Source organism: Akebia trifoliata, chromosome 14 (genome assembly GCF_017979445.1).
Source record: "Akebia trifoliata isolate Shusen 1 chromosome 14, ASM1797944v1, whole genome shotgun sequence".
Lineage (NCBI taxonomy): Eukaryota > Viridiplantae > Streptophyta > Magnoliopsida > Ranunculales > Lardizabalaceae > Akebia > Akebia trifoliata.
The window spans coordinates 13,985,566-14,052,971 of NC_141388.1; the positions used below are offsets into that span (position 1 = coordinate 13,985,566).

Sequence of the window (67,406 nt, forward strand, 5' to 3'; positions counted from 1 at the left end):
TAGGATGAGAGCCTTTTTATCAATCAAATTATGTACCTGATGTTTGAGCTGCCAGCATTGATCTGTAGAGTGCCCTGGTGCGCCCATATAAAACTCGCAGAACAAATTGGGGTTGTACCCTGGCCCTTTAGCAACCTCAGGATTTGACGAGCGTTTCGCAAGATATTCACCCCTGAGCAAGATAGGCAGTAATTTTGATAGTGTCATAGGTAACCTAGTAAACACTCTATTTACTCTGTTGAGTCATGCCTGCTGGTTTTACCTGTATAGTGGTGCCTGCTGTGCAACTGGTGGAGGGTTTGCCCTGAATTGGTTCTGAGGTGGAGGGTTCCATGTCGGTGGAGGTGTTGGACCCATGAAGTTGACGACGTTTGTGGTCTAGGTGCTAATGAAGGGATCAAGAAGGGTCGGTTTAGCTGTACGTTGTTAACTTGTGGTTCTTCCCTCTTCTTTCCCGTAAGCATTGGCTTTCTCTGAGAAGGGATTCCTGTTGTTATCCCTAAACTCGTCAAATCAGAGATCTAGTTTGCTTCAACCCTCTGCCAAAGAGGGGCATCTGTAGACACCCCATTTTTGCACTCGCCTGATTAATCAACTCGTCAACCCGATCGCAAGGATTCCCAATGATGAATGTTTATTCCATTGCTTTATTTCGTTACCAGAAATATTTCAGAAATCCAGATGAGGTATCTCAAACTGACAAAACTGTAGAAATCACGCTACGCTAGGAAAATACGACTCTAGAAACGTAGAAATCATCATTTTACAGACAAAACGAAGTTTTACGATAAAAATCACTAAAAAATGATCAAATTACCAAAATACCCCTAACATCAAAATATCCTTAGAGCCTACATTACGCTTAGGAAAACTCATTCAAACACATAAAACAACAAATCGAAACCAAATAAATCATTTCGCCAATTTTAACAGAATTTGACAAAATTACGAAAATGCCCCTCATAAAGTTCACGATCATTTCACACAAAAAAATTTCATAAATGACACAAACTAATATTTCCATTGAATTCCTTACGAAAAATCGATTCTAAAACATCCTAGAACATTAAAAATCGACTAAAAACGTGAAAAGTCCTCTCCGGGGGCAAAACAATAATTTCATAATTTTCATAATTAAAATTTTCAAAATTAATAAATGAAACATTAAATAATTAAAGTGAAACATTAATGAAATTAATTTAAAATTTTGAATTAAAAAAATCGATCAATCGAGCTCCCAAGTAAAATTGTTGAGGGTTCGTAAGATATTTCTTTAAGGACCCCTCCATTTGGGGGTCCAAAGAATTAAAGATATAATAGAGAGGGGGTTCTCCAAAAATTAAATTCAATCAAGCAAAACTAAAGTCAAGATATTAAAGTCAATCAAGTAAGACTAAAGTCAAAATTAAAATCAATTAAACAAGACTAAAGTCAAGATATTAAAAGTCAATCAAGTAAGACTAAAGTCAAAATATTAAAAGTTAATCAAATAAAACCAAAAGTCAAAATCATAATAGAGTTCTAATTAAATAATAACTCTATCTAATAGAGTTCTAACTAAAAGACAACTCCACCTAAAACAATTCTAATTAAAACACAACTCTACCTAAAATAATTCTAACTAAAATACAACTCTAATTAAAAGAACTCTAATTAAATACTAACTCTATCCAAATCAACCCTTAAAAAATTCTATAAATAGAGGTCTTCACACCCTATTTTCGTATCAAATCATAAACCCCAAGAGAAGTAGGTTAAAAAGTCCCTCTAGCCTCCCATAAACCCTAGTTTTGAAGCCCCAACTCCTTACCTAACACCTATACTTTGATTTTAGCCTAAAAAACACCTAAAAGCCCTTCAAAAACACCTCAAAATCCATAACAAATTCAAAGTATCTAGATCCAAAAAAAGAGATACCTTACTTCGGAGATCAGAAATCAGATCCGGAGACAGAACGAAGCAAGGAGTACGGTACAAGGAGCAGTTTTTGTCGGATCTGAGGGAACAAGATCTTTGCGTATCGAAGGTAAACTTTCTTTTATTATTATTTTTTTATCTAGGTTATTTGTTAGCAATGTAATCTTATTTGGGATAAGTAGAGACCGGCATTAGCCGGACGGGGTTGGTGCCTAACACCTTCCAACCCCATAACGTGATCCCCGAACTCATTTTCTCTTCAGTAGATTAGTTTTTTTATCTGTTTAGAGTCAGTATCCGGTTCCTAGACCGTAATAACTAGGTGACGACTCCCAAACCTCAAGGGTCAAAAGCGGATCGGCGCACCCGCGGATCGAGGGCACTTTCAGTGGCGACTCTGTTGGGGACTATTGAGGATCAAACTTGAAAAACCCCAATTATGGGAGCATTGCCAAGATGACCTAGTTTTTTTTTTATTATTTAGTTCGATTTATTTTATTTATTTTTCCTATTTATTTATTTTTGTGACTTGATTGTAGATGATTTTGGGCATTGCATTTTTTTTTCCAATTAAGGATCACTTTTTGATGACCCCTAAATAATGAAATATTCAAATTGACATATGAAAATAATGGAATGATGAAAGTTGGGACAGTAATGTTAAAACATTTTTATAAAACATTCTAGTAAGAATTAAGTCTGGGAACCTGCTAATAAAACGTAGATCTCATCGAGTAGATTAATTTCGAATCTGAGTTCACTCAATTTCGTTATCGGAAGCTAATATCATCGATGCAAGTTCAATCTGTAAATCTGGAATTGTTGCTGAATGAAGGTTGGGACAGCAATGTTAAAACGTTTTTACAAAACATTTTAGTGAGAATTAAGTCTGGGAACCTATTAATAAAATGTAGATCTCATCGAGTAGATTAATTTCGAATCTGAGTTCACTCAATTCCGTTATCGGAAGCCTTAGATATCATCGATGCAAGTTCAATCTGTAAATCTGGAATTGTTTCCGAATGAAGGTTGGGACAGCAATGTTAAAACGTTTTTACAGAATATTCTAGTGAGAACTAAGTCTGGGCACCTATTAATAAAATGTAGATCTCATCGAGTAGATTAATTTAGAATTTGAGTTCACTCAATTTCGTTATCGGGAGCCTTAGATATCATCGATGCAAGTTCGGATTGTATTTTCCTAATTCACAAAAAATCCGAATTTATCTAATGTTGGCACAATTAATGTTCCTGAGAGTGAGCTCATCTCAACCATTGTCATTCTATCATCAATGTAACATCTATTGGAATCTCGATTTATTTTAGATCACTCAAAAGTGATCATTGATTGGACCTTAAAAATTATAAAAATTATGCCTATTGCAATGTTTGTTTGATCAATTATTATATGCCATGCTCATTAATTGATTTGCCATGATCTTGACAGATATATTTGTGATGTGTTTGCTTTCATCTTAATTTCGATGTGATGGGTTTTGTATTATTTTCTTGATCAATATTCATTTGATATCCATATGTGATGACATAATTTGGCCCATGGGCCCATTTGTTTGAAAAAGGCCCCGGGCACACCCCACCCTATGTTGCACACACCACATGCACGTTTACTGTTTTACCCACTTACACGTCCTATATAGCCAACGTGGCACTAGTGCGTGACCCGGTCTCTTCGGAGATGGGAAGTCATTCATGAAAACCACAACTCCAGTCACGTACCTTAGGGTATATCAAACTGGGGCATCAATACTATCTGATCAGGTGATTCTGAGAGGTATATTGATGCACCCAAGCTGGAGCGACCTGAGCCTTTGACCTATTATGAGCCACACAGTCACATGTCCCGATTGCCAACGTAGTACTAGTATGTGGTCAGTCCCCTCGTGGGATGCCAAACCATTTATGAAAGGTACAACTCTTGACTCGTACCCATAGGTATGTAAAAGATAATCTAAGTATATCAATTGCACTTTTTAGTCAAAATCGGTGCCTAAGCGAGATCTTACCCCGCTGTACCCTACTGTACGAGGGGGATAGACTACGTCTATTCTAGACGAGAGGTATTTAAGTGGGCCCTTGCTCAGCATCGTGCGCCACCTCTCAACTGGAGATCAAACTGGATGTTTTTGACTTCAGAGAAATGAGTTGAGATTTTAGATTATCACCTATACGGTATATCAAACCAAGTCACCACGTATCGAAAGGTATATAGGTGTGTTTGGGCAAGGGTAGCCAGATAAATTGCATTGCACGTAGTAAACCTAGAGTCTAGAAGTCATCCTATAGGTCACGATCCGAACTGACTATGGGTGTTCCCGGGTTGCTTTATTCAATCCAACCAATAGGTAAATGGGTGGACCGATTCAGAATAATCAAACAAAACCCACAATATCGGTCCGACCCAATCGGTGAAATGTACCGATTAATTTGAACCACTCAAACCAGTTGGCCCAATTGACAAATGGATCAAACTGATCAGTACCAAATCAGTTGGACTAATTGGTTTTCACTTTTAAAGATCCAGACTACTTTGTATAGAAAGACTCAATCTTAGGATTAAATTAATTTGTCTGATCAAAAGTTCAATCCCAATCAGGAGTAGACCCGCGTCTAACATTTCTCACTTTCTTGGTCACCATAGACTTATAGTGCATTTGGATTCAATATTTCCCACCGAACTTGGGCTATTCTATATCGAAACTTTAATCATGTGGTTAAGAGTCAAACCTTTAGAGTCAATGGTTAACCTTGGTTTACTTCCAATCAGGTGATAATTGGTCCCAAACGTTCTAAACCACCATCTGCACCACTTTAGGTCCGTGAAAAAAGTCTTCTTTCTAGAGTACCATTGCTAAGTAGTCAGTCTTTGCCACGAGAAGAAACGAGTACCATGGATGAAGCTGCGCTCCGTCAAATTTTAGAATCTTTTCAAGCACAAATTATTGCTTCTGTCCAAACACAAATTGAATCCCTGAAAATTGAAAAGGAAAAAAGATAAAGCTATAGAACCTCAAGATGTGTTTGACCTCGTTGAAAACCAAGAAGATGATCAGTTACACGTCGACCCTGTCCTAGCTCATCGAATAACTCAGGTTGAAACTGCTTTGAAAAACATCAAAGATCCTGATGATCTTACTCTTGGATTATGGGCAATGACCTTGTTTCCCACGGTCCGTCTACCAGAAAAGTTCACAATGCCAGATATGGAAAAGTTTGACGGTATTGGATGCCCTAGGACTCACTTAAAAGTATATGTCGGCATAATGCAATCTCAGGGTCTAAGTGAAGAACAGATGGCTCAACTTTTTTAAAGAACCCTGACAGGTCCTGCACTACACTGGTTAATGTCATTGGACTCGTCTCGGGTAAGAACATGACATGAATTGATGAAGGAATTTATTGGTTGGTATTCATTAAACACAGATATTGAACTCACAAGAAGAGACCTAGAAACTACTAAACAGAAACCCGAGGAAACTTTCACTGAGTTTATTGCTCGATGGAGAGCTAAAGCTTCTCAATTGTGGGACCGACCTCAAGAGAAGGAACAAGTCAAGATTATCCTCAGGAATCTCACTCCAAATTATGCCAAGTACTTGATGCCTCAGTACCTTCCCACTTTTCAATCCCTTCTTGAGGCTGGAAATCAAGTTGAGGATGCCTACTCTTCGGGACTTTTTGGTAACTCGTCTGAGTCAAAACCCAAACATTTCAAACCTAATATCAATTCCTTACAAGTGGGCAACACCACCTTCGCATTATCTCCTCAAGCTACTCAGTCTTCACAAACTAAGCCTAGGAGACAGTTTGCCAATCTTGGAATGTCTCTTAGTGTTGCTTATCAAAAATTGATGAAAAGGGGAATGCTGACACCTTTACAACCTAAGCCTTTGCCTAATCCTCTTCCCCCAAACATGGATAATGGATAATTCTGTGAATTCTATCAGATGCCTGGTCATGTTCTTGATAGGTGTATTACTCTCCGACATGTTATCCAAGACCTTACTGAGCAAGGAAAAGTCACCATACCCACTCCTACTACTCCCAATGTTAAGACTAACCATTTGCCTACCTTTCAAAATCAACCCCCTCCTACTCTGAACTTAATATCCATATCCAAACCCGAATCAATTGACCCAGTTTCCTTCATTCACCCAATTGGTCTTAACAGTGCACTCGCTCCATGCCAGAATGAGCACAATTACCTTAAGGCAATGACAGAACTGAAGAACAGAGAAATCATTGAAGCAACGGGTTATCCCGCATGTGACAGACTTGAATCAGAATATGAAGAGATAGTAAAAGCAGGCAAGTTCAAGTCATCCATCGAAGATAACTGAAATGGCATAGACTTTAGAATTGTATCCCTCCATTCAGAATGTTGTCGTCTTTTAAGTCTTCTTTATTTTATTTTTTTTTAGCTTCAATTGCGTTAGTCTTTGAATTCAGTTAGTCATCTTTATTTTCAAGTTTTAGTTGAGTTTGTCAGTCTATGTTTTTCAATTCCAATAAAATATAGAAGCTTTTGATTATCATGCGTGTAATAATGATTTGAGCATAATATCTAACATGGGGATTAACTTAAAGCTCACTAATCAAGCTCGATAAATATTTGAATTAAAGAGTACATTCAAGAAGTGCAAATTGGTGATACATTATCCTTAGGAGAACATGAGAGAATAGTAAACTTACTTAAGAAATTCAACAATGGTTCTTGCATGATCTCATAAGGATATATGGATGGATTACATAAAAACATAGATCAAGAGTGATTTCAAAGTCAAAGACTATTGGTAAAAAATGATATAGCTGAAAGCATCGACAAAGACGCTAAGACCTATAATGGATTTACCATGTCTTTCACTCAAAAGATGAGAGTTTTCATTCATAAGAGAATAAAAGATTTTCTCGAAGTTGTAGAAGAGTTGAATAGTCAGAAAACTTGATCATACTCGATTTCACAAAAGAAGATTGAAGAATATTTATTCTCAAAAGAAGACCTTACTCAACAGAGCAATCCAGATACCGAATTCCTAAACCTTGACCAAATTAATTAGTATTTCACCAAAAGAGGCCTTCTTTGGTCGAACAATTATCCTATCTTACCAAAAAAGAAAAGAAATAACCTTCTTTAGCCCCTCGCAGCCTTTAAAAAAATAATAGCATCTTCTTTCTAAACCATACCGACCAACCTTGGGAGGGAATCTTAGTATGAACTACGTTTTGACCTGATCTAAAAAAAAAAAAGTATATTTGGGGTACGTAGGCAACCTGAGAAATTACTTTAGGCCCGGTTACGCAAAAAAAAACGCAAAAAAATGTATTCTCTTAAGAAAAGTGTCATCCAAAAGGAAAATCCCCTATTGAAGATTCAAAAGAAAAAAAATGCCAAACTAGGGGCATTAAAAAAAAAAGAGAAAATTTACAGAAGAAAAAAATGTCAAACAAGGGGCATTTAGAAAAAATCAAAATAATTGACAGAAAAGAGAGTATAATACTAGGGGCATTAGAAAAAAGAGTCAAAAGAATTTATAGAAAATAATATTAGACTAGGAGCATTTTGGGAAGTCGAGCCTTTTACCCTTTCTTTCTAAACCAAGTCCTAAGCCCACCTATTAAGTCCTCCTGAATGTTAATTGACTCGGTTAAGGTGCAGGGAACCAAGAAGTTGTCGAGTTGGTTATTCAAGATCATCAAGAAAAAAGAGAAGCCTACTAAGTCGAAAATCCGAAAAGGCGACTTTGACAAAATTTAGGGCATAATCATAAAAAGAAAGCCTGCTAGGTTGAAAATCTGAAAAGACGAACTAGGCAAAAATCAAGGCATCATCAGAAAAAAAAAAATAAAGCCCGTTAGATTGAAAACCTGAAGAGGCGATCTAAGAAAAAAATTAGGGCATCATCAAATGGGAGGAAAGGTCCTATCAAGAAGAAAAATTCAAAAGGAAGATTGTGCAGAAATTAGAAAATGCAGAACCATTCAAGCCACAATATTCGTTTTTCAGCTAAGAGCTCATATCCGACGAAGACAATGTTGAAGTAAAAAAAAAATCAGAAGTCATCTTGAACATTGTAGAATCTTCAAAAGTATCTTTACTTGTTCAAGTGTTCGCTAATGGAAGATGTAGAATCATCAACCACTTTGAAGAGAAAGATCTTCTATTCTAATATTTATCAAGATTTTTTACGTCCAGCTCAAGCATTTCTCAAAAATAATGATCAATTCTTTATTGCACATATGATAATCTTAAGAGTCTTAAATTTAAGAGAATGTTAGTTCTTCTATCTGTCATACATCAGAGTCCATATTTTTCAAGCGTAATCAATTCCATCAGTCTCGCAGTCAAGTCCTAGTTAAAGTCAACATTGAAACTAGGGGCATTTTTGAAAGTCATTTAATTCCAAAGTTTTGTTCTTAATCACATGATAAAAGAAAATCTTACAAAAGCTTAAAAGTCCGGTGAAGCCCAATGATAATTATGAATCCAGATGCATGATAAGCCAATAAAGGCCTAATCTTTCAAACTTTGAACTCGATTTTGAATCATAGAATGAATTAATATGATTGTTTAAGTTCCTATAAATCTAAGCCTGAGAAACGTGGCTTAGTAAGTTCGAGTTCGAGAAACGAGATTCCAACTTTTTGAAGTGCCTGCAAACCTAAGTTCGAGTCCGAGAAACGAGACTCCAACTTTTTGAATCACAGAATGAATAGGCTTTTTGAAGTGCCTACAAACCTAAGTTTGAGTCCGAGAAACGAGACTCCAACTTTTTGAATCATAGAATGAATAGGCTTTTTGAAGTACCTACAAACTTAAGTTCGAGTCCGAGAAATGAGATTCCAAATTTTTGAATCATAGAATGAATAGGCTTTTTGAAGTGCCTATAAACCTAAGTTCGAGTCCGAGAAACGAGACTCCAACTTTTTGAATCATAGAATGAATAGGATTTTTGAAGTGCCTACAAACCTAAGTGCGAGTCCGAAAAACGAGACTCCAACTTTTTGAATCATAGAATGAGTAAGTTTTTTGAAGTGCCTACAAACCTAGGTTCGAGTCCGAGAAGCGAGATTCCAACTTTTTAAATCATAGAATGAATAGGTTTTTTGAAGTGCCTATTAACCTTAGTTCGAGTCCGAGAAACGAGACCCCAATTTTAATAGGATTGTTTAAGTTCCTGGAAACCTTTGCCAGAGTCTGAGAAACGAGACTCCAACTTTGTTTGAAATCATATTGAATTAATAGGATTATTTAAGTTCCTTAGCCCGAGAAGCTTGGCTACAATAGGCTTGAGTCCGATAAACGACACTCATACTTTTTCGAACTCTAAAAAAGAATTTCAAATAGGATTTAACGAAGTTCCTACAATGTTATGACTCCAATTACCTCAGTGTTCAACCTTGCCATGATTGCTTTCGTTGCATAAGTGCATCTCAATTTTGAATCATTATTGTCAGTGAGAGAAGATCTCTAGGACCTGATACATTTTTACTCAGTAAGCATCACACCATTGCACACACGTGCACTTTTGCATTAGTCAGGGAGAATTTTATAAAATTCAAGGATCTGACATAGTCAGTGAGAGTTCAAGCTCGAAGACCTGACAACTTTTTAGTTCGAGGAGAGTTTTACCCTCAAGGATCCGAACGCCCTGACGAATTGCTAAATCAGGCTGCAAAATGAATTGTCACTAGCTTTGGCATTCGGATATCGCACTATCTACCAAAATAGATTTTGCTATCTAGTTTGCTTCAACCCTCTGTCAAAGAGGGGCATCTGTAGACACCCCATTTTTGCACTAGCCTGATTAATCAACTCGTCAACCCGATCGCAAGGATTCTCAATGATGAATGTTTATTCCATTGCTTTATTTCGTTACCAGAAATATTTCAGAAATCCAGATGAGGTATCTCGAACTGACAAAACTATAGAAATCACGCTACGCTAGGAAAATACGACTCTAAAAACGTAGAAATCATCATTTTACACACAAAAAGAAGTTTCACGATAAAAATCACTAAAAAATTATCAAATTACCAAAATACCCCTAACATCAAAATATCCTTAGAGCCTACATTACGCTTAGGAAAACTCATTCAAACACATAAAACAACAAATCGAAACCAAATAAATAATTTTGCCAATTTTAACAGAATTTGACAAAATTACTAAAATGCCCCTCATAAAGTTCACGATCATTCAACACAAAAAATTTCATAAATGACACAAACTAATATTTCCATTGAATTCCTTACGAAAAATCGATTCTAAAACATCCTAGAACATTAAAAACCGACTTAAAACGTGAAAAGTCCTCTCCGGGGGTAAAACGGTAATTTCACAATTTTCATAATTAAAATTTTCAAAATTAATAAATGAAACATTAAATAATTAAAGTGAAACATTAATGAAATTATTTTAAAATTTTGAATTAAAAAAATCGATCAATCGGGCTCCCAAGTAAAATTGTTGAGGGTTCGTAAGATATTTCTTTAAGGACCCCTCCATTTGGGGGTCCAAAGAATTAAAGATATAATAGAGGGGTGTTATCCAAAAATTAAATTCAATCAAGCAAAACTAAAGTCAAGATATTAAAGTCAATCAAGTAAGACTAAAGTCAAAATTAAAATCAATTAAACAAGACTAAAGTCAAGATATTAAAAGTCAATCAAGTAAGACTAAAGTCAAAATATTAAAAGTTAATCAAATAAGACCAAAAGTCAAAATCATAATAGAGTTCTAATTAAATAATAACTCTATCTAATAGAGTTCTAACTAAAAGACAACTCCACCTAAAACAATTCTAATTAAAACACAACTCTACCTAAAACAATTCTAACTAAAACACAACTCTAATTAAAAGAACTCTAATTAAATACTAACTCTATCCAAATCAACCCTTAAAAAATTCTATAAATAGAGGTCACCACACCCTATTTTCGTATCAAATCATAAACCCCAAGAGAAGTAGGTTAAAAAGTCCCTCTAGCCTCCCATAAACCCTAGTTTTGAAGTCCCAACTCCTTACTTAACACCCATACTTCGATTTTAGCCTTAAAAACACCTAAAAGCCCTTCAAAAACACCCAAAATCCATAACAAATTCGAAGAATTCAGATCCAAAAAAAGAGATACCTTACTTCGGAGATCAGAAATCAGATCCGGAGACAGAACGAAGCAAGGAGTACGGTACAAGGAGCAGTTTTTGTCGGATCTGAGGGAACAAGATCTTTGCGTATCGAAGGTAAACTTTCTTTTATTATTATTTTTTTATCTAGGTTATTTGTTAGCAATGTAATCTTATTTGGGATAAGTAGAGACCGGTATTAGCCGGGCGGGGTTGGTGCCTAACACCTTCCAACCCCGTAATGTGATCCCCGGACCCGTTTTCTCTTCAGTAGATTAGTTTCTTTATCTGTTTAGAGTCCGTATCTGGTTCCTAGACCGTAATAACTAGGTGGCGACTCCCAAACCTCAAGGGTCAAAAGTGGATCCACGCACCCCGCGGATCGAGGGCGTTTTCAGGTGTGCCCTACCAGATGAGTATAGAAGGCATTCCCTAGTGTTGAGATAAACGTGGTGTTCATCTCTTGCTCGATCATTGCTGGCCTTACTTGTGAGGTCGACTCTCGCCATCTCTGTGCATATTCTTTCATCGTTTCCCGTTGCTTTCTTGTCATCTTGGCCATGTTATTCCGATCTAGACCAACATTTGTATTAAACCAGTAATTTTACCAGAACATCTCTACTAGGTCCTACCAGTTCTTAATGAGGGTATGGTCCAATCCGGAGAACCATTTAAGTGCCGGCCCTGTCAACCTTCTCTGGAACAACTGCACCAATAGCCTGTCGTCCTCACCATATTGGCAGATGGATCCACAGTATAACTTTAGATGCGACAGAGGACACCCTACTCCATTATATTTCTCGAATTTCGGATACTTGAACTTAGCCGGCAACTGTGCATTAGGGTAAAAGCAGAGGTCCTTTAACCGAGTCCTACTCATCGTGTTGAGGCCCTTCATTCTTCTCATCTGTTCTTGCAGAGACTCAATTTGTTGAGCCAATTTTTCGTCTGTTGCGTTTTTGGCCTCTATGGCCCTGTACTCACATTCGTCGTCAGGAATGACCACAGGGGGTGGTCGATTCTGTGGGATATAGAGCAAGGGCCCCTGGAATTCAGGACTGCATGAGGCATTATGGTTTGTGGTCCCTGTGGAGGTTGCTCGGGTAGATCCTGATTTGATCCGGACGCGTGCTGCTGTATTGTTTGGGCTTGTATGATGCTGGCGTTGGCTAACACAGTACTTACTATCTTTTATTGTCTCTCAATTATCTTCAATAGTGATGCTATTTGTGGATCAATACCTGACGTTTCGGTTACTAGGGGTTGTGCTAGTTCAGAAGAACTCATGGTAACTTTAGATGATCTCAGAAAATATGGAGGTACCTTTGGCTGCTTGTATTTCTTTCGCTTGGCCACCTGTGGGTACAGAAGACCAAGCGTTACTATCTTGTTTACAAAAAGTAAATATGCATGATGTTTTATTAGGTCGGGTAAAGTTATTTATTATAAGTTTTAACGAAAAAGTAATTTATTGGTGTGAAGCCGGCATCAACACGGAGTTGGTAAAATATTTTTCAAAAGAATTACATCAGCACAAAGCTGGCATCGACACAGAGTCAGTAAAATATTTTTGAAAACGGAATTAACTCAGCGTAGAGCTGGCATTGACACGGAGTCGGAAAAATATTTTGAAAGTAAAATTATCTCAGTACAGAGCTGGCATCGACACGGAGTCGACATCAACACGGAGTTGGCATCAGCACGGAGCTGGCATCTACACGGAGTCGGGAAAATATTTTAAAAAAATAATTTCATCAGTACGGAGTTGGCATCGACACGGAGTCGGGAAAATATTTTAAAAAAGTAATTTCATCAGCACGGAGCTGGCATCGACACGAAGTCGAGAAAATATTTTGAAAAAGGAATTATCTCAGCACGAAGCTGGCATTGACACGGAGTCAGCATCAACACAGAGTTGGTATCAGCACGGGGCTAGCATCGACACGGAGTCAGGAAAACATTTTGAAAAAGTAATTTCATCAGCACGGAGCTGGCATCGACACGGAGTCGAAAAAATATTTTGAAAAAGTTAATTTCATCAGCACGGAGCTGGCATCAACACGGAGTCAGAAAGATATTTTGAAAAAGTAATTTCTTGAGATAAATCGAGTTGGAACAACCCATGTTTTTGGTAGTCTTCAATTCAGTTCTCTGAAATCAACACCGGCCAAACAGATCTCCAAGGAATAGGCGGCGCACAATGGCACTCTTAAATCACCTTAGTTCCTTGAATAGACGTAGTCTATCCCCCTCGTATCAACAGGGTAAGATCTTTCTAGGCACCGATTTTGATCAAGAACTGCAATTGGTGCTCTTAAATCTTTTTTTTTATAGAAAGTTGAATGCATTTGGGTCGATTGATCGATTGTTATCTATGTTAGATCATGAACTTGGTTCAAAATTGGATCTAGATTTGGTTTGTAGTGGATCTGGGTTTTAAACCCAACTGAAACAGCTCTAGGTTGTGGTCCCTATTGAAACGGACCTGGGTCTTAGATCCAGTTGAAATGGATCTGGGTCGTGGACCCAGTTGTAATGGATCTGGGTCGGGGTCGAGGACCCAATTTTGAAATGGATCTGGGTCGTGGACCTAGTTAAAACCGATATGGATCTGGGTCGTGGACCCAGTTAAAATGGATATGGCTCCAGGTCGTGGATCCAATTAAAACGGATATGGATCTGGGTCGTGGACCCAGTTAAAATGGATATGGGTCCAGGTCGTGGATCCAATTAAAACGGATATGGATCTGGGTCGTGGACCCAGTTGAAATGGATCTTGGTCGTGGTCCTAGTTGGAGCGGATCGGAGTCGTTGACCCGGATCGAAGTGGATCTGGGTCATAGACCCCGTTGAAAATGGATATGGATCGGGTCATGGGCCCAGTTGAAATGGATCTGGGCCTGGGTCGTGGACCCAGTTGACATAGATATGGATCTGGATCGTGGGCCCAGTTGTAGTAGATCTGGGTCATGGACCCAGTTGAAATGGATTTAGACCTGGGTTGTGAACCCGATTGAAATGGATCTGGGTCGTGAACCTAGTTGGAGTAGATCTGGGTCGTGGACCTGGATAGAAGTGGATCTGGGTCGTGGGCCCAGTTGCAATGGATCTGGGTCGTGGACCCCGATCGGAGTGGATTTGGATCTGGGTCATGAACCCAGTTGAAATGGATTTGGGTCATAAACCCATTTAAAATGGATGGTGTAGGTCGAGGACCCGGTTCACAAAATCGTTTTGATTTGGGAAAATCCACAAGTTCCTCCCCCACCTTTTTTCTATTTTTGTTTGTTTTATTTTTTTTTTTATTTTTTTTTTAAACATTGATTAACAAAAATCCATTTTACTTAATTTGTCCAAAACTTGGGATTTTTCTAAAGGTGTCATCAATGTTTGATCAATAGTAAGTGGGTCTCTTCAAAAATGGACTGTCGAGTTCATTATGTGGGCTCGAGTTCATTCTGGTCCGTATTAATGGCACGGATGTAATTGTCCTTCTGTTATCCGTGTTTTGGGCACGGATGAGACATTCACTATTTCAACCGTGTTCAAAACACGGATGAAGTATTCACTGCTTCAACCGTGCTCCCAACATGGATAAAGTATTCACTGCTTTAACCGTGCTCCTAACACGGATAGGGCACGTTTTTGACTATCCGTGTCATGGACACGGACCAAAAAGAAATCCAGTTTCTAAAAAATCATAGAACTGTTTTCTTTGCCCATGTTTTTCATGTCTCCCCTGTTTTAAGTCTTTTGCTCACTGTTTTCTCCCTTTTTTTTGTGTTTTGAATGATACCTCGTGCACTACTCCCTTTTACCTAAGGGAGGATAAAAATAAATTAAAACATCTACCTAATGATCTAAGGGTACCCCATTGGGCTTACAACTTGGGCTTTGAGGCCCGAATACATCAAACACATACAACTTTGTCTTGGAGGTCGATGTAACATTAAAAACTTGTGTCCTAACTCATCTAACCGGGCACATGCATGAGTTTAATAGGTGGCTTTACGGCTACCCGATCTTCAAACCTCGATGCATACCAAAGTACACATGTCGTTGGTTGGTGATCGGATTTGATGTGTTCATTCCCGATACTTGAAATAACGATCTCAAGTCATAGAACTACTAAGCATCGGGGCTAAGTATATTGAGGGTGGGGTGGCTTGTGAAGTGGGCCATGCTCGCAAGTGCACGTGCCATTTTTTTTTCTTTTCATCAACCCCCTTACAAATATACAATCCAAGCGATGAAAGTAAATAAATATTACAATGTGGTCACGTGAGAAAATAAAAAAAATATAGGAAACAACAAACGAACAATGTTAGTAAATAAAAATCTTTTTTTTTTCAAAAGAACCGAGTTGTCACGAGGGATGAACCATGGGTCCTCAGTGGAACCGTCAGCTATAAATACGTGGTTTTCGTCATTACGATGGCCACATCTACTATGGTTTGGAGTCGCCACCATTAATGTTGTAAGTGGGTGTGAATGGTCACCCGATGTACATTTTTCAAAAAATGATATTTTGGCATATAGTGACTCGCGATGGGTAAGGAACTAATCAAACCTAAGGATCGGGGTAAGCAGCTCGATTGGAGAAAAGGGAAGGTGTTAGGCACCATTTTCTCTCCACCAAGTGGCAGTAACCTCAAAGAACTCTGTCATTTTGATTTTAAAAAAGTGAGAAATAAAGTGTCACGTGTCATGTATTTGTACCCTAAGTAGGGATTTATTTCAGCTTGATCATAGGGTCATTTCATAGATGAAAATGATCCTTATAGATCTTTAGCCTTGAGATCCACTCATCTTAAATCCATTTAAAATAAAGTAAGGATGAGAAGGGATAATAGAAGAGGGAGGAGGAGAGGGTAGAGAAGAAAAAAAATGGGGGGTACTTCGAACCCACCTTGATGCTTCAATGTTTTATTTTTTTTTCTTTCCTTCATTCTTCTTCTTTGAGTCTTCTTGAGTCCTTAGTAGAATGTGAGAGAATGTATTTCTTTATAGAAGATTAGTGGGAGATTGGAGAAGAGATGAGAAGAGAAAATAAATTTTTTTGTTCTTTTTTTTTAACAAGACTTGGTAAAGAGAATTAGTGTGAGAGAATTGATAATAGTGGTTAACCCATTTTGGAAAGAAGATGGGGGTATTTATAGATGTTTGGGGGATGCTTAGGGATATAATGGGGTGATTGGTTAGGAAAATGGATAATGGCATTTGTTTTAGAAGGGAAGGGTATGAAATTTAAAGTGAAGGTAAGGGTAATTGTCTAATGAGTGGAAATGGGTGAGGTTTAGATCCAAATGGGTTGGATCCTACTCAAATCTATTTTAGTAGAGTGTTTGGTGAGATGAGATGAGATGAGTGATGGTTGATGGAGAAAATAGGGGTGTAAGGTGTTAGGTGATTGATTGAGTGTTGGGTTCATGGAAGAGGTGAGGTATTAGATTTGGGGGGATGGGTAGTGTAAGAGGTTGGTTGATTGGATTTTGGAAGGATTGAGGGGATGATGACATGTGGCAAATGGGGAGATGATGAGATTGGTTGATTGGTGATGGTGGTTGGTTGATTAGAGAGAAAGGTATGGGTTAGTTTGATGATGATGGTGGGAGGTATGGGTTGAGGTAATTTTGTTGGAGTGTTTTAAGGAAAGTGATGGGTATAGATGTGGGTTGTGATATGGGTGGTTGATGATATTAGAGAATGATGATAGGTTAGGGGGTGTAGGGTATGGATTGTGATGTGGGTGGTTGTTGATGTTAGGGAATGGAGATATGTTAGGTTAGGGTAGGGTATGAATTGTTTAGAGAATGATGATGGGGGTAGGTGATTAGATGAGGGAGGTGAAAGGGGATGATGACATGTGTCATCTTTTGATGTTGAGAGGGTGATTGGTTGATGTGGGTTAGGCTTGATGGGTTTTGGATTGTGGATTAGAGGTGGGTTGGGTATGGATAGTGGTTTGTAGGTTTTTGATGTATTGGGCTTGAGCTTTAGGAGGGTTGTAAGTTATTTTGGCTTGGATGGGGTTTGATTTGAGTTGGATTTTGAGGGTGGGTAGGTTTTAGGGTTTAGGTGACATGGGGTTAATTTTAGGTTAGGGTGTAAGGTGGAAAATTGGTTTTTCGATAATTAAGGGTTTATGGGCTTTGAATGGGCTTAAAATGTTTGTGGATTTTGAGGCGGATCGGTGGAGGGTAGGTATCCCAAGTCTCACCTTTTTTAATTTTTTAATTTTCTTTTGTATTTTTTGAAATCATTGATTTGATCAAAAATGTCACGTGTTGGCAAATCGGACTTTTTGGGCCCGTTGGGGAATTTTATCGAGTTTTTGGTATTTTTTGGATGCAAGCGTGGAGCGGTGAAGTTTGGGAAAGCGTAGGATGGGTCTGATCCCTTTGGTGGGTCCCTTAGACCATTGGGAGGTCTTAGGGGCCTCGGTTCAATCAAAAGGCCATTTTTCAGTGATTTGGGCCCCTAAAGTCCGTTGGCAAATTTTGTCGAAAATCGATGTTTCGAGTGGAACGGGATGGATGGGAGCATGCCGAGCCTTTCATGCTGGCCCATTAGACCCTTAAGGGGTCTTAAGGGCCTCAATTTTGACGAAAGCGCTGCATTTCAATGATTTAGGCTTTTGAGACCCGTTGGCCAAGTTTATTGGAAAACTACTTTTTTTGGGCCTTTTCGAGCATGGGCCCGTTCAAATTTGGGTGTCTACAATTTCTATTTTAGTTTAATAATTTGACCACATTCCTATACGATCCGAGATTTAGGGCTTAAGTAGATGTTTTAACTTTGTATAGTAGGGTTTCACTCGACAACAAAAAGAATAGCACCAAAGCCCTTGGCTAAAAAAATCCCTTACTTTGGCTTGGCGCCATTGAAGGGCCAAGGCTTCTTGCTGATCCAATTCCTCAATTGGGCTCATCGCCAGTAATAGGCCAATGATCTTCGCTAAACCAACTCCTCAATTGGGCTCGACGCAAATGATGGGCCAAAGCTTTTCACTAAACCAACTCCTCAGTTGGGCTCGGCGCCAGTGAAAGGCCAATGCGCTTCACTAAACCAACTCCTCAGTTGGGCTCGACGCAAGTGAAAGGCCAAGACTTTTCACTAAATCAATTCCTTAGTTGAGCTCGGTGCCAATGAATGGCCAAGGCTTTTTGCTAAACCAACTCTTTAGTTGGGCTCGACACCAGTGAAGGGCCAAGTTTTTTCGCTAAACCAACTCCTCAGTAGGGCTCGGTGCCAATGAAGGGCATGGGCTTTTTACTAAACCAACTCCTCAATTGGGCTTGGAACTAGTGAAAGGGCAATGCTTGGTCTGAATTCGTGAATGCAATAGATCTTGGGGATAAGATGCTTCATTGATAATATATTTTAAGATTAAAGGCATTCCATGGTGTCGTGATTACATCTCCTGCAACTATTTTTAAATAATACACCCTTACTTTCCTGACTTTATAGACAACAAATAGTCCTTTCCAATTAGCTCTCAACTTTATATTATTAAGTTCTTTTGTGTTGGCGAATACCTTACTTAATACCATATCCTCGATCGTGAATCCCCTCATCTGTACCTTCCTATCATAATACCTCTTCAGCTGTTGTCGATACCGTGCAAGCCTTTCTACCACTCTCTCCCGAGTTTCATCCAATCAATCCAGATTCTGTGTTATCATTTCTTCGTTCATGCTTGTTCCAGCAACTTGCGTCCTGGTGGTGGGGACTTGTATCTCAGTAGGGATGACAGCCTCCGTCCTATATGCCAATCCAAATGGTGTAAGTCACGTGGCCCTTCCGAGTATTGTTTGGTATACCCATAGCACAATGCAATTCTTCCACCCCATCTCCCTTTATGTCGGTCAACCTTTTCTTCAAGTTATCGAGGATAGTCTTGTTTGAAGCTTTTGTCTATCTGTTTCCCTATGGATACTTCGAAGATGATTGGAAGGCGTATCTCATACTCTCTATAGTATGACTGTACTCGACCCCCTTTAGACTATGTCTCGTTGTCTGAAATTAATTCGTAAGGAATTTTGAAGCACATTATGATATGTTCCCAAGTGAACTTAATAACCTCTTCCTCCTTGATCCAAGTGAGAGGAGTAACTTTTACCCATTTGGTGAAGTAATCTGTTGCTACCAAGACGAACATCTTACCTCCCTTTTCCTGAGGTAGGGGTCCAACGATATCCATTTTCCAGACTGAGAATGGTCAGGAAGTTGTCATCAGATGAAGCTCGTTTGCGGGTTGGAAGTTCAAGTGTGCACACTTCTAACATTTGTTGTACATCCTGACATACATTTTGCAATCCTCCTGCATCCTTGGCCAGAAATAACATTGAGTTATTAATTTGTTTACCAATGATCGCCTTCCCGAATGGTTACCACATATTCCTTCGTGTATTTCTGCCATCACAAGCTCAAACTCTTCTATATTTAGGCATTTTAAAAGGGGTCCTCCAAATGACATTCTGTATAGTTCTCTATTGTCGAGTATGTACCTTTTGATCTTGTAAAGGAGGTTTCTAGCTTCTTTCTTATTCTCGGGGAAGGTCTTTGTTTGGAAGTATTCTACGTATTTCTGCATCCAACCTAACGTCTAGCTAACCTGTATACAATTCTCCGGTCGGCGGTCAATACATGCTTTTAGTTGGTATTCTACGAGTATCGCTCGGGATTCCAAATCTTCGAGCATTGAGGCAGTGAACGCCAGTAAATCTGCATGCCTGTTCTCATCCCTCAAGATTCTGTTTATCTTGACCTCGGTGAACCAACTAAGCTATTTTCTTATGATCGCAAAATACATCGACATTCGCTCATCTTTTGCCTCATACTCCCCATTGCACTAATTTGTGACTAGCTGGGAATCTGTGAACACCATAAGCTTGGCAATTTTGAGGTCTTTCACCATTTTTAGCCCGTTTATAACCGTTTCATATTCTACCTCGTTGTTTGAAGTCCCACACCCGAGCTTCAATACTTTTTGAACCTGTTGTTGCTCAGAGTAACCAATACTATTTCAACGCCTGACCCTGTGTAATTTGACATTCCGTCAACATACATTCTCCATCCTGCATGTTCACTCCATGCGTTGACCTTTACCATTTCATCTTCTTCTCAATCTGGGTCCTTTATCGGGAAATCTACTAAGAAATCTACCAACACCTGCATCTTTAAAGTTCTTCAACCCTTGAATTGTATATCATATTCTCCAAGAGTTACCACCCACCTTGCCATCTTCTTGGACTTATCCGACCTGTACATCATATCCTTTAACGGGTGGTCAGTTACTACCCGGATTCAATGCGACAAAAAATAAGGTTAGATTTTGTAGGTCGAGTAAACTAAGGATAGGCTTACTTTCTCATTTTTTGTGTACTTGACTTCTGACGAGACAAGTATTTTGCTTACGTAATAGATTGGATATTCTCGCTCGAGGTCCACTTTGAATAGCACCGAGCTTATGAATAATGTCATGGCTACTAAATAGATCCCCAACTCTTTCCATTTTTTGGAGTGCTGAGTATGGGTGACTGCCTAAATACCTCTTTAGGTTGTGGAAAGCTACCTTGCATTCTTCATTCCACATAAATCTTTTTCCCTTTTTTCAATAGGTTGAACAACATGCAGCATCTATCTGAGACTCGAGAAATGAACCTGTTCAGAGCTGTTATCCTCCTAGCTAAAGTTTGCACCTACTTCAGGTTCTGCGGACTAGGCATCTCAATCAGGGATTGAATCTGATCGGGATTTGCCTCAATTCCTCTCTTTGCAATGATATGCTTGAGGATTTTATCTAAAAACACCCTAAACACATACTTCTTATGGTTTAGCCTCATTCGATATCCCTTTAGGTGCTCAAATGTCTCCTCGAGGTTCTTTTGGCGATCTCCTATTTTTCTGTTTTTTACTAATAGGTCATCGATGTACACTTCGATCGTTCTTTCGATTATGTCTTCAAATATTTTGGTTACTAGCCTCTGATAGGTTGTTCCCGCGTTTTTTAATCCAAAAGGCATAACTTTAAACCAGAACAACCCTTGCTTGATCGTGAAAGATGTTCTCTCTTGATCATCTGCTACCAAAGGGATCTGGTTATAACCCGAGTATTCATCTATGATTGACATTCTTTCATGCCCCAAGGTGGCGTCAACCAGTCTATCAATTTCGACAAGGGGAAGCTATCTTTCGGATAGGCTTTGTTGAGGTTAGTGAAATCAATACATACTCTAACTCTCCCATCTTTTTTCGGTACTGTGATTATATTCGCTATTTACTCTGGTACTCGACTTCTCTGATGAACCCCATCCTTAAAAGTTTGTTGATTTCTTCATTCACCCCTTGCCTCAGGTATGGTGATAATCTCCTTGGCTTTTGACGAACTGGCCGGAATGTCTTTTCGACGTTCAAACGGTGATACACGATGAAAGGGTCTACTCCGAGCATATTTTCGAAATACTATGTGAATACGTCCTTGTTGGCCCTTAACAACTACACCAGCATATCCCGCTCTTGCTGCAGCAGTGTTGCCCAATGTTAACAAGTTGTTCCTGAAAGCATCATTGATCTGCGGGGTGTGCCAATCCACTTTTGATTTTGAGGTTTGGGAGTCGCCACCTAGTTATTACGGTCTGGAACCGAGCATTGACTCAAAACAGATAAAAACAACTAATCTACAAAAAGAAACTAAGTCCAGGGATTACGTTACGGGATTAGAAGGTGTTAGACACCAACCCCATTCGGCAAATGATGTTTTCTACTATTTCCCAAAAAAAAACTACATTGCTAAAAGACCTAAAACAAATAAATAAAATAAATAGAAGAAAAATGTACTTAGATGTTCGCGACAATTTGTTCTCTCAGATATGGTGGAGAGATTCCTCGTATGAGATTCCTTACTTCGTTTCTGTCACTGAATCCGCTTCTGATCTCCAAGATGAAGTATCTGCTTCCTAGATCTAAATTTTTTTATAATTTTTTGATGGATTTCTAGGTATTTTTGAAGGGTCTCTGGGTATTTTTTGAGCCAAAGTTAGGGTTTGGATGATAAGTAAGGGGTTAGGACTTCAAAATTAGGAGTTTGGGAAGGCCAGGGAGGCTTTTTGACGTACTTTTTCTAGGATTTTCTTTGACCTCAAAATTAGGTTGTGGAGGTTCTATATTTATAGAGTTTTTGAAAGAATTAGGGTTTGACTAAGTTTCCTTTTAGATAAAATAAATTAGGATTTTGACTTTAGTCTTATGAGATTAACTTGGTCTTTTTAGATTAGGGTTTTAATTAGGGTTTTGACTTTACTCTTATGAGATTGACTTGGTCTTTTTAGATTAGGGTTTTGACTTAAGTCTTATGAGATTGACTTGATTTCTTTAGATTAAGGTTTTAATTAGGATTTTGACTTAAATCTTATGAGATTGACTTGGTTTAGATTTAAATTAATTTATTAAAGTCTGACTTTACATTAATTAATATTTTATCCATTAATTTCGAAATTAAAAATTTTAAAAATTAAAAAATTATCGTTTTGCCCCCGAAGAAAACTTTTGCTTTTCAAGTCCGTTTTCGATGTTTCGGGATGTTTTGGAATCAATTTTTCGTAAGAAATTCAATGGGATTATTGGTTTGTATCATTTACGAATTTTTTTGGCATGAAATGATCGTGAACCCTATGAGGGGTATTTTCGTAATTTTGTCGAATCTGGTGAAAATCGATGAAATGATTTATTTGATTTCATTTTGTTGTTTTATGTGTTCGAATGGATTTTTCTAAGCATAAAGGGGCTCTAAGGATGTTTTGATGTTATGGCTATTTTGACAATTTGATCATTTTTTAGTGATTTTTATAGTAAAGCTTATTTTTGTCTGCAAGATGATGATTTATATATTTTTGAGATTATATTTTTCTAGCATAGTGTGGTTTCTATAGTTTTATTAGTTTGAGATACCTCATTTGAATTTCTAAAACATATCTAGTAACAAATAAAGCATTGGAATAATCATTCATCATTGGGAATCGTCGCAATCGGGTTGACGAGTTGATTAATCAAGAAAGTGCAAAAATGGGGCGTCTACAGTTCCCCATTAGTGCTAGGTCTACTTGCTCTATTCCCTCAACTACTTTTGCTCGTTCTATCCATGGTTCCCTCTATAATTGCTTAATTGCTCGTATTCGATGGGTGGCTCATTTTTCTTCTTCTGAGGCTCGGTTCAGTTACACTTTCTGGACTTCAGTGCCAAATTAAAATACCTCTATGTCATTTCTTGGTCTCCCTTGATTTCCATCATACCATCTTTGTTGGGGAACCTGATTATCTGATAATAGGTCAATAAAATGACCTTCATCTCGTGTATCCATCTCATTCCCAAGATGGCATTGTATGCCTAGTCTGCATCGATCACTATGAACCTTGTCATAACCACCTTTGCTCATGCTATTACAGGGAGTGTGATCTCCCTTACCAAACTGCTCGGGGCCCCGTTGAATTCGAACACAATGGACTGAGTTGGCAATAGACTCTCTGAGATTCTAATATTTTTCGTCGCTTCCAAGAAGAATATATCTACTGTATTACCTATATTGACCAGGATTCTCCTTAGGTCGACATTCCCGACTGGTAATGCTATGATGAGCGTGTCTTGATAGGACATAGCAATACCTCGAATGTCATCTTCTATAAATACTATCGCCAACTTCCCTACGGAGGACTTGATCTTCGTGCTCTGAGGACCTCCAAAGATACTTGATTTATATTAACTTCATGGCGTATCTTTTTTACCCTTGATTTGGTTATCTAATTTGATTGCCTGTCTGACTAGCATATTCCCGAAATAGTATACACTACCTTACGCCCTTTAGGCTTGTGCTGTCTTTCCCCTTAGGGTAGCCGAGATGGTGGTTTTCGAACTTCTTCTCCCTAGGTCTCTCATCTTCTTCTAGCTGCGGAGGCCACATATCTCCTAAGTTTTTCATCCTCAATCATATCATGTATGATATGTCGTAATCTGTAAAAATCCTTGGTAGGGTGGTCTTCTACTCCGTGGTATTCACAGTATGGTTTTCCCAACTTTCCTCGATAGTCCCGAGGTGGTTGCACGAAGTCGAGGTTACTGTGTATGTGTCTTAGTATCACTAACAACTTCTCGTTGAACGGTATGTAAACCCGTCTTCTCTTCCACCTCAACTGCTCATTTGGGTCTCGTTGTCTCTTTCTGCTACTCCCATCTCCTAGCTCGGTGGTTACTTTTGGGGCCTCCAGACCTCTTGTACTATTAGCAATTGTCTGTGCTTCTCACCTTCTGTTTTTCATCGACTCTTCTACCAGATATACTTTTCAACTTTCGCATAGAGATCTTCAAACCGTGAGGGGTCAGATTTTATCAGTGACCCATGCAACCGTGTTTTGGGGATAATCACTGCTACATAAACCGCACACGCGTTGCCTTGTCCATACTTTCAACGGATATTGCCTTTGTTCAGAATCGAGTAACAAATGAGCGTATACTCTCATCAACTTCCTATTGTAGGTTAAAAAGCGTGTTCACTCCAACTTTCTTCTTACGCAAGTGAACGAATTGTTCGACAAATGTATCATCTAGTTTGGAAAAATTCACTATCAACCCAGCTAGCAGCCTTTGGAACCACGACATAGCCCCTAACCTCAGAATCAACGGGAAGAGTTTGCATAATAGTGAATTGTTGTTGTGATATGAGACCATTTGGCTCTTGTAATGGAAGATATGGTCCATCGGATCTCTCATGTCGTTGTATGTTTCAAATTTCAACGGCTAAAATGTTCTCAGGGGGTCAGAGCTCATTATTATTGTTGTAAACTGCGTTCTCCTAAGCTCCCGAATGGCATTTCGAGCTCTCTGCCTTGGGTCCCTTCCTCAAGCGAGTTCCTCATCTCTCATTCTCAGCATCTATTCGACTTCTCTCCTAGTCATTGGATTCCGAGCTTCAGAACTTCCCTGCTGCGTTCTTACTAACGTAAAATCCACAGTTCGTTCAACTCAATTCTTCATGCTACATGGAGCGTATGCCCCTGACTACCTTCTCCCTCTAGACCTCCTCCTGTCTCAGTTCCTTTGTCTAGTCTCTGTCTGAGCTCCTCGTTTTCCCTCCATATCGTTGTGATCTCATCGTTCTACTTCTCTAACCCCCTACGCATCTCCTCTCTCATTTCTGTTAACAAATGAGACATTGCAAGCATTGGATATTGCGATGATGGAGGTGGATCTACTGGCAAAGGGTTTGATGGCTCTTTGTGTCCTTCATTTCTAGCCTTCACCATATTGGTCATTTTTCTCCTTGTAACATTCCCATGGATGGCACCAAATTGTAGAAGCACTTTTTTTGTTTTTTTGTTCTACCTCGAGATCCTCCTTAAGAACTCCCAACTTGGTTAGTGGCCTGCAATAGGTCCATTCCGATGATCAAGTTAGAAATTAGTGTCGAGCTAATAAATTGTTCTCAGGGAAGGTTTTTTCTAACCTTTGGTTTGAGTTGCCCTTTGGTATTTATAGAGTTCCTAGCTCGTGGATTTCCTAGGATCCTTCCAATGATTTCTGTTGGGGTAGTTGTGCCTGTTCCCTGACCTGTCAATAACAAGAATTGTCACATCTGGTCCTCTGGTGCCAGAGTTGTTACATCTGATCTTGTTAGCACTAGAGTTATTACACTTGATCTTGTCAACACTCTCAGATCATTTGACCTAGTTACACAGAGTGTTTGAGAAGATCTATTTTAATGTTGCTTGGTGAATTCGTCACTGGACTCGGCAAGACGGTTATCACTTCTTCAGGATTGCCACGTGTCAATCACTCTGAGAAATACCCTCCACAGTTTCGGAAACATATTGTTAGAAAAATTCTAGCCCTCATTTCTCGTCTATTAAAGAAGGGTTTGGCCTCCCTTATTGGTATGCCCCTTATACTGAATGTTTTCTGTCACTGAGGCCATTGTTGGTTGATCCATAATATGAGAAAGAGAGAGAGAGAGAGAGAAGTTTAAATCGATTCACCTACACTTGGATTAATATTCTCTCAAAGAATTACTTGGATTTATACGGTACAATCGTTGGATTCAATGGCAACATTCTAATCATTATCTAAAATCATTGTTAATGCTAAGTTTTGAGTTGTATTATTGATGCATTGATCTTATATAAGTTGACATTGATAAGATGAATCTAAGCAATGAATCTATCATAGTCGGACTTTAAAGTCTATGATATGAACGACAACATGTCTTTGGTGGGACCACTTCATTGCATGGAGTGACGGACACTCTAACATATAATATGCAACAGGCAAAACTCCAAGTCAAGGGTCTTTAATAAGGGTACGAGTAAGTATCCTTTTCATGCAGCAAAGCTGCGTGGCTTGTACGAGGGGTCACATTTGAGGGCAATTCTGAAAAGAAATTTCTCCATGACTAATTTTACTACAACCAGAGCTCTCTTGCTCAACAAATTACAAGGCGAAGAAGATATCACACAAGACAGTGTGAAAAGTGCAAATTACTGTTTTAAGCTTCAGCGCCCGTGTTACGGTACAATCTGTGGCAAGATAAGGACGAGAGAATAAGTAGATAATGTACGTGGGCCCAAGTTTGACACAATGTCGCTGTAGACAACGACAAGATCTGAAGCGAAAATTTTTCACAGAACGTGATGGACAAGTGTTATCCTTCGTACATTAAGAAATTTTCACACGTGCGGTCTGCTAATTTACTCAAATGAAAAAAACTAGGGGAGTGAAAAACAAAAGGAAAATGCTGAAATGACCCTATGGGATTCTTATAAGTCTGACGTGGGATGTGCACATAACCATAGATGTATTTTCTCGTGATACGAGTAAAAATGATTCGAAACAAAAATGTGAACTACGTACTAAAGATTAAAGAGGTTAAATTTAAAAATAATTTACCATTACTATAAATGTTTTGAGCTTGAAGATATCAAATTTTTGGGAGAAAAATTATGAATTGAAGTTGTGGGTATTAATGTAATTTTTATAAGTATTTTCAATTAGACTAAGATCAATGGATTTGACAATCAGTTTAAAAATGGAGGGAAGGACCTAAAGTGGAGAGAAATGTTCAAATCAACAATTAATTTAAGAAAATAAATATAGGTGCAAAGAACAAAGGTAATTGTGGTAATTTAAAATTTCTAAGTATAGACTTACTAAAAGTCATTTTCATTTATTTGATAAAAAAGACTCCCACATTTAAATTTAATATGGGTTTATATATATTTTTTATAATTTAATAACTTGGTGTCAACAATCCTTCACTTTGTTAATCTTGAGGGATTGGCTCTTTAGCAATTTCAGACCAATAAGTGGTTAATGCTTGTAGATAGTTAATTTGATTCTCAATATGAGCATTAATTCCCCAGGGGCCACACGTGAGAGTGCACTCTCACTTACCCGGTGCATGTGATTTGTGGACATTGCACGTGCTCTAGAACTAGTCCTTGGAAAAGACCATGATTTATGGACTGGGCAAAGCCCAGATAAGGCTCAATTCCCCTATCTTAGGGATACCCAGTTATCAAAAAAAAAATACCTTCACTTTGCTTTCTCTCATTATAGTAGTAAAGATTAGGACTGCAACTTGGGCAGGCTAACCCAAATTCAACCTAGGCAATACTGGGTTGGGTTATATGGAAAATGAGTTGAGCTTGGGCTAGGAAATCTTAACCTAAATTCTTGGGTTGAGGCTTGGAACAACCCAACTCAATCCGAACCTAATGCTATATATTTACATATAAATATTTTTATTATTAAAAAAATTATTGGTTTTCTCTTTCTAAATATATTTGTAAAACTAAGGAAAAAAAATATTTTTATTGATGTTTCTTTCTACATTTAATTTATTGTTATATATGTAAAGCAAAGTATTTTACTGATTTTTGAGGATGAAGAGTCATTTCTATATAAATTTTGAAGAGAGAAAAAAATACTCCAAAAGTCACAAATCACAATTCACAACTACGAAGCTCTCTCCATCTTCATTCTCTCCCATTTTTTTCTCTCTACTTAGTATTTCATTATTTTCGTTTGCTCATAGACTCCTAATTAGGATTGACTTTAAGAAATCTTCAAATTAAGTAAGAGCAAATCCAACGGACTCATTACAAGTCAAATACTCTTTATTATGTCAAATGATAAAATAAGCGTCCAACAAACTCTCTACTCCTTCAAGTTAAAGTAGCGAACACAAAGATCGAGACGAAGACTTGCCACATGTAGCAAGAGTATTTTGCTAATTATTAATAAAATTATAATATAAAAATACTTCCCTTACTATCTTAGTAAGATTTTAAATCTTCTAAAAGACGTTGTGCCCACATGAATTATCACATTGACAGTCGTCACATCATCCTTTTAGATTTTATGAAAAAACAATCATTTTTCAAAATATGGGTTAGAAGTTTCGGATTGGGTTGATTTTTTGTGAGGATGATCTTCTAATCAGATCATCTTCACAAAAAATCAGCCCAATCTGAACCTTCTAACCACATCAAAAGTGATTTAGATTGTGGACCATCAATTTTTTATCAATAATTTGTAAACCACTTTTGATGGATTTAGAAGTTTCTTATTGGACTGATTTTTTAGATCATCCTCACAAAAAATCAGCCCAATCCAAAATTTCTAACCTACATTTTAAAAAATAATTATTTTTTACTTATGATCCTAGGTGTTGAAATGGGCTTCTATCTAACTCCTAAAACTTAAAATTAAGATTCAACAGTTAATTTTTTATTTTTTTCAAACTTCTTAGAATTTCATTCTCTAGAAACTTATGGCATCAGATCATGTTTTTGGATTTCAAAATGCGAGGTCACGACTCTTATTCATATTTGAGTTAATTTTCAATAAATGAAAGATTTGTAGAGTTTATTGGAGCACTCATCAATTTTTAGGTTAACCAAAACAACATTTGTCAGATTTTGGCAAGATATGTTCATTATTTCAAAAAGCATTGTTGGAGATGCTAAGTCTTCTTCTTGTATGTTGTTGTAACGTTGATAGTGTAACTTTGATAATATGGGATTTGATTTAATACGATTTGCCTAAATACTATTTAAATGATGAATTTGGAGGTTGTGTGCAAATTTATGTACTAGTGATTTTATTTTTTTATATTGTATTTTTTTTTAAGATATAAAATAAAATTTATGTATTGATTCAAATGAAATTAGGCTTACTCAATGAATTCAACCTGCCCAAAATTACTTAATTTGGGCTAATCCGAACTCAACCCAATTTTAGAAGCCCAATCTCGGATTGAGATTGGATTAATGAGCTCTAACCAGATGGTTGGGTTGAGGGTTCTACAACTTGGGTTGAGCCTAGCTTGACCCTCCAACCCGTCCAAGTTGCAGCCCTCGTAAAGATGTTTGTTTAATCCTACGAAATCTTTGACATTAGTGTTATCTAATGCAGATGTACCCCTTGATCAAAAGACCATGACAAGCAGCAACCTTAAACAGAGGATATGAAATATCTAAAATACCCTCATGTTTGCAGTAGATGAAAAAGGTAAAATAACCTCTTTTGACAGGAAAATCATATAAATTATCCTATTTATCTCAATTACGATATATCTACATGAATCCAAGTTTCAGCTTTTTCTCACTCTATAGTGTTGTTTCAGAACTTGTATACCTTGTTTAAATTTGCTTTAATAATTTCGTGCATGGAGAATATTTTGGGTAATTTGGAAAAAAAAAATTGTGAATCTGTTTTAGTAATTCCATACATAGAGCACATTTTGGGCAGTTTAGGATAAAATTTCAAATTGCCGGTTAATTCACCATCAGTTAATAACTCTCGACTTTTGAAAAATATTTTGCCCAAATCATCAGATGACTCTAATATCAATAATTTCAAAAGAGGTAATAATCTTAAATGGTTTTTTTTTTTTTTTTTTAATTTGTTAATTCTTTAGAATACATATAATACATTTGCCCCATTTAAATAATTGAGTAATTTAATTATTATCTTTTATTAGGGGTGCAACTTAGTTATCGACATAGGTTGATTCCACTAAATAAGAAACTGTGCCTTGTAGGTCATGACCTTCCCATGTTCAGGTGAATTTGGGATTCTCATGTGTTCTTATTTTTATGACATGCCCGTTGAACCACTATAGTCAGCGGTTATAGATTAATAAAAAATGATCTAAAAATCAAAACCCTTGGTTAGTTATCACTACAATAAAATAGGGATATAGCAACGGTTGCTGATCGTCGTTATAATGAAAAAACCGTCACAAATACATATAGTGACAGCCACCCGGACCATCGGTGAATGTCCAACGCTATATGTATTATCAACGGCCAACTATATATATGGGACTTTTATATATATATATATATTTATATGGGAAATGTTCAGCAACAAACATTTTGGGAAAACATTTTTCAAAACATGGGTTAGAGGTTTTGGAATGTGCTGATTTCTGGTGAGGATGATCTCTACGGTGAAGAGATCATCATCACCAAAAATCAGCCCATTCCAAAACTTCTAACCCCATCAAAAATGGTTTACAAAAAATGGACGGTCCACGATTTTTCAACTTGTAACATGGGGCTAGAAGTTTTGGAATGGGCTGATTTTTGGTGATGATGATCTCCTCACCGTAGAAATCATCCTCACCAAAAATCAGCCCATTCCAAAATCTCTAACCCATGTTTTGAAAAATGTTTTGCCAAAATGTTTGTTGCTAAACGGGACCCTATATTTATAGGAGGCGTTCAGCGCCTTACTATTTAACAGTCGTTTTAACAAACAAAACTTGATCGTTGGATATAGGCTAATTGGACGGACGAGATTGAATTAAACAGCGTCTACGTTTTAAGTTATGAATTAATGAGTTTTTACAGAACCATCCCTCAATTTATTCGTAATTAATGTGACCTCCCTGGCACAATTAAAACCCGATCGAACATTAGAATAGAGAGTTCTCCATCTCGTTCTCTCTAATAGTCGTTCGGCTGAAACCATGGTTTTTAGACTCGGTATCACGTCTCGTCTCGTTCAGCTCCGATACCGAGTTGACTCGAACGATACGTCTCGTCTCATTCAACATTGAGACAATGGTTTTTAACCATTTAAAAATTTTGAAAAATCAGAAATGATTCCTATTAAAAAATGAACCCAAAAAAATATATAATTAAAAAAACAATCAATTTTGGGGTGAAATAATAGAGGGTTGAGTCTTTAACTCATTTGTCTCGGTTAACTCGGTTGAGATTTTTAAAATCTCGTCCGATACATCTCGTTTAACTCACGAGTTAAACATTTTCTATGATGTCTCGTTCGTATCACCCGAGATATTGGAAAATATCGTCCGAGATGACTCACTTATCTCACAATACGCAGTCATCTCAAAACACTTTGTGAGTTGGTCTCATTGGGCTCCGATACCGAGTTAACTCGGGCGATACGTCTCGATCTCGAACGAGTTTAAAACCCATAGTTGAAACCCTCGAACCTCACTCTCTCATTCTCTCTTGCTCGAGCTTTCTAACTGCAACTAGATCGTTCTCAACCCTCTCTCGCTCTCATTGCAACTTCATCTCACGAACACAAACGGCTGCAACTCTCGACCTCGTTCGCACGAACGGCTGCTACTAAGGTTTGATTTTGATCTTCACTTTGGTAAACTAATTCCACGAATCCATACTTGTACCAGTACGAATCACTTATTATTGAGAGATTAGGGTTTTGATTGTTATTTGGGATTTATTTGATGCATATGTTCTCTCAGTGATCCATGTCGTTTGCTAATGCATTTGATATACATTGATTTCTTTATCAATTAGGGGATCTATATTTTCTTGGTTGATTCTATTGATCTATATGTATTATCTGAACTAAGCTCTTAAATTTACGATTTTGATTATTTTTTACCTTAATCGTGCAAATTTATGGTGTTTATTTAGGGAGGCGTTCAATAACACGCATTGTTGATGATAGATTGCAAGGCGAAGATGCATAATTCTTCAACCGGACCCTCCTCAAAGCCAAAAGTTGGATCTTTGCAGCCATCTGATTCTTCTTTCAAGCGCAAACGAGGTGTTTTCCATAAAGATTGTAAGTAAATATCAGTGATGTTGTTTTTTTTCAATATTGGATTCATTCATGATCTGAATTCGATAGTTTTGCTTTAAAATTGTCTTTTTTTCTTCGATATTACAGTGCAACACATGATGTATGGATTCGGAGATGACCCCAATGCGTGTATCACACTCTTATCACCATTCTCCATTTTAATGTATATGTTTTTAGCTTATAATTTATAATTTCTTTGTCTATGATATTAATGTGGTAAATTTGTTAATTGGAAACTAGAAATCTATAATTTGATATGATCCATGAATAATTGTGGCATAGCTCATGAAAATAGAACAAGAACACTAGGGTTCCTATAGTCTGAGATAGGTAGTAATTAAGTCACTCTCATCTCATCCATGGATGTAGGCACGATGCTGAATAACACAGATCATGTGTTGTTCATGTGTGTTCTTTGTTTTATATTTTTATATTGTTATTTTTGTGGGTTTTTTTGGATGCCCGTAACCCTAAAACGAGCTCTATGTATCTGAAATCCAAAATGCCAACCATATGTGACTCACTAAGTCCCAAGAATTACAACCAGAGTCATTTTATAGCTCGACCAAAGGGGCTCCCCATACTACGCCTGTGACACCTAATTTGTGATTTTGTGTATAAGTGTACTATACATCCTTGGTGATCAATCACCAAATAGATTCAAGACTATATCATAACAATGGGATCGCCCATGAAGCACATACCTTTGAACATGGTCTAGATTCTTTGCTTGGGTCCATATTGATTTGAACTTTGACCTATACAAGTGAACTAACAAATCAAGCAACAATCAAAGATTTTGTAGATTAACTGAAGTAATCATGAGTTATTATTAAATATTTACTCGTTAGAAAGTAAACAAATTGAAGTAGCCATTTGTATGTGGAAACCCAACAAATATTTCAGGCAATATTATTATCTATCATTTATTGAAATTACTGTAGTCATCATGAAAAATAGCCATTTTTTAAGACAAGGCATGTGCCTTCATATCTTTTCTTACTAGCTCCATCCACTTATCTACAAATAAGTGAAACTATTTGAATTTTGTGTATTTGCCTTGCTACAGTTGGGACAAAACCATGCCACTAGGTATAAATTGGGATGAAGGCATGTGCCTTCATATTTGAATTTTGTGTATTTTCTTTCAAAAGTGAGAATTCAAAATTCATATTTTTACACTCTTTAATAATAGTGTAGGTTGTTTGGTATGTTTACTATGCTTCTGATTGGTCTGGTTTCTTTTAACTCTTTGATCATGCAGGATACGCCAAAACTTCACCGATGTACAGAACTTCTTTCTATGCATGAGAAACTGAAGCAAGCAAGGAAGGCTTTTGACGTAGATGAAGATAAGATTGTCTTGACAGCAGAGTGATATGGGAAAAATACAAGACCAATTCCTTTCTTTGGGGTTCTGCCTTTTAGGTGGTTCCCGCTGTGTACATGACAGTTTCCTATATTAATACACATGAAGATTGCCAGTTATAGTTATTTTTCTCAATTTAGATCTTTTCTAAATGTTTTAGAATTTTTTTCTTTCTTTCTGGAAACTCCACTTTAAAATGCTTGGAATTTTGCCTTAATTTGATGCTGCATCCACTACAAAAAAGTGCCCAACCACAATCACGCATTATCATCACCAAGTTATGTCATCTGGTTATGTAACTTATGTACTAGATTTCACTAGGAGCCCCCCTAGTCTAAGTAAAGGATTTCACCCTTACTAAGGATACCTTGGACCTCTTGGCATCTAAAAACATGATAGATGCTTCATGGTTGTAGCGGACAAAAATTTTCAAAAAAGGAATTTATTTTTCACTGTTTGGGAGTTATGTGGAAGTCTGTAGCTGTCCATTTTTCAAAAGAATTTTGTAGTTTTTCGATGAAACTTAGAGAGGGCTGTGGTGTTGGATTTCTGGTGTTGTAATCCATTTGAGCAAAACTACCCTTAGTAAGGCTCAAAATCTTACTATGTTATTAGGGAAAGGGTTTCACTATACACCCCCTTGGTACCTGATTAGAATTCGAGCAGATTATCCTGATTTTGTATACAGCTATTTTAGAAATAGAATTACCCAATTAAATCAGAACAGATTATCTAGATTTAGGTACATCTATTTCTGCATTGGAATCAGAAACATTTAGTTCTAGGAGGCCATGCTAGTGTCAAGGCCAGTTCCTTTAGAGAGGGAATATTTTTCCAATTTTCTCCCTTTATTATTGAACATGCCCTCCTGATACCCAACTGGATCTTTTTATATGCACCTATTTCCGTAGTGGAATCAGAATTCATAGGAACCAGAACAATCATTTATATTCGAAATGGGTTTCATCATCACTTCAATAACAAAATAATTAATAATTGATTTCCAATGATCACATCTCCTTCCGTTATTAGTGTAGGTTTTTTTTTTTTTTCCATGAGAGAGTATGGAACTTTTAGTGCATCTCAAATTGGAAGAGATTAAGGTTTGGATTTAGATAAAGATGCGATGCTTCATTGTAGACAGGCGTCACCAATGAAAATGATGACCAGAAGTATTGAAAAACAGAAACAAACATCTTACACCCGAAGATAAACATAACTAGATTAGACTGTTTTCTCACAAAGAATTCTGAAACATCTATTTCTAGAAGAGAACTCAGGCAACACGCACACTCTCTCTCTCTCTCTCTCTCTCTCTCTCTCTCTCTCTCTCTCTCTCATACAAGTGAAAGAGATTGTAACATTGAAAGAAACTTCGAAGCATTATTCATTTTTTGGATGAACCGAAACCTCTAAATCCCATCATTGCTGCAACATCAAGGTCTCCCTCAGCCTCTTCCACTACAGCCTTCTCTTCTGAGACCAGAATAAATCAGCAATAAACCATTTTGAAATAATAAAACTAAAGAGAAAAAAAGAAAATCCATGTGAAGTGTTACTAACCTTCTTGTCTTTCTTCCTTTCTCAGCGTTGGCGCTTCCGTTCTTCCTCTTCTTGTTGCTGTTTTAGGATCCGGTCATCTAAATCTGAAACCAAGATAAAACTTATCATTATTTTTTTTTTCTCTTTTATTTTTCATAGATAAGGTGGGAGTGAACCCCATGCCTCTCAGCTAATCGAGCAAAGGAAAATATGGTTTCCAGGTTTAAGTATGAAAATTTAGTTAATCAATACAAGTACATCGTGGTACATAACCTTAAAGAATTTGGATTTTTTTTCTCTTGAAATCTTACCTTGCTCCGTAAAGCTTCCCTCAACTTTCTGCTTCTTGAGAATTTCAAATCGATCTTGGACCTGTGCAAACATTGGAAAACTTTTCCTACTATTGCTTGTGCTTGTGTTACATGGAATATTTGGGTATCAAGAGGCTTATCTTGGTCACATGTCAAACATTGATGCATCTGGATGTGTTTAAGAGATCGGTGTTCTAAAATAGTTATCATCTGCATGTATGTTTTTGTCATTTCATAATTTGGAAAATACCCAATGTACTTTGTGGCAACTCCTAGAGGTTCCCCGAATTGGAAACCTTATTTTCTGTAAATAAGAAATCCCAAATCAGGACTATAAGACAATAAGTTCTCTATATTCATGTTTACTGGCTTGTCTTGATTTCCCAGTAAAACAAAGTGGTGATATTTGTAGTGCTTAGTCATAGGGCCTGTTAACTAATGAAATGGTATGTTACCTGTCGAAGAGATACCCGCTCTAACCGCATTGACATACCCAAAGCTCTTTGATCTAAGAAGCAAGTTAGAAGAACCATAAGAAACAATTAAAAAAACGGGAAAGAATGGTTCATGAGAATAAATACATTTAGTGATATGTTTATGGACAACCCAACCACATACGTTTCTTCCAATTGATATGGTCCAAGTAGTATGCAGAATCCTTTACAACACATTCACAAACCGAACAGTAGTATCCAGCCTGCAAAAGAATAAAGCACCGAACATAACTTTTAGGAAAATGGCCGGAATTTTTCTTGGCTTTGTAAAAACATTGAATGATGAATCTAATCAAATATATAGTCGTAAACGGAATGTGAAAGAGAATGATTCACTTGAAATAAACCAAAATAGTGAGAAAATCTATAGAGGATACCTGCTGCTAAGAGGTGCTATTGGAGTAACAACCTGCAACATAGAACACCCCAAAAGTCATGAGCCACGTGAATGACAAGAGTCAATTATATATTCTCTAGAGAAGCAATAAAACTTCATCTACACTTGGCAACTGTGCTAGTCTCGGAGTTTCTTCAATCGTGTCATCTTTGAACTTTATAAGAAGATTCCTGGAAACTCCGTAATATTCCTTTATCTGCAGAATTGCATGACATGACATGTACCCAACTTGAATTTATTGAGAGAGCAAATGATAAATCATAAGATTTCCAGTTTGAAGAAGGGAAGTTTCCCTTGAGAGAAAAGAGAAAAGAAATCAGAATTTAAAATCACAACCCTTTATTACTTCTCAGACAAACCAATTTAGGAACAATTGAAAATCACATGGTAACCACAGATGATGACATTAAGTCGACAATCATATGTAATTATTAATAAACATCATCTCACAAGTCAGGTCCTGTATTATCAAAAACTCTCAGCATGAATGAGCACCACTAGTCTGTTTCTAATCGAGTATTATTAAAGACAGGTCCTGCACTTGGATTCTATAAATGGCAAGCACCCAATCATGGCATATGAAAATAATCACCTGCAGAGCTCATGACAGATGGTCTGGAAACTTACATGGATCTAGCAGTAAACTGATTTTTTCTGGTTAGGGCTGTCATCTGGTTGCCAAACAGATGATCTGGCAGATAAACAGGACATAAGCAGATCTCCATCAAGGAGATGGGCAACAGCTACAAACCATTAATAGCAAAAAATGGGTGACCTTCAAGAAGGTACATGTAGAAGGGTTTTATATGATAATTGTAAGCAGATGACAGGATGACATTATTGGACATACGTCTCACATAACATAGGATGACAGGCTTGAAAATGTGCTCCTCACTCTAATATTCATTTTTAATTAACAACTATCACATACAATTCCTCGATGAGTACTCTCTTGAAAATGTGCGCCTCACTCTATGTTCTTCTTCATTCTAAACAACGATTCTCAATAGACTGCATTGAGAAATGTAAACCCTTTTTAATTCATCTATAAACTGCATGGAGGAAGGGTTTAGTATATTCTTCACTGACAGATAAAGTCCACTAGAAAGACCAAATAAAAAAAAGGCAAATCTCTTACAATTAAAGACATTTTTTAAATTACAAGAATCTTCGTAAAGCACATCGAATATAAATGATGAAAGAATATGTTAACATTAAAATTAAAGAAAAAAAAAATACACAATCTGGTTTTGGGAAATTACTAGATTCAATAATAATGGAAGATAATACGTACTAATCATCGAGTTTCTCCGGGTTTGGGGATGAAAACTTCTCTCCCTTTAACTAAATCCATGTACAAGGGGGCAAGTTGCTCAAGCAGAGGAAGAATTTGTTTCACGATTGAAAGGCTAAGGTTTTGTAATTGCTTCATTGCCATTTCTGCCTGTAAATTTCATGCAGCTAGGTCGATTGTTGAGAGAGAGAGAGGGACGTATTTGCCGCTAGAGCGAAAGCGAGAGAGAATGAGAGAGTGAGAGAGAGGGTTTCAGCGAGAGAGAGAGAGAGTTCTACTCTTTGTTTTGTTTGGGTTTTAAGATAACAGGGAGGTAGCACTAATTATGTAAAAGATTGAGGACGGCGCTGTAAATAGCCGACGTTTTATAACTAAATGTAAGTTTCAATTGCGTCCGTTCATCTGACCCTTATCTGACGGTTTCAATACATTTGGTAAAGCGTCTGGTGAATAGTAGGACGCCAAACGGGACCATATATATATGGGACTTATAGCGACAGCCGCTATTGGCCATCACTATAGGGTATTTTTTTTTAAAAATATATATATTAGGCCTTTAGTTATGGTCACGATCGTCGCCATAAGAACTTTTGAAAAAAAATTTTGATTTTACACCTGCCCCCCTCACATGTTGCTGAATATTGGAGATACCCCTATGCGTTGAAATTGGTGACCTAGACCCCAACTAGCAACATGAAAAGACCCAAATGCCCCTCATCTTCAACTTTTAGATATATAAAAGAAATAAAGCAAAGAAATTTCATTATGTCAAATATAAGTAAACTGACTCCTCATTGTGTTCTTCAAAATTCAATCCACCTCAATTCTCCTATCTAGAATTTGCCAAGAACACACCCATTAACCAAACTTCTCCCATCGACGGCAACGAAAAAAACAATCTGCATGTGAAATTCGAACAATTTAAGTGGAAACCAATTTGAAAATAATCTAAAAAATGCACCCAAAATACAATCAATTGAAAATATATTAAGGTGATGCAGTTCAAATTAAAACATAACAGTTCCACACAAAACATCATAAAAGAAAGTTTGAAACTACATGCAGAGAATGAAATTGGTGTTCTTCAAATTAAATAAGCTAGAAAGCATACAAAATTATCAAGCATTTAATAGAATTTAAAAGATAGAAACAATCCCACATTTATTCTGAAACCCCAAGAAGAAAAATGGAAGAACTTCATTCATCAACCGAATTTTGAGTTATTTTCAGGAAATCAACAATACTAAGATCTGAAATTTTATCAAATATAACAAATGGGTACCTAAAAAGCATACAAACAGAAGCAAAATGAACACAAAACTAAAAAAGAGAACTCTGAATAATAGTGAAAAAGATAAAAATAAAATAGAATTTTCCACATGGTTGAGGCATTGCACGTAATATATCTCAAAACATGACAAACAATTATAACTAATTATCATGTAAAAGATAAAAATCAAAACTTAAACAAATAACACTAAAGTACTGAACGATTAACGATTAATCCCCAAATCTACCATGTGACCTTCACTAGCAACAACACAACACTATAATCATAGAACACTAGTGACAATATGTAACTGACCTTAACATAATGTCTCAAGCAGCCTTAAAACAAACAACAAGACTATTTAATGGTAAAAGAACATAAAATATTAATCGTGCAAAGTGGTCCTGATACTAGAAAGTCAAGTGCAAAGTGAAATAGATTTAAAGGAAACTCAATTCATCTCCTTTGATAACTGGCACTGATAGTATAGGAACTTCTTAAATCAAATATACAAGGACAATTAGAATAGAAAGAGTCACCAAATAGACATACCTTTGAAGGATAAAATCTAAATCAACTCATTTGCATCATCCGTTGTGTGTCATCAATGGCTACATTAGCAAATGCAATGCAAAGATACTATTTAACATAGTTGAAAAGCCCATTTCACACATCTATGCTCATGTCATATAGTTTGTGAAAAAACAACATTATAATATCCAATACTCACAATGGCGTATACATGGGTTTTCCAGCCTCAAAACGTACCATACACTACAGTAAAAAATAAATAAATAAAACTCAACCTCTTTTCTTTGAAACCAAATTCACTTTGCGGAATCAAGTTAAATAAACCTTGGATTGAACAGAACCTACTGAATTCAAAACCGATTTTTCCAAATTCCAACAAAACATCAACAAATTCATCGACCTAACTTGATAGACCACATAGTCATCTCAAAAGAGGAGTGTGATCTAATTCTGTTTCTCTTATAATAATGTATAAACTACGAAGGAGTTCTTTCTCACCTTCATATAGAGATCAATATCATGATCAGGCTTGATATTTGTTGCCTTCTCCCTTCTTGATAGCTCTGCCAACATCTCTGCAAATTGTTGATAAATTGGAAAAATGAATTCAAAATTTTTGGAAACCTTGGACCGTGTTACGTATGTTGAAATCAAATATCCTTTTTTTTCTTCCAAGAAAGGTTATTTTTCACCGTTGAATTTCAATTTTAAGTTTGGGAGTTATGTGGAAGTTCGATAGCTGTCTAATTTCAAAACCTTGGATTTAGTTCCAATATATATATATATATATATATATATATGTTGTTTTGGAAATGAGTTTTTCAATGAAACTTAGAGGACTGTGGTTTTGGATTTCTGATGTGGTAATCCATTTGAGCAAAACGACCTCCTTAGTAAGGCTCACAATCTTACTATGTTAGTAAGCAAAGGGTTTCAAAAAAAAAAAAAAAACTACAGCTGACAATAAATAGAATAAAGGGATTGATTCATGATACCTCATCAGTTACTTCAATGCACCATTTTTCTAAATAGGATAAGCCTACTTTTACATACTCCACATCACTGGGTGACCAGCACAAACGCTGGAAAAGAAGACTGAGGAAAATGAAAAGAATGTAAGGACACGATGACAAGAGCAACATAGTTATACTCATTTTTGTTTGGCTAAAATACTACATAACAGATTTAATGGGATCAACAAGAAAATATGAGTTGAACAAATTTACTTATTGAACAGCTGAAAATTGATGAACGAGAATACTTGATTGAACACCTTGTTGATTAAGAATGAGGGAACCTGTAAAGGAGGAAGTTGTAAAGAGTGAAGCTATAAGAAGGGATTATATGATTAAGTTGTCAACTTTGGAACTCACATCAACATAATCTATCAAATATGTTAAGGAAACACGTGCATTCCTCCCCCCGAGATTAAGACGGACAATGCAGCACATCACACATGTCATAAACAAATAAACATAGTTTTTCTTCTTATTATATTTTAATAATTAGAACATTTCACTTTGTATCATTTGAGGCGAATCCGGTAAAGTCAAATTATATTATCACTGACTAAATTTGATTTTGAGCCTCTTACCCTTTGTTTGAATCCAATTTCTTGTCAAAAAAAATTCTACTAATCAAAAACCTTCATTACAAGTACCGGATGCTCAATTCTTTTTTTTTCTTGACAAGTAGTAACCTGGATGCACAATTCAAGCAATGGAGCAATCTCTTTATTCAGATTGTCTCTTATCATTTCTTGTCAACAAGTAATTGTTAGTATAAAAGTGGGGCCGATCTAGTGCCCTAGTGATTAATGACATGAAGGTTACAAAGTTAATGTCACGTGTTAAATTCCACTTCACCCACTTATGCATACATGAATATTTGTATTATTTTTTAAGGGGAGATAGAGTATTGCCAAATGTTGTAAGGATGGTCTAAAACAGCATTGCAATACATATGCTGCACACACAAGGCAGTTTTCACCACTTCAAGGATCCTGCCTAGGATATTTCCCGCAGCTAACCTAAAATAGAGCAAGACTAACTCATAGACTTAAATTTTCATCCCCACTATATTTCTTCGGCTCATCCATAAGAATGAGATAGATTGGATGTCCAAATATTAACAACTAATCCCCACTATTACTACAACCAAGGTCGGTGGGTCTCATTGAATGCTACGTCATACAACCCTGACAAGGTTGCTGCTACTAGTCCTTCATGGTCTATAAAATGGATACCTAGTTTCAAGTACTTGGCATTTGGGAATAGCAACAAAAGATAGATAAGTGATTTTAATGTGTTCTAGGAACTTACATCTACAGCAAGTAACATGCTCGCACTGAAATAACATCTTCTCGTTGCTGCGACTTTCATGAAAAACTGGGCAGGTCTCATCATCAGTCTTATACATGTATTCACCTTGTTCTACCTAATTTAACATATAGTTTGACAGAGTTAGAAACTTATGATTGTTATTCTAAGTGTATACAAGCGATAAATGTAGTCCTAGCATTTCAGTGTGGGCATTACCGGAAATCCTGCAAGCCCCTTCTTCTCCAAAATCTTTTTACATGCAACCTTTTCATCATTTCTGTCCAGAAATGCGAGAAACTCAAGAAGAAGCAAACAAGAACATTCACATCTAACGAAGTACATTTAGGCATTTAGCAAACACAAACAGGAAATATTTAGAAATTGACAATACCTTATCTTTTCCCTCCTCCTTTATCCGGGCTTGGGACCGGCAATGTAAAATATTTAATTTTACATTGGCGGAGTTAAAAAGGGGCTAGTTACCAAAAAACAGTTATTAATTAAACAATATATATGAAAAAAAAGTCTAAAGTGGAGAAATTCGATGTACCAAAAACTAAATGTATCTAGTTGACTTTCAAGGTCCTTGAGTGGGAGGATAATCATTAGGAAACATGGTGCGGAAGTATAGGGCTATATACTCTTGGAATTGGCTCTGCACTTGGCTATAAATCTCTCTCTGCATTTGCATTTGCATCTGCATCTGCATTTGCATCTGCATCTGCATCTCCCTTTGTAGCTCAGCAATCCTCTCCTCATATTGTCGATCACGTTCCACTTGCGTGTTTTGCAACTCAGCAATCATCTCCTCATGTTGTCGATCATGTTCCACTTGCGTGTTTTACAACTCAACAACCATCTCCTCATGTTGCCGGTCATGTTCCACTTGCATGTTTTGCATCTCATTCAATTGGGACTGCATCTCGGCATAAGTACTACTACGAGATGAGTTAGAAGCAGATGTAAAGATCGAACTCGGGGTCGGGCCTAGGCCATATGTACGTACTCTACCATGCCGCTCTGGTCCCATCTCCTCAATGAATATCTTCTCGCTTAAGAGTGTAGAATCAAATTTGCCACTATCTTTATGTTTTTTCATCATATTATTCTATATAAAAAAAATACATTAGTAATTATCTTACAATAAATAATTTATCTTACAATTGACTTCTTACGTACAATGAGCTCAGCCGATTCAAGATCACTGTAAGATTCATTTTTCCTAGTATAGGTTTTCTTGAAAACTTCAGCCTAAGTAGGTAAATTACCATCTTCTTTATCCTTGGCTATAATTACATGAAAAAATAAATAAATTAGTATATGTCGTAGATCACTTAAATATTAAAAGAAAATAATATAATTAACATATAATTACGCACCATCTCCGAACGATACTGTGCACAACTCTTTGTCTCCCCCATATGTTTAATTACTTGGTTTTTCTTATTCTTACAATTCCTTTTTGAGATAACCTACACAAATTTAATAACATTACAAACATATCATTCTTCAAAAATGATTAATTAAGAAATTTGTAATAATTTATACCTGAGCCTCGTGGGAACTCCAGTAATGGACAAGCCAAGTCCAATCAACCTTTGAGACGCTAGTAGCAATCTCTCCTCATCTGTCTTATATTTTTTGTAATCATTCTTTAAACCATTCTTCCAATCTCTATACCTCGCCGACATACATTGCATCACCCACTTCTTCTTTGAATCATCAATTTCGACCGTATTCTACAAAAGTACACAATTTAAGAAATAGATAAAAAATAATATTATTAGAAAAATGACAAACACATTACTTTATATTTACCTGGACCTCTTGCCACAGTAAGTCCTTTGAATGCTTTGGAATGTCAGCCCATTTCTTGCATGGCAAAGGGGCATGACCAGAATGCCTAACAATAGTCTCCAATAATTGTGAAAAATGACTAGCATTCTCCCCTATCACCTGACCATATTTATTCCAATCTAATGACATCTTTCGTCTTCCACAAAAAGGACTCAACTCTTGGTGCCTCCTTCACTAAGAGTTCTCCCTCGTGGCGATCTATTTCTTCAATGCAAGCTTTGATTGCATTATTAAGAACTAATATCCCTTGTTCCTGCCCACAAAAAGAAACATTGGATGATTCATACAACAAAAATATCAACAAAGTCTTATTACAGATATTTGGGTCAACAAAACGAATCATGTTCTTTCATTCCTTTCTCTTAAAAAGCTTAAACGTAAAATGAGAATTAAGTGGTGCATTTTTACATTTGTTTTATGGGTTGATAGGAATTGATCCCACGACCTTTGAAGTTGTGTTGCAGTATGTCAAGCACTGAAGCCCCAGATTTGGGCAGTTGATCACCAAGAAGTATCCAACTATCCGCAAACACACTCAAGGGAAGAGATCGAAAGCAAAGATTTTAAACACTAACGTGTGAGACTTTAAGTATGCATTTTCTAAATAGATTAATAAATATAAAACAATTATAAGAACTCTAATAAAAGAGAATCAAGGGAAAAAAATCTCCAAATAAAATCATGACAATTCATATTTCATGATTCAAGTTTAATATCATCGCCGAATGTTCCACCATTCAGTTCTGTACAAAGCCAAGCCTTCAATTATTGAAAGTGTTTTCATATCCGCTTTATCACTATCTCAATCCACTTTCTTTTGAGTCTTCCTCTCATGTTTTAGCACCTTGAACTTGCATATTCCTTCTATTAGTATTAGTTTATTGTCTAAGGAGCCACTCCTACAAATTCTCGAATTTACATTTCTAATTTCATCCTTTCTAAACTTTCCACTCATCCATCGCAACATTATCATCTCTACTACGCTCAATCTATTAACATGATGCCTCTCGAGTGCCAACATTCAACCCCATAAAGGATAATAGGTCTTATTATTGTTTTATAAAATTTTATTGATATGCATGTCACATACAAACTCCAAAAGTGGACCCTACTGTAACCATCCAGCTCTAATACTGTGGACAACTTTTTCCTCAATATCTCCATCCTTGCATATAAGACAACAAAAATAGTTACTTCGGTGCATCTCCAGACCATCAATTTTTACTAGACTTTCTTTTTCATGGGTGTCAGAACTAAATTTACATTCCAATGTTCAATATATTAGGTCATTGTCCTAATTATTATAAATCCCTTAGACTCCAACATCTCTCTCCTTAATTCTAGTTTTTTTTATGGACTCCCTTCTCTAGTCTCATAACTGCCACTACATTATACATCAAGGAGCATTCTCGTGAACATGAGCAGTTATTGCTTATAAAACTAGACAAACAAATGTAGATTCTAAGCTGGGTCAAAATATATAAAGCTAAACTCTAAACTCATCAAAATATAATTAAAATTGAACCATATTGATGATTTCATAAATAAAAACTTTCCAAACCCTCAAGAAAATTTAAAAAAAGACAAAAAAAAAAGGTAGTAGTGTAAGAAATAAGAACCACTCTGACAATAAAACATTATACTGATCTATGACTAGAAGAAACGAAGCATTACATTCGGCATAAAAGAAACAATAAAAATAAAGAACCAATAAAAAAAAAATAGGAAGAGCCAAAAATTGTTGGGAGTCGCAAATTGATTACAACTTATAGATAGGCCAATGGAAATGTAATGTATAAAATAAGAACCTTTTGTAGACTAACGACTAAAACAGGAACAGTTTTATAATTATTTAAGACTTTATGTAATGATACTGCAAAAACAGATAAAAATGAAAAAAAAAAAAAAAAAAACACATTCTAATAATGCATATTACATGGTTAAAGACACCAAAATGACGTGCACTTCCCCTAAGATGCAAACTTTTTCGAAGGCTTTCTGGATAAGACATAAACCTTCGAGGGAAAAGGGTCTTTCCTTAAAGCCTCAAGGCCTTTTCCAATATCCTTTCCCTAAGGTATAAGTGTCTTAACACATTTGAAAATATTGATAGAGGATGTAGAATAAATATGCAGATTCAACTTAGGGTTTGAATCTATTTTCACTGTGATTATTTTGCTAGATTTTCTGCTACAATGTTGAAATAGTAATACAGGAACCAATTAGATCATCTGAAGCTAGGCTGACAGTATCTCAGAGTTACAATAGCAGTATCAAAAAGACAGTTGAAAGAGTTATTCTTGTCCGTGTGGTAAAATATGCTATCATTAGAGAAATCATTCATATGAAGCTTTCAACTGGAAGAGTACATGAAACTAAGCCAGATATGATTATAGGGCTGTAAATTATTGTAAAGTTTGGCACAGACCTTGTCAAGAGTCTGAGTGGTAAGAACATATATTGGAGGAACCACCAGTTTAATTTTCACTGGACAAGCATTATTGCCTGTGGCTTCAGCTTTCTTCATAGCTTCCTGTTAAATAAATAAATAAAAGCTGATATTTTCAAAAGAACACATTCGGAAACAGATTGACAAGTGTTAAAAGTGAAAAGCCCATCAAGGGGACATTGGCATCAGAAAGAAATAGTTATAAAGGATGTGTGATCTGCCTTGATGTGAAGAACCCCATCAAATTGAAAACATTTCATTTCAATGTCTGCACGAATCTTCAAAGGTTGTGGCGTCATTCGCCTCCTGATATTTTTATCAAAGCATCTTTGATCTCCTCTGACATAGCAGGTACCACCTTTGTCACCTGTAAAAAAGATGAAAAATTGGCGGGAGGCAACACATCAAATGTTCTTGAGTATCAACATAAGGATAGTAGTAAGCAGATGTTACGCAAACCAGTATTACCTCAAGCCCATCAGGACCGACTTCTTTAATTTTACGTGTGAGGGAATTTAGAATCGAATCGGGATCAGTCATGATTAACTTGAATGCCTGATTGATCAAGAAAGTTTAGGTCCAACTGCAGATTGGTGAGCAAAATATGGAAAGATGCTATGCAGTGTTACCTCAAAAGCATGTCCATATTTTCGGTATAAAGGCCAGCCAACATGGATATACAGATCCTGTCATGAATAACATAGATATGAAAGTAGAACATAAGGATGAAAAAATCAACAGTTTTACATCATCCAGCAATACATTATATGCCTGTAACACTAGTACTTAAAAAGAAAGAAAGAAAAGAAAAGAATGATGTAAACCTGTTAATTACATGTTTTATGAAGTTCTCTTTTGCTACGAGTTGGTCTTTGGAAAAGTGTAACTTTTGAGAAGAAGAAATAATTATTCTACTTAAAAAATAATGAACTAATACATAGATATATAGCAAAACAATAGTACCAGTTCTCGAACTAATTTTGCTATAAAAAAAAAAAGGAACAACTAATTACAGCAAAAAAGGAGGAAACTGTCTAACTAAGATTTAAAATTTGAAATACTAATTTCAAAAAATAAACATCCTAACTACTTCCTAAAATTTCAACACCCCCCTCAAGTTGGTGCATAGATATCAATCATGCCCAACTTGCTAACAAGAAGTTCAAAATTAGGTCTAAACAATCCTTTGGTTAGGATATCGGCTATTTGTTGCGTTGATGGAACAAACGACATACAAATAGCTCCACTATCAATCTTCTCCTTTATAAAGTGCCTATCAATCTCCACATGCTTTGTACGATCAAGTTGCATTGGATTATGTACAATGCTGATGGCAGCCTTATTGTCGCAATACAGTTTCATTGACATGTTCACTGGTAACTTCAACTCTTCTAGTACCCTCTTTAGCCATAACATTTCACAAACCCCATGAGCCAAAGCATGAAATTCTGCTTCAGCCCTGCTTCTTGCAACCACGTTTTGTTTTTTACTCCACGTGACTAAATTACCCCATACACATGTGCAGTAACCCTGACGTAGATCTCCTGTCAGTAATTGAACCTGCCCAATCTGCATCAGTGTAGGCGTTAATGCTTTGTGTGTAATCTTCTAAAAGAGTAAGCCTTTACCTGGTATACCTTTCAAATATCTTAGGATTCAATAAGCTACTTCAAGATATTTCTCATAGGGTGAGTGCATAAACTGACTTACTAGACTCACGGAAAATGCAATATCTGGCCGTGTATGTGATAAGTAAATCAGTTTCCCTACCAATTTCTGAAACCGAAAAGTATCTATAAGATCACCTTCTTTGTTATCTCCAAGTTTCTGATTGGGATCAATTGGGGTGTCTGCTGGTCTACAACCACTCATTCTAGTCTCCTTAAGTAGATCAAGAACATACTTCCATTGTGAAACAACAATTCCCTTCCTCGACCGAGTTATCTCCATCCCGAGAAAGTATCTTAGAAACCCCAAATCCTTGATCTCTAACTCTGATGCAAGAGACTTCTTTAATCAATTCAGTTCAAGCAAATCATCCCCAATGAGGATTATGTCATCTACATAAACGATTAACACAACTATCTTTCCATCCTGCGAGTATCTTACAAACATGGTGTGATCAGCTTGTCCCTAAGTGTACCCTTGACTTTTAACAAACTGAGAAAATCTCTCAAATCAGGCCCTTGGTGACTATTTCAACTCATACAGGGATTTCTTCAGTCTGCACACCTTCGAACCAAATTTCCCATCGAAGCCCGGGGGTGCATCCATATATACCTCTTCCTCCAAATCTCAATTAAGGAAAACATTTTTCACATCTAATTGTTGCAGGGGCCAATCAAGATTTGCTGCAAGTGACAGGAGAACTCTCACAGTATTTAACTTTGCTACAGGTGCAAAGGTTTCTAGGTAATCAATGTCATAGGTCTGAGTAAATCCCTTAGCAACCAACCTAGTTTTATACCTTTCAAATAATCCATCAGACTGTGTTTAACTGTGAACACCCATTTACACCCCACAATTGTCTTTCCTCTAGGCAATTTCACCATCTTCCATGTTTGATTTTTCTCAAGAGCTTTCATCTCCTCAAAAACAGCTTCTTTCCTCTCGGGAACCTTTAGAGCATCCTGCACATTTTTAGGAATCTCCATACAAGACACTTGTGAAGTAAAAGCACAAAAATTGGGTAAGAGATTTTCATATGACATAGTTGGACAATGGATGTTTGGTACATGACCTTACACCTTTTCGGACAGCAATAGGAATACTGGAATCAATGGACTTACTAGACTCAAACCTAGGATTAGTACTTAAAGTAGATAGGACTAATTGTGCAGGCTCAGAGAAAGCATTACCTGGAGGATTTGTGGATTCATGGCGGTGTGGGAGATCAACTAACTCTTCTCCTTAAGTTGTATTCTTTCGCGAGTAAACAATATCAAAGGGTATTATCCTTGTGTTCTTGGTGCTTGTTTTTTTCATGTTTGATCCATTAGATTCATGACTTTCATGTGATGGCATTAAGGATGGGCCTGTATTTTCATTATTTAAATTACCTAATTCACAAAAATCTAGTACAATAATGTTTGGGTTCTCAACTTCAGCTAAGGGTGCAGGAGACTGGTCAACTTTGGCTATAAGTGCAAAGGAATGACCAATCGACATATCTTCAAGTTGGAAATATACATCCAAATCTTTATTTTTTCTCCCCCCCTGAAGATGAGTATTAAAAAATGAATTTTGTTCAAAAAAAAGTTACATCCATAGTGACAAATAATTTTTTAATAACCAGGTCAAAACATTTGTATCCCTTTTGATTAGAGGCATATCCAACAAAAACACATTTTCGAGCTCGGGGTTCAAGTTTTCCTCGGTTATGATCATGAATGTGAACAAAAATAGTGCACCCAAATATCTTTAAAGACAAATTTGAAGAGAGCTTATTATTAAGATAAAACTTATGGAAAAAATCCAATGGAGTTTTAAAGTTTAAAACCTTACTAGGCATTCGGTTTATTAGATAGGTTGTAGTGAGAATAGCCTTGTCCCAAAGATATTTAGGTACCTTAATTGTGAAAAACAATGCCTGAGCTACTTCTAATAGGTGTTTATTTTTTTTTTTCAGCGACTCTTTTTTGTTGAGAAGTATCATTGCAAGAGCTTTGATTAGCAATCCCTGTTTCTAAGAAAAAATTCCCCAAAACTTTGTTAAAGTACTCTTTGCCATTATCACTCCTAAATATTTGAATTGTTTTACGAAATTGATTTTGCACCATGGTGTAAAAAATTTTAAAAACCGCTTTTACATCAAATTTTTCCCTCATTAAATAAACCCAAGTTAGCCGTGTAGGATCATCAATAAATGTGACAAACCATCATTTTCCAGAATTTGTAAACACCCAACAAAGTCCCTAAACATCACTATGGATGATTGTAAATCGGTTAGACGCTTTGTAAGATTGGGGAGAAAAAGAATTACGATGGTGTTTAGCAAGCTAACAAATCTCACATTCAAAAAAAGATGGACTTTTATTTCTGAAAAGAGTCAGAAACAAATACTTTAAATATTGAAAACTTGGATGGCCTAATCTATAATGCCATAACATTATTTCATTATCTCTGGAATCAGAAACAGAATTAAAACAAGTACTAATGTTTAGTCTACTTGAGTTGGGTCCATCTTCAAAAAAGTAGAGACCAGCACACTCCCTAACACTGCCAATGTCCTCCCCGAACTCAAATCCTGAAACTCACAAAATTATGGAAAAAAATTTGCATGATATTTGTGATCAAGGGTGATTTTACTAATAGACAATAAATTACAAGAAAGGTTCGGAACATGAAAAACATTATGAAGAATTAAGGAAGAAGAAAGTTAGAACAGATCCGATTCCAACTATGGCAAAAAGAGAACCATCTGCAATTTTGACCTTTTTATTGCCTGCACAAGGACTATAAGAGGAAAAAAGTTTTGAGCAACCGGTCATATGATCAGTCGCTCCAAAATCAATAATCCAAGGATTTACAGAATTTGAGAAGACACCAAGGAAGGCTAAAATAAAAGAGTTACCTTTCTGAGTTAAAGAGCAAGAAGGAGTTACAGATGATTTTGGAGATTGAAACAGTTTGTATAGGTGCTCTAATTGCTCCTTTGTGAACAGGACCATTTCCGAATTGACTTGATGCTCTTGAGAATACTCAGTTGCAGCTTGGAATGCATGTCCTTCTCCACTATTCTTCTTCTTCCAGTTTGGTGGTTTACCGTGAAGTTTTCAGCAGGTATCCTTCGTGTGCCATGGCTTTTTACACTGTTCGCACCACGTCTTCTTCCTTTTGTCACCTTCGGAATCCAATCCTCTAGACACAAGAGCCGAACCCTCTAGCTCATTGTTTGGACTCGGCTCTGGATTTCGCAGTATTATCCTTTGTCGGGACTTTTCACGGCAAACTTCAAAAAATACCTCATGAATTGAGGGCAAAGGTTTCCGACTAAGAATTCTCCCTCTAGCCTCATCCAAACCGTGATTTAAACTAACAAGTAACATATACACACGATCATTTTCTTCCCTCTTTTTATAACAAGCACAATCATTGGGATTTTCCCAATCATCATCGTAACTAACACTGATCCAATTCCTGTCATAAAGTGACCATTTCGTTGTAATAAATGGTAACTTCACGAACACCTTGTTTTGACTGCCAAAGTCGTGTCTTCAAATCAAAAATATGTAATGAATTCTTCAAATTAGAATAACAATCTCGCACGGCCTCCCAAACTTCTTTGGTTGTCGGTAAGAACAAGTAAGGCTTCTCAATTGCTGGTTCCATCGAATTGATGAGCCATGCAATGACAAGAGAATTTTCAAATCGCCATTTTTTTAGGTATGGGTCAGTCGCTGCAAGTTGTGTTACTTCGCCTGTCAGATGTCCCAATTTACCCCTTCCATCGATCGCCAATTTCATAGATTGCGCCCATTCGAGATATTTTTCCCATCGATTTTGTGAACTGTGAGTTGCAGGTTAAAAATCTGGGAAAGAGATTCGTCAAATGATGTTGATGTCGTCGATTAGATGATCTCGGAGGAATCTGCTGAGGCACTAGGGTTTTTCGCTGCGCCGGTCATCGCGCGTCTTTGCCATAGAAAATCATATCTAGAGGACAAGGCTTTGACACCATGTAACTTTTGAGAAGAAGAAATAATTATTCTACTTAAAAAAATAATGAACTAATACATAGATTTATAGCAAAACAATTCTGGAACTAATTTTACTATAAAAAAGGAACAACTAATTACAGCAAAAAATGAGGAAACTGCCTAACTAAGATTTAAAATTTGAAATACTAATTTCAAAAAATAAACATCCTAACTACTTTCTAAAATTTCAACACAAAGCATCTCCAATGATTACGAAGAGTTCTCAAACAACAACTAACGCATAAAATTCAATGTTGGCAATAGGAACAACATAAGATTTTAGGACACATGGTATGGAGAGAACCACATGTCAACCTCCATCCTTTCAAAACCTTTATGATAGTATAAGAGATAGAAATCACTTTTATTTTAGAAGGAATCTATATATGGTTGAGCTACATCCGTTTAATACTCTATTAGACGACTTGAAGAAACTCTTGTCTTGACAAATGATGAACTTATTCATAACCATGAATGAGACTTTCATCTTGCACATTCCATTTCTGGACTATCATTTATCAGGTGGGCCTGGAGACCCCTATTGAGTATGGTATGAGTCTGGCAGTCAGTTGGTTTCTTTGATAAATAAAATCAATTCATTTAGAAGGCAAAAAAATAAAAGCTGAAAGGAAAGCTCAGAGGAGGTCAAGGAGACCTACTAAGAGAGAGGGGGAAAAAACCCAGAAATTTGGTCTAATGCATATAAGTGAGGAGGCTAGCTTGATTACAGACTCCACACCCTTAGCCTAGCACCCTTTTCACCATGCAAGGCACATGGTGTCCTCCTTAGTCCAGAAAAATAACAAAGATACACGAGCTAATCTCATGAGTACCTTATTTGTTCTTCTCTTTTATCTATATCCCACAACCCTCATCTAGACAACAAACAGTTTTTAAGACACAAAATGCTTGGTGTTCGATAAAAAGTCAATTGGTTCATAGAAAAAACTGAAGTTAGTGTCAAACATCCGAGAAAGCGGAATGACATCCACTCATCCAGAATGGAAAAGAAAGTAGAGGACTCCCTGGGTAGGGTCAAGGGTGCACAAAATAATCTTGCACCATATATTGAAACAAGTGGATCTTCATGACCTGGATCTAGTGTTGTCAACGTAGACATGGAAACGGTTTAAGAAAACACCCCTTACCCTAGAATGAGCGATTGGTGTAAATATTTCTATGTTATGACCAGCATGGAGAAAGGGATTCTGAAATAGGGGAAAGACAAGCAAATCATGCCCCCTGGAGAGATTGGGATAATGGACACAGATGTTCTCTAAAAAAAACCAGATGTAGTGATAGTTCAAAAGGTCCTTCATTATTTAATAAGGAAAAAAATATTATAGAATGTGGACATCTAATAAAATAAAGGACCTATCAATTGAGTTTGGACATAATCATTGAATGTTTGCTTATCAAAAACATTTAGAAAAACAAAAAAACAAAAAACAAATCAACGGTAAGGAAACAAAAAACATAAAAACAACACCGACAACTACGTTGAAATATTACAAACCCAATCCCATCACCCCAAAAAGTCTTTTAAAGAAAATACCCCTAGGCTATTCAAAGATTTTACACCAAATAATGCAAACCCCAGAATGGAGATAATGATCTTCTGAATGACAAAGCCTCGCAAAAATTATCTGGCGTAGGCATCATGAGTTCTATTCTGCCAGTCAATTCTATAGGGCAATGTCCTATGTTAGGAATGTATTTTCAAATCTTTTCTCACCATCTCAACCCATGTCACTTTCAGCCTTCTTCTTCTTTTTTTGTTTGTTTTGATAACTAAAATGATTTATTTGAAAGCTAGGGATATAGGAGGCCAAGATGGCTGCCTACCTTACATACCAAGAAAAAAAATAAGTAGATACAAAGGAATTAGCAAGATACAGAGCCTTCGAGAACGTAATAAACCTCACTTCAAGCAAATGTCATAAAAAAAAGAACCCTCTAAACTCTTTGAAAACTTTTCTCCAATCACAAAAAAGAGCAACTATGGCCAGGAGAACCATGTGAAGGGTATTTGTCTACTCCATCCAAATATCCCAACACACGGCAAATTGGGTTAAGGACCCAATGATTATTTTTCTTATGAGAGGATGCTTTTATTTACCAACCATAAAATAAGGATAAAATTGAAAACAAAAAACACCAAGAGATTTGAAATAGCGAAAGAAAATGAGACCAGACCTCTCTTGCAAAAGAACAATGGATAAGTGTATGATTGGCTGATTCCCCCCGTAATTTGCAAAGAAAAATAGAAGTTAACAGAAACTACTCCCTTGCTATGATTCGGTCCACTGTGAGGATTTTCCCAAAAACAACTTACCAAATGAAGAAGGATATCTTAGAAAGAACTTTAGGCCCCCAAATGGCAATGTTAGGAAAGGATGATTGAGGGATGACAGCCATGGACTTGTAACAGGACTCTACAGAACATAGATTATCCTTGTTCCATACCCAACCCTGTTTATCCTTATCCAAAGAGTCGATATGGATCTCAGATGTACATTTGATTAGGCTAGAAATCTTTCTTTTTTTATGGGTATTAGGCTAGAAATCTCTTGAACCTCCCAATCATTAACAAAGCTTCTCCCTTGTAGAATCTCCAACCTGCATCATCTCAATTGACTTTTTTTATAGTCTATATCTGTATGGAGTATGGACTACACTCCTAGACTACCACCATTGTTCTCTCATTTTTGTTTTTCCCCCCTAGTCTTCCCACGCATCCAGCTCATTACTAAATTCATTTTGTGGCCATTATGTTTCTTGTTTGCCAACATTTCCATTACTATCTTGCAAAATTTCCTTTAGTCTAATTGCTACATGCCAACCACATAAGCAATCCATAAGAAGACCACTACTTTAGCCACCCAAATAACAATCAAATCAATGCAATAACAACCGTCATTTGGGGTATTTCCTAGTTCTTACCCATCAACCTTCACTGACAGCTCATTCTCCGCAATTCTCACTAAAATTACTTTGCATAAACACTCTATTCAGAAAAGCTTAATTTTTAACAATATTTGTAATCCATGGAGAAAACTAAAAATGACATAGAATCTGTGTCACTAAAGAAGGAAAATACCGAATCATGGTGGCAGCCATCAGCTGCTGCTGGAAACCAGAGGAGGTTCAAATGGAGAGAAGGAATTTAGGATAAAAGTAGGGTAGTGTAAAAGACTCTTTCTTTTAAATGCAGAGCCCACTCTATGAATGACATAGGAATAAATGAGTAGTTCCTAACACCCTATCAAAGAGAGAAGTCTAGATATACATAGTTACATACAAATCAAGGAAGATTGCTTCCTTTTTTTTCCCGTTTTCAGGACTTTTGTACGAGTTTAAATCAAGAACGAACCTAAAAAGGACCAAGACATTGAGCATCCAGATTGGGAGGAATTTTCCTGTAATGTGTTGCTTTTGTTCATGGTGCCTACAAGTACAATAACAACCACCAGCCCAAAAATCTCCACGTGTGAATTTTTCATTAATTGGCATACAGATGCACAATTATCAAAATGTCATGTACTTTCATTATCTAAATGACCAACACGCATCCAACAAATAGGGGGAACGGAATACTTTTTCTTATCTGCACAAATAGAGATACATTTCCTTTCTAAGGAAAATAAAATTCATAAATTCAATCATAATGTAGAGTACAAGTTCGCAAGTGGATTATCAAAGTCCGGAATCAACATCATGGTTAGGATATCCAAAGCACCGTTTATATACTGGTTATAATAAAAATCAACTCAACCCAATCAAACATTACAACATTTCATCAACCACAGTGAAGAAATTCAAAAGAAGTACCCGAAAACCCTGATTGAGCATTCAACCATGGTTTTTAAACTCGTCTGAGACCAAGATGTATCGCCCGAGTTAACTCGGTATCGGAGATGAATGAGACCAACTTACAAAGTATTTTGAGACGACTACGTATCGTGAGATAAGCAAGTCGCCTCGGACGATATTTTGCAATATCTCAGGTGATACAACGAGACAGAGCAGAAAATGATTAACTCACGAGTTAAACGGGATATATCGAATGAGATTTTCAAAATCTCGTCCAAGTTAACCGAGACAAAGAAGTTAAAGTCTCAACCCTCTATTCTTTCACCCCCCAAATCGATTTTTTCTTTATTTTATATTTTTTTAAGTTCATTTTTTAATAGGAGTCATTTCTGAATTTTTTCAGATTTTTTAAATGGTAAAAAACCATTATCTCAATGTCCAACAAGACGAGACGTATCGTCCGAGTCAACTCGGTATCGGAGCTGAACGAGACGAGACGAGATACCAAGTTTAAAAACCATGCATTTCAACAGAGGTTTTAATTGTCTCAAATTCGATGCCACCCCATTTGATTCTAAATTTAGTTTCTAGCTTTTCAAAAATGGAAATACAAGTAAACAATATAAAATGAAGATCGAAAACACCCAAAAAAAAAAACAAAAATGAAAAAATGGGTATCAATTCATATACCAACAAATCGACTTGCATCGTCTCTGCGACATGGCGCATGATGGAGTGAACAAGTTTGCTCTTATTCTGCCTCTCCCCCATGTCTGGATATCTTCTTCAGAGACTCTTCTCTTACTGAGATCGATGTAACCCTTCTCCTTATCAATCTTAAGTATCATCACAGGTTCTTGTCGACCTACCTTAATCAAACTACTAACACTACAAGAGAGCGATGGAAAAAAGAGATGTTTTATGACTCTGATTTGATCTCTATTTATTGAGCTTTATATCTAATCAAAATATCTATAATAGCAAAAAAGTAAATCCTACGTATTTTCAGTTCCCTTTACTTAATTGATACGTTATCGCGAGATTTGTACTTTATAATGGCCCTAGAAGAAGGCCAGAGGATCTTGAATTTTGAACCTTCACAATTTTTCATCTCGTACATTTGATATGTTAAAAATAAAATTTTATTAGACCCCAGATCAAAATAAATATAAAACTACTGATAAAATAAAAACTATGCATGCATCATGTCAATTTAAGGCAATTGTCATGAATTTATCCTTAATTTTTTTATAAATCAAATCTTAGAAACAACTTTCTAAATTATGATCAATGGGCGGCTATTGAAATTTTAAATTTAAAATTAAAATTTAACAAGGAAAAATAGCATTTTTAAGTTAATAAAATTTTATTTTCTACATCCCTATGGCATGAAATCGTGTTTTTGGATACCACAAGGTGAACTCAACAGCCCTTGGTAAGATTTTTCAAAAAAAAAAAAACCTATACAACTCTTATTTAAATGAAGGAGTACAGAGAAGTTTTCCTCGTAATTTTTCATGATGTACTCTAATAGTGGAAAAGGATTTTTCGGTATATCAAACAAATGATTTGTCAAGTAAATATTTCTCCTAAGTGTCAAAATTATAGGCAATTAAAATTACTTGATCAGGTCAAATTGGGAGAGGGAGGGGGGGCGGTTCTCCTAGTTGGGAGTTGGAATCCAATAAATAGTGTGTTTCACTTGTAATTTGATACATTTAATGTTGCACCAACGGTATGTACAGTTCGTTGGCCTCTCTATGTTTTGGTGATTTTATAAATTCTTGGATTGAGTTCTATTATTTAGGAAAGCTAATAATTAAAGGATCTTTATTCTTCTTTATAAATTAAAGAAAGGGAATTTCCTTTTGGTTGAAATGGATAAGAGTGGATTTTGTAATATTTTTTTCTTAAAGTTCCATGTATTATACCGTTTAAATCTTAGAGGTCAATGACCTTATATTTTCAAAATCATAGATCATGATGATAAAAAAAAAAAATTGGATTTATTTTTTAAATCTAATCTACACTAAGAAAACTAGAGGACTATGGTGGTGGTGTTTCTTTCTAAATGATCATCTCTACTCTAGAAGATTTACTATAGGGAACTTTAGGGGGAAAAAAAACAAGTGCATAGAATCCACACCCTAACATTGATGGTTTCAGAAACATGTTAGTTAGAAAAATTGTAGCCCTCATTTCTCATCTATTAAAGAAGGGTTTGGCCTCCCTTATAGGTATGCTCCTTACGTTGAATGTTTTCCATCACTAGAGTTATTGTTGGCTAATCCATAATATTCGAGAAAGAGAGGGAGAGAGAGAGAGAGAGAGAGAGAGAGAAAGGTCTAGATCAATTCACCTACACTTGGATTAATATTCTCTCAAAGAATTACTTGGATTTACAAGGTACAATCGTTGGATTCGATGGCAACATTCTAATCATTATCTAAAATAATTGTTAATGCTAAGTTTTGAGTTGTATTATTGATTCATTGAACATAGGTATTCTTCTATTTAATAATTTATTAATTATCTAATCAAGGACACATAACTAAAATGAATGTTTCTTAGGAATATATGATCTTACATTTACAAGATCAAAAGTTGACTACCAGAGCAATTCTGGAAAGAAATTTCTCCATGACTAATTTTGCTACAACCAGAGCTCTCAAGGCGAAGAAGATATCACACAATACAGTGTGAAAACTGGAAATTATTGTTTTAAGCTTCAGCGCCCGTGTTACGGTACAATCTGTGGCAAGATAAGGACGAGGGAGTAAGCAGATAATGTACGTGGGCCCAAGTTTGACACAATGTCTATGTAGACATCGACCAAACATCTGGAGCGAAAAAATTTCACAAATCGTGATGGACAAGTGTATCCTTCGTACACTAAGAAAATTTCACACGTGCGGTCTGCTAATTTACTTAAATGAAAAACTAGGGGAGTGAAAAACAAAAATGTGAACTACATATTAAAAATAATTTACCATTACTATAGATGTTTTGAGCTTGAAGATATCAATTTTTTGGGAGAAAAATTACGGGTTGAAGTTGTGGGTATTTATGTTATTTTATTAGTATTTTTAAATTAGACTAAGATCAACGGATATGACATAAATTTAAAAATGGAGGGAAGGAACTAAAGTGGAGAGAAATGTTCAAATCAACCATTAATTTAATAAAATAAATATAGGTGCAAAGAACAAAAGTAATTTTGGTAATTTAAAATTTGTAAGTATAAACTTACTAAAAGTCATTTTCATTTATTTGATGAAAAAGACTCCTACATTTAAATGTGATATGGGTTTATATATTTTTTTTTAATAATTTGATGTCTCGGTGTCAACAATCCTTTAGTTTGCTAATCCTGAGGGATTGGCTCTATAGCAATTTCAGATTGATAAGTGATTAATGTCCTTAGATAGTTAGTTTGATTCCCAATATGATCATTAATTCCTTAGGGGCCTCACGCGAGGGCGCACTCTCATTTACCTGGTATGTGTGATGTGCGGATGTTGCACGCACCCTAAGACTAGTCTTTGAAAAAGACTGTGGTTTATGAACTGGTGTCACGGCCGTGTTCTTTCGAAACAAGGTCGTGCAGTACAAGAGGGTGTTAATCCACAAGGAAGCCTGTAAAAATGATCGTACACCACAAACGTAGCAAACAAACAAGATAACGAGACAACACGAGACAAAGTCCAGAGGCAACTTTGTTGATATAATATTGATTACACGGAGTAACACGTTACAAAAGCATAAAGGTGTGTTACAAGCAATAGATGATCCTATGACATGCGGGACTTCCACGTAGCTTAGCGTGAGGGCTCGAATCAACGTGAGTATAGGCCAGGGATTGAGAAACACTAGACACCCTTCCTACTAAGAGTACACTAATTATTTCCTAAGTTTTCAGAAAGAAACATCAAAAGTGGAGTTCGGTCATATTCCCTTATTACAGAAATACCACTAAGTTAATAGATATGCCTTAGCACGGTTGATATGACTTCATATTGAGCTTTATATAGTGTTACATGGGTGCTCCTGGGTGACTCCGGGACGATCTACACCTAACTTTAAGTGACAGAATGTATAATCGTCATAATATCCCTCACCTATTCTGCAAACATCCTCATCGCATTGCCCTGACAAACTCTTCAGTTTTCTGGTCGAAATGTAGTACATTTTCTACATCCTCCTTGGTAGTTTCACATTCTAACATGTTCTTCTGTGTGATGAAGTACTCCACATACTGCTGTTATTGTTGCTGGCTTGAACTACTGCTAACTTGACACTTTTGAGAACTTTGTCAACAACATGCTATGACTAAATAGCTAAATGAGAAGATGTACGTGTTGGAATGCTACGCGTAGGATCTGCATGGTACGATTTGAGATTTTTTGCATGGAAAATAGGGTGAATGTTGCGTAACATGTACGGTAACCAGAGTTTAGCAAACCTGTATATTTTTTTATTATGTCTCTTGTAGCCTAAAACAATAGTATGAGGAGTTAAACATCGTTGGCTTGTGATAATTTTAAAAGGTCTCTTGTTGGAGGAAGAACTCTTCTGAAGGTTGAAATTGAACAAATTTGCCCAATTCATAAGTTTGGCATTGGCAAGATACCTCAAATACTCCAACACGGAATTGAATCTCTCCATCTGCCAATCTATTTGAAGATATCTACTAGTTGGAAAGTCAAACTGAAACCCAAATCATCTGCATAATTCATCCCATAACTTCCATGTGACTCTTGAATCTCTGTCGCTGACAATACTTTTGAGCACACCCCAATTCTTGATGCCATTATTATGAAGTAACTGAGAGGCTTCATTTGCAACATGAATTTGACAGTAACCTGATCTCAAATCCAACTTTGAAAAGTACTTAACTATCCCAAGTTTATCAAATAAGTCGATAATCTGTTGGATATGATACTTGTTCTTAATGGAGATCTTGTCTAACTTTCGATAAATGACACAACGTTGTAATGACTCATCATACTTCTTATGGTGCTTGCAGAACTCAATTATTCTTAGAGAATTCATTCTACAAGGCCCTCTCGTAAGAGGCGTGGTACCAGGTAGTAGTTCATGTTGATGACCTATTGGTCTATGTGGCGGTAGAACCTTCTAAAGCTCATTCAGCATAACATCATCAAACTCTGCCAATACTTGTGTAACCTGAATAAGAGTTGAACTATAGTCCTGATCATCAAGTTCAACTCGTAAGGTAGGAATATACGGTTGCTCACCTTTCTTTAATCTTTTCTTTAGTTAAAGGATTAAAATCATCTTTTCCTTTTCCTTGCCAGTGGAAACAGGATGAAGCTTGGACATTCACTTAACATGCCCAATGTGTTGGTGAATGGCATTGGTACAACCCTGTTCTGTCACAATAAATCCATCCCAATGATATCTCTGAATTCATCAAGAGGAACTACGAATAAATGAAGTTTACCCTTTCATGTGCCTATCTTGATGGACACTGACTTGGTCGAACCTTGGATAAAAGTGGCTTGGGAGTTTACAGCTTTTATGCTGCTTAAACCTTTCTCTAGCCAGATATTGAGACCCTTCACCTCTATAGGGGAAATTAAGTTGTGCATAGCTCATGTATCAACTATTGCTTGGGTGGTCTTGCCACCTACTTCCATATCAACATACATAAGACCCTTCCGTTGACAACTTTTCTAAGTCTTAGATGTCTACTTCATTGCATTCAGTAAATGCTTGGCTCTCATGTGAGGAGAATCTTCATCATCTCATCTACTCGTATTCTCGTGACTATGGTCACTTTGGGAGGCTAATAATGCGTTCAAATTGCTTCATTGTGGACATTTGAACGTCTTGTGAAGACCACTACATATCATACACTTAAACTTGTGGCGGTGATTCACAAGTGAGGTACTTCTGCTCTGTGAAGGGGATGAATTTCGTTGGGATCCCTAACTAGAACTATATATGTGTCCTCCATTCTTACTATTCGAAGACTTCTTTGTGTGCTCGTGCTGCTGCGAGTACCCTTTCAAGTGAGAGTGTACATTCTGTTTGCTCCCTTCCGCGAGAGTATAATCAGTCAACCGCTCGACCGCGGTAATTGTAGACACGAGATCTTGCACACGTTACCTTTGGAGCTCTATCTAAACCCAAAACTTGAGCCCTTCTTGGAATGAGAACAGCTTGTCTTTCTCTGATATGTCACGGATATCAAGTATCAAGACGGAAAATTGATTGACGTAGTCATGAACTATATCTGTCTGGTAGAGTTGCATCAATTTTTTGCGGGCAATGAACTCCACATTCTTTAGTAAAAACTGGTTCTTTAATTCCCCTTTAAGGTATTTCCATGTATCGATGGAACATTAGCCACTTTGCATCTCGATGTACTTTGTTCGCCACCATAGTTTGGCGTCACTTACAAGATACATAAAAGTTGTTGTTACCTTTACCTCTTTGAAATTAGGACGAGTTACACGGATGTATTGCTCCATATCAAACAGGAAATTTTCGAGCTCTTTCACATCGCGAACACCATTAAAGGTGCGTGGCTAGAAGACTCGCAGGCGCGAGGGAAAAGCATCACTATTGGTAGGCATCGTTACTGACGACTCTGACAATGAGACCTACCTTCGTAGTGAGCTCCGTGATCTGTTCTTATAAGTTGGCTAGGGATCCTCGGGTATCTTGAGGGTCACAGATTATTCTTCCAGCGTGTTCTGACGACCATCTAATTGTGCAATACCATCAATGAGACCCGATAGCTGGGTCATCTTATCTTCAAGTACCTCAATATGTTCCCTATTTATACGTGGTGGTGGTGTGGTTGGAGCGGGTTGGTTCACGGTACTTTTCTTTCCTCTTGCCATTGTTCGCATGAATTAAATGGAAACTGGGGAAGAGCTTGGGGTTGAAACCAACGAGAATCTAAACCAACATGGTTTGGCTATCAACTGTGCTCTAACAATTGAGTTCTGATACCAACTGTCATGACTGTGTTCTTTCGAAACGAGGTAGTACGGCACAAGGGGGTGTTAATCCACAAGCAAGCTTGTAAAAATGATCGTACACCACAAACGTAGTAAGCAAATAAGATAACGGGGCAACACGAGACAAAGTCTGAAGGCAACTTTGTTGATATAATATTGATTACACGGAGTAACACGTTATAAAATCATAAAAGTGTGTTACAAGCAATAGATGATCCTATGATACCCAGGATTTCCACGTAGTTTGGTGCGAAGGCTCGAGTCAACGTGGGTATATGCCAGGAATTGGGAAGCACTAGACACCCTTCCTACGAAGAGCACACTAAGTCTTTCTTAGGTTTCCAGAAGGAAACATCAAAAGTGGAGGCCGATCATACTCTCTTATTACAGAAATGTTACTAAGCTAACAGATATACCCTGACACGGGGTTGATATGGCTTCATATTGAACCTTACATAGTATTACATGGGTGCTCCTTGGTGACTCTGGGGCGAGCTACACCTAACTTTAGGAGACAAAATGTATGATTGTCACAACTGAGCAATGCCCAGATAGGGCTTGATCCCCTATCTACAGAGATACCCGATTATCAAAAAAAGAAATACCTTCACTTTGTTTTCTCTCATTATAGTAGTAAAGATTAGGGCTGCAACTTTGCAGGCTAACCCAAATTCAACCTGGGCTCAACCCGATTGATGGGCGGGCTTGGGTTGGGTTATATGGAAAATGAGTTGAGCCTGAGATAGGAAATCTTAACCTGAATTCTTGGGTTGAGGCATAGGACAACCTAACTCAACCCCAACCCGATGCTACATATTTACATATAAATATTTTTATTTATTTAAAAATATATATTAATTTTCTCTTCCTAAATATATTTGTAAAACTAAGGAAAAAAATATTTTTAATGATTTTTCTTTCTACATTTAAATTTATTGCTATATATGTATAAGTATAGTATTTTACTATTTTTGAAGATGAAGAATCATTTCTATATAAATTTTGAAAAGAGAAGAAAAGACTCCAAGAATCACAAATCACAATTCACAACTACGAAGCTCTCTCCATCTTCATTCTCTCCCATTTTTTTCTCCCTACTTAGTACTTACAATATTTCCGTTTCCTCATAGACTCCTAACTAGGATTGACTTCAAGAAATCTTCAAATTAAGTAAGAGCAACTCCAACGAACTCTTTACTTGTCAAATACTCTTTATTATGTCAAATAACAAAATATGCATCCAACAAACTCTCCACTCCTTCAAGTTAAAGTAGCTAACACAAAGATCAAGACGAAGACTCGCCACATGTAGCAAAAGTATTTTGCTCATTATTAATAAAATTATAATATAAAAATACTTCCCTTACTATCTTAGTAAGATTTGAAATCTTACTAAGAGACGTTGTGCCCACATGAATTATCACATTGACAATTGTTTCACATCATCCTTTTAGATTTTATGAAAAAACAATCATTTTATAAAAGATGGGTTAGAAGTTTCGAATTGGGCTGATTTTTTGTGAGGATTATCTCTATGATTAGAATATCATCCTCACAAAAAATCAGCCCAATCTGAACCTTCTAACCTTATCAAAAGTGATTTAGAATGTGGACCAATGATTTTTTATTAATAATTTGAAAATCAATTTTGATGAATTTAGAAATTTCAGATTAGGCTGATTTTTTTATAGCATCCTCACAAAAAATCAGCCCAATCCAAAACTTCTAACCTATATTTTGAAAAATGATTGTTTTTACATATGATTTTACTTATGATCCTAGGTGTTGAAATGGGCGGACTGAACTCCTAAATAATTAAAATTCAACAGTCAATTTTTATTTTTATTTTCAAACTTCTTAGAATTTCATTATCTAGAAGCTTGTGGTGTCGAATCACGTTTTTAGATTCAAAATGTGAGGTCACAACTCTTATTAAGATTTGAGTTAATTTTCAATAAATGAAAACTTTGTAGAGTTCGTTGGATTACTGAACAATTTTTAAGTTAGCTAAAACAACATTTCTCAGATTTTGACAAAATATGCTCTTTACTTCAAATAACCTCATTTGATATCTCAATTATAAAAAGTATTCTATTGTGTTGTTCCAGAACTTGTATACCTTGTTTAAATTTGTTTTAATAAATTCGTACATGGAGAATATTTTGGGTAATTTGAAAAAAAAAATTAAAATGTGAATCTGTTTAAGTAATTCCATACATAGAGCACATTTTGAGCAGTTTAGGACAAAATTTCAAATTGCCAGTTAATTCACCACCAATTAATAACTCTTGACTTTTGAAAAATATTCTGTCTGAATCATCAGATGAATCTAATAATCTTAATTCTTTAGAAAAGATATAATACATTTGCCTCAATTAAATATTTGAGTAATTTAATTATTATCTTTTATTAGGGGTGCAACTTAGTTATCGACATAGGTTGATTCCACTAAATAAGAAGGTTTAAAGAAACCATGGCTTGCAGGTGACCCTCCCATGTTTTGGTGAATATTTGGGATTCCCATGTGTTTTTTTGTTTATGTCATGCCCGTCAACTATAGTCATCGCTTATAGATTAATAAAAAAGGATCTAAACCAATACCATCGGTTCTTCTTCCCAAAAATAGTTATCCTTGACACTCTTAGATTATGAAATTCATTATAGGGATGATGATCATAAATAGACCAATGTATGGCCTAAAATATCTATATATCTCTTTAAATATATATATATATATTAAATTTATTAAAATAAATTTGAATAAACATATTTTTAAAATAAAATATCTATTTGTCCTCCACAAAATATCATACATAATAAAAGAACTCAATCAAATTTCTAACCTAATTCGTGATCGTAGGTTTTAACTTACTCGATCAAGTCAACAGTGATGTATAGATTTTGGTTACTTGAGTTTAATCGATTGGATTTTGTAATGACTTGGTGGAACCAACTTGCCCATTCAACTTGAAAAATACACACAAAGGTAAAACGTCTTGACAAAGTTATTGGTTACATAATAATTTTGTTGATTAACAAATTTTTTTTTTTTTTATTAATGAAAAAATATTTTTAAAATATTTATAAATCTAAAATAATTATATTTGAGTGGACTAGGAAATTACAAAAGTCGATTAGATGGACATTCAAATTGAATTTTAAAACCATTTTGCAAATATTTAGATTTTTTAACCCTTACATTGGTCTACCTTCTTACTAAAATCAGAGTGATGATCATCATCATAATCAATCTTATTTTGGTATGCAGGTACACCAATGTAAGGTCTAACAAAATTTAAGAGTCGGTGCTGAAGTAATATTACAATCGACATTGATTCTATACAGCCATAAATACTTTTCATTCGTATCTCGATGAAAAATATTTATGATTCAAACATCCACATCAGCAATATGAGAATCGGTGTCAATTGTTAATGTTGCTTCAAAAAGTATCTGACTACTGTTTTATAATAAAAAAAAGGAGTCCTGATTTGCTAATTAGGAAATCTCGGCTAACCTGGCATGGTATGAACATGGAACCATAGATTCTTTTCCTCGGGATACAGAAATGCATATCCCTATAAAATATGTGCAAATTGTGTATCCTGAAGGAAAAGGATTTCTAGATAGAAGAAAATCGTTATTCTTTTATAAAGTAAGGCATAAAAACAGTCCGTATTGTTTGTGAGGGACTCTTCGTAATATTCTTAACCAATACTATTGGATTGAACCTTAACATCTGTTTATATGTCTATCGATTAGGGGTGCAACTTTGTTCGAATTGGTTCGATTTAGAGTAAAATCGTAATCGAACCACCCAATATCGATATTATATAAGAATCAGAACTGAACCAATCCAAACCAATCTTAATTCGATTCGGCTCCATGGGTTGCCGAGCGATTCCTCATTTCTGATGAAGAACAAAAATTCCCTATTTTTCTATCAAATTGATTGAATGATCCAACCATCCACTTTATGAATTAACCATTTGCAGGCCACATGACAGAAATAACCATTTAATCGAAACTTATACTGTACAGATCGCAGCCAACTCGCAGCTAAGAGAGAGAGATGAATTGCAACCGCAGGTCGCAGGCGCAAGTCGCCTGTCACCGATTAGCTGCAGAGAGAGAGGGAGAGAGGGGTGCCGCAAAGAGAGAGAGAGAGAGCCCGGTCGTAACTAATCGCAGGACATCCGCAGAGATGATAGCAAGACGAGAGAAAGAGAATAGACAAGGGTTAGGGCTTTTAAAAAAAAAATTTACATTTTATATTTGGTTCGATTTTCGGGTTGGTTCGGTTATTAATCAACTTTGAACCGAAAATCGAATCGAACTCATCGATTTTTATTTTTTTAACCCGAAATCAAACTGTTATTTAGTTAAAACCGAACCAACCCAACCCAAAATTCATGGTTCGGTTCGGTTCTCCGTTTGAACCGAATTAAGTTGCACCCCTACTATCAATAATCAAAATATATTTATATCAAATATTAAATATTATTTTTACTATAATGACTCGTTCAACTCCTCTTCTTTTACTTAAGCATACTGTAGCTTTTAAGGCATGTAAAGAAGAAGAAACAATAAAAATAACCACCATGCTCTATCTTCAGTTCAGGGGTTTGATGGAAATATAATTCAGTATAAGTCAAACCTCTTAATTAAGTAACATTATCCGAAAATTGCAGAGTCTGATTTTTAATTCAAAACTGATGATCGATGTTTACCAACTAATAAAAACCTGTTGAATAGAATGCTAGATTGGGAAACGGCTTTTAATGAAACAACACTGAGAAATCGGTTCTATACATCTTCTACTCTCAAGCATGATAATAAAAGTTGTGATAGTTTTTTTACTTGGAAGGTCGT

At 36.3% G+C, this 67,406-nt stretch overlaps 2 protein-coding genes and 1 pseudogene across 5 annotated transcripts in view; 1 reads left to right on the forward strand and 2 right to left on the reverse strand.

The window, feature by feature from the left end:
• The first annotated feature begins 31,591 nt into the window (after positions 1-31,591).
• LOC147386387 (uncharacterized) lies at positions 31,592-33,716 on the forward strand. 3 transcript variants are annotated; one of them, XM_086423672.1, is made up of 4 exons: positions 31,598-31,719; positions 32,061-32,177; positions 32,283-32,358; positions 33,460-33,716. In XM_086423672.1, exons 2-4 carry the CDS (start codon positions 32,075-32,077, stop codon positions 33,512-33,514), a joined length of 234 nt encoding a protein of 77 aa, XP_086279798.1. In that variant the 5' UTR covers positions 31,598-31,719; positions 32,061-32,074; the 3' UTR covers positions 33,515-33,716. The 3 variants fall into 3 exon arrangements, 1 of the variants encoding a protein (XP_086279798.1); XR_015172072.1 differs by lacking the exon at positions 32,283-32,358 and having other exon boundaries at positions 31,592-31,719; positions 32,027-32,177; XR_015172073.1 differs by lacking the exon at positions 33,460-33,716 and having other exon boundaries at positions 31,592-31,719; positions 32,027-32,177; positions 32,283-32,309.
• A 911-nt stretch (positions 33,717-34,627) lies between these two features.
• On the reverse strand, positions 34,628-56,568 carry LOC147386388 (eukaryotic translation initiation factor 2 subunit alpha homolog; annotated as a pseudogene). Its single transcript, XR_015171714.1, has 19 exons — positions 56,233-56,568; positions 46,660-46,716; positions 46,499-46,585; positions 46,252-46,397; positions 46,010-46,114; positions 43,543-43,834; positions 43,273-43,463; positions 42,904-43,196; positions 41,941-42,832; positions 41,725-41,839; positions 40,630-40,700; positions 40,399-40,498; positions 39,902-39,978; positions 39,603-39,646; positions 39,425-39,483; positions 37,603-38,501; positions 36,036-36,504; positions 35,128-35,925; positions 34,628-35,032 (listed from the first exon to the last, which is right to left on the reverse strand). The product of XR_015171714.1 is annotated as a eukaryotic translation initiation factor 2 subunit alpha homolog (transcript).
• Positions 56,569-67,145: 10,577 nt separating this feature from the next.
• The window catches only part of LOC147386389 (eukaryotic translation initiation factor 2 subunit alpha homolog), an 8,384-nt gene continuing 8,123 nt past the window's right edge, over positions 67,146-67,406 (reverse strand). The window contains exon 7 of the mRNA XM_086422697.1: positions 67,146-67,406. This exon is cut by the window's right edge and continues 155 nt beyond it. The gene's annotated coding sequence lies outside the window, so the exon portion shown is untranslated.

Bases quoted from the DNA above. Each gene is read 5' to 3' on its own strand.
- LOC147386387 (XM_086423672.1), top strand. From the start codon at position 32,075: ATGCATAATTCTTCAACCGGACCCTCCTCAAAGCCAAAAGTTGGATCT. The intron at 32,178-32,282 runs GTAAGTAAATAT...TCGATATTACAG, and splicing joins AGGTGTTTTCCATAAAGATT to TGCAACACATGATGTATGGA. The intron at 32,359-33,459 runs GTATATGTTTTT...TTGATCATGCAG, and splicing joins TCACCATTCTCCATTTTAAT to GATACGCCAAAACTTCACCG.